General features: G+C 47.6%; 1 protein-coding gene and 1 long non-coding RNA gene across 5 annotated transcripts; both read right to left on the reverse strand.

Annotated features, from left to right (window-relative positions):
• Positions 1-14,028: 14,028 nt before the first annotated feature.
• Positions 14,029-27,728, reverse strand: SIK1 (salt inducible kinase 1). 4 transcript variants are annotated; one of them, XR_008579444.1, is made up of 15 exons: positions 27,523-27,697; positions 27,022-27,255; positions 26,033-26,149; positions 23,419-23,482; positions 23,069-23,230; positions 22,677-22,801; positions 22,439-22,562; positions 21,214-21,437; positions 20,824-20,973; positions 20,063-20,185; positions 19,579-19,804; positions 18,609-18,884; positions 17,827-18,058; positions 15,400-17,050; positions 14,029-14,705 (listed from the first exon to the last, which is right to left on the reverse strand). XR_008579444.1 is itself a non-coding variant. In XM_054843491.1 (14 exons), the coding sequence occupies exons 2-14, from the start codon at positions 27,172-27,174 to the stop codon at positions 16,630-16,632; spliced, it is 2,397 nt and encodes a 798-aa protein (XP_054699466.1). In that variant the 5' UTR covers positions 27,175-27,255; positions 27,523-27,728; the 3' UTR covers positions 14,029-16,629. The 4 variants fall into 4 exon arrangements, 3 of the variants coding, with proteins under 3 accessions (XP_054699466.1, XP_054699475.1, XP_054699485.1); XM_054843491.1 differs by having other exon boundaries at positions 14,029-17,050; positions 27,523-27,728; XM_054843500.1 differs by having other exon boundaries at positions 14,029-17,050; positions 27,396-27,697.
• A 33,441-nt stretch (positions 27,729-61,169) lies between these two features.
• Positions 61,170-62,159, reverse strand: LOC129201692 (uncharacterized). Its single transcript, XR_008575466.1, has 3 exons — positions 62,014-62,159; positions 61,495-61,578; positions 61,170-61,391 (listed from the first exon to the last, which is right to left on the reverse strand). It is a non-coding gene; the product is annotated as an uncharacterized LOC129201692 (long non-coding RNA).
• Positions 62,160-71,159: the final 9,000 nt, after the last annotated feature.

Genomic DNA, 71,159 nt, shown 5'->3' on the forward strand with positions numbered 1-71,159 from the left:
AAAGGCTGATAGAAGAGTCCTTTAAGTAACTGTATTAACTCGAGCGAGAGACCTTTAGAGATCACTAGGAACATTTCATTTCTCTTCAGTGCCTCAGTCAGATCAAGCAACCCAAATATCTGAAGGCATGAGAAACAACACAGAGGATACCGCAGGGAAAAAGATGTAGCGTGAGCCCATGAGGCAAAGTCTGCCAGAAGCGTGGTACGAGCAGTACCGCAGGAGGATCAGGGGCAGCTGAAACAGAGTTAATGATGTGAGTTATCAGGTCCTGGAGATACAATGCTAGGGAGAGAGACCCTTCCCTGGAGGATGGGAAAGGGGGGAGCGCGGTGGAAGTCTGTAAGTCACCAGAGGGCTGCATTCATAGCTGCTGTTCCTCTCCTCTCAGAGCCCAGAGCCAATGCTGCCGGTAGGGGTAACGCTACCAGGATCCAGAGTCAAACAGAGAAGAAACCTCCTGCTACTCGTCCACGGTCCCTCTGCTGTGGATGTGGCCCTGGGGGACAGCAGTCTACCGCACATGGGTCTCCACAGTCGCTTGTGCCCCCTGCCTTGCAATGCCGGGCACCGACCACTGCCAGGAGATCAGCATGGAGGGGTCTTTGTGCTGCCCTTGTTGCCCTGAAAGGTCTCTGTAATTTTTATTGTTTTTTTCCCAGAAGTGACAATATGTTCTGGAGAAATGTGCATTATCTGAGGTGCTCAGTATAACAATTTTTGTCATTGCAGGTGCGGCGACAAATGAAATGGAAAAGAAGTTCATTCCTTCATTGGAGTACTATTACTGCTAAGCCTGACTAATCACCCTCTGACCGCAGCGGGCAGCCTGCCTGAAGAAGGAGCTCCGAGACAGGAACAGTAGAGCTTGGATCCTCTCCTCCTCGCTGCCCGAGAATGAGCAGCCCCCCGGGGAGCAGCGCTCTGCTTGCTCCAGGGGGAACGTGCTGGGTCTTGGCCGTCCACGCCTGCTGCCAGCTCGCAAAGAAACCGGCTTCTGCACGAGCCTGCATAATTCATCCCCATTAATGAATGCTTTCTGAAGGGCACAAAACATCTCCCAGAGAGAAGCCTCACACCAGATCTGTTGTTCTGGTTTGGGGTAATGGAAGTGGCTTGATTTTTTTGTCTTTTCTTGCATGGACGTGGTTTGTTGCTAGGACTTCCTTCCAGTACTGGCCCCCTCAGCCACAGCCAACCTGGCTTCGGTGCTGTGGTGTGCACAGGGAGGGCAGCAAAGCTGGTTCCCTCTCCCCCAGCAACCCACACCCCATTGCCTTCCCTGGGACCCCGGGGAGCTGGGGGACATGCCGTCGGCTGGCTCTGGGCTGCCCAGGAAGCCCCATCCCACCTTTCCTCTGTGTCCACCCATGAGCCGAGCCAGTGGGAAGGGACAGCGGGTGCACCCTCCATCGCAGCCATGTGCCGGCAGCCCCAGCACAAACCTGCCGAAAGCAAGAGGCTATTTTGTTGGGGAGTGAGAGGAGAAGGGGAGCATACCGGGTTGATGCCTGCAGCACCACTCACTATTTCACCATGGCTGTCGGGTTTGGCAGGAAGGTGCCAGCCTGTGGGTGAGGGGTGGCAGCACCCAGTGTCTTCTGTAGAGGGCACGAGGTGCCACCACCCTGGGGCATTTGTGGGTTTTGGGCAGAGCTGCTAAGCTGGGTCCCACCGTCACGCCTCCCCGTCGCCCAAAGTGCTGCCACACGAAGCTGACAGCAACAGATTAAGAAAGGTGAGGTGAAGGCTTGTGCAGGTGACCTTGAAAAATTGGAGAGCGAGCTATTTGCATGTGTACTTCAGTAAATATCTCCAAGGAGCCTAACGAAAGCTCTAATCTCGAACCACCTTCAAGCATGCAGTAATGACAAAGGGAAGCTCAAAACCGTGAACAGGGTAACGTGCTGAACTCATACATATTCACCACCGCTCACGTGGAGGTTGCATCAATCAGATCCGCTTCATTCTTCATAGCCTGATCCAAGACAGGTGACGTATAATCTTTTTCTTTTCATTCAAGTCTGTGCTGGAGACTGGTGGTTACAAGTTCTGTTTACCAGGCTGTGCCACTGAAATTGTTTACCAGATGACTTTGGTGTGGTGTGTTAGAAAGGATTGGGTTCTTTGTGGGCAAGTGCACATGTACATATAAAATGAAAGTTTTTCTTGTTGAAACCTTCTTGGGGAAATCTATGCTAGGATATATTTAGCAGAAAACCCCAAAGGATCATTTTTCAGACTTTGGGGGTTTTTTTGCTAAAGCTTTTTTTTTTTTTCCTAAGATGAAAGGAAAAGGGAAGAAAGACAAGGTGAGAGAATAAGATAAAAAAGAGACAACAAAACTTTGCTAGGATTTGTAGGGAGGAAAGCATGCAAACCCCTCACTGCAGAACCACATAAAAATGAGGCTGGAAGAGAAATAATTAGGTCACGCAGTCCCACGAAGCAGGACCAGCTGGATATGAACCTGCTGTATAGCAGGTCTGAAACAGTCCAAACCTGTGTGTTGAAAACTCCCCCTGCTCCCCCAAGCCCCCCTTCCCCACAGTAGCTTGATTTTTCCATTCACCTTTCTCAGGCCCTTCAGTTACAACATGGCAGAGACCTATGGAGCACAAGTGGAGAAACACAGAAAGCTTGCAGTGCATGCAGAGAAAAGAAACAAAAGAAAACACACAAAAAAAGCTGATGATGTATTAAGCCAATAACTAAAGCTTTTGACACAAGCTTCTTCCTCAATTATTGTATTTAGCACCACTGGTGTAATCAAGAATGTAGCACTGTGACTGTTCAGTCAGTCATGACAGACCCAGCACGGTATAACCTCATCCCCACTCCTCACCAAGCTCCCTGAAGCCTTTGCAATAGCATCCTTCAGTTTCTAACCCTGCAGCCTGGAAAATAAATCAAGGATGGATACTGAACTACATTTGTATGGTCTGTATGCTGAAATGACTAATGTTATTATGCTTACATTATAGCAAATACCTGCAAGCCACACAAATCCCCAAAGCTAAAACCAACCTAGCAACCTCAGCTCTGGCTGTGTTTCCATATTGCAATTCCTTGGGAAGCAGATTTAGCTTAAGAGGTGCCCTGCTGCCCTCCTGTATGCTGCTATATCTACAGATCTGCCCACACCAGCTGTGGCCATCTCTGTGTTTGACTAGCTCTGCTCTGAGCCAACTTTGCAAAGTGACCTGGTTTAAAAATGTAAAATAAATAAATAAATCTGTATTTTGGGGGTGGTTTTTGCAAGCTAAGTCAATTCAGAGCTCTCGTTTCAAATATGCTCACCAAAAAGCATTGGGCTGATGCCCCTGAGGGCTGTAGGAGCAGGAGTGGTGGTAAGCTGCTGGGGAAGAGAGGACATGGACCACATGGGATCAATGTACCAGCAAAGGGATCATAGTGTAAATTCCTATTCATCTGTCACTTAGTAGAGTTAAACCTCTACACATCAGGGATGTGACTCTCCTCTACCTGGAGGCCTTTTCCACCCCTTTGACAATGTACAATGACAATTGTACATTGGCATTCCTGTTCCCTTTAAATCTAATGCCTTGGATGCAAAGGGATCTAGTTCTGCACAAAGGAGAATCAGATGGTAGTTCTTCTACTAACATGAAGTACTTGGGCTGTGGAATAATGCCAAGTTCATGAGAAACTCAACATGACCCAGCTTGCAGCCCAGAAAGCCAATTGTGTCCTGGGCTGGATCAAAAGAAGCATGACCAGCAGGTCGAGGGAGGTGATCCTGCCCACTCTGCTCTTGTGAGACCCCACCTGGAGTACTGTGTCCAGCTCTGGGGGCCCCACTACAAGAAGGACATGGAACTGTTGGAGCAAGTCCAGAGGAGGGCCATGAAGATGACCAGAGGGCTGGAGCACCTCTCCTATGACGACAGGCTGAGAGAGTTGGGGTTGTTCAGCCTGGAGAAGAGAAGGCTCTGGGGAGACCTTATGGCAGCCTTCCAGTACCTGAAGGGGCCTACAGGAAAGCTGGTGAGAGACTGTTTACAAGGGTATGTAGTGACAGGACAAGGGGTAATGGGTTTAAGCTGAAGGAGGGTCGATTTAGATTAGATGTTAGAAAGAAATTCTTTACTGTGAGGGTGGTGAGGCACTGGAACAGGTTGCCCAGAGAAGCTGTGGATGCCCCATCCCTGGAAGTGTTCAAGGCCAGGTTGGATGGGGCTTTGGGCAACCTGGTCTAGTGGAGGGTGTCCCTGCCCATGGCAGGGGGGTTGGAACTAGATGGTCTTTGAGGTCCCTTCCAACCCAAACCATTCTGTGATTCTATGTTGTTTGGGAAACCACAGTATTATTACACTCCTTTTTAATATCCTGACTTCCTGGTGGCTTGTCTTCTAACCTGAACTTTTCTCTCTTTCCCATCACTTAATTATAACTAATGAAAGGAGGAGGGGGTAAATGTTAAAGAAAATTTCAATAGATCATCAAAATTCCTTACCAATGGTTGTTATTTTCCAGTTTCCACACATCTCTAACACATGCCAAACCTAAAGGGATTTGTTCAGAACGAAAATGAGGTGGAAAAAATGTACGCATGCAGCTAATGCCTCCATTCTGGCTCCCTCCAAAGTCTGTAGACACCTACCAGCCCATCCCAGTTGAAGCTGGATCGCACTCCGGAGAGAGGAGTGTGAGGTGATAAACACCAGGGAGAACAGGACTGGGCAGGGCCATCGAAAATGGGATAACAGGAATTAGCTGAATAAGTAAGAAATTAATGTCCGATTTCTACAGTCCTGTGCCTCATCACTGTTCTGCAGAAAGAGTAACTAAATTAAGCAGAAGAACCTTTAGGAGGAATATGACGGGAAATGGAATCCTGACAGCAAGGTCTGTTAGGCTCCGAAATAATCCCCTCAAGGGAAGCAGCGGACGCTTGAGTCATTTGAACAATAGACTGGACCAAGCGCTGGAAAATATACAGGAGGGAATAAATCTGCATTAGCAGAGGGACGTCTCAGATGACCTAATAGGTTGTTTCCATCCATAAATCTGTGATTCTGTGACAAGACCTTAGCCAGAAGAGGGCTGCGGTAACATCACAAACAGATACACCCATATTATGTACGTTGGAGCTTGGAGTGACCACAGTGACCTACGTGTTACGTGAATGACAACTCATATTTTTGGAACATTTTAGTACATTAGATGCTTTCCATCGCCCATAGATTCTGGATCTGACTTCTGTGTGCACCTCACCACCCAGTCCATGTGGTATTTACAGGGTAACAGAAGAGAGCTGGGACATCTGTGCTCCTAGCTGTTCTTCATAGTTAAAATACTCGGCTTAGACACAGCTTATTGGCTTCAGGGGCCTTCCAGCTTCTTTATTTTGTCTTCCAGTGCTTGACTTTTGAGGGGACTCATCTGGGAATTTTTGTGGGAAGAAAGTGCCCACAAGTCTATTGATCTTAATCCAGGAACAACAAAATGTATGTCTTTCTCCCTGTACCCCAAAGAAAAAAAAATCATAGTAGGGAAGTAAATAAAAAACCAACAAAGGTTAAATTATTTAAAAAACAGTGATCATCTTGATTTATAGTAAAGCATACAATCCACCTGCTAGATTTTAATACCCTTAGTACCAACATCATCCCTTCACGGACTTTAATTCTCAAAGAAGCCACCCTCTTCTCATATGAGTATAATATTAACATGAGGAAGCAGGGACATGTTCCCCAGCACATGGGAGTGTTAGCATTAGACAATCCCTTCCTTATCTCCTTAAAAATAAAGCACTCGCTCATACCCATGCGTGTATGTGCCTGCACTCCACTTCTGATGGCTCAGCTAAAAGTCAATCCTCTAAACAAAAATGAGGGTTCAAACCCACTGATAACTTCTCTGAGGTCCCATCCCCGCTCTCATTTGTCTCTCCAAGAAAAAGGGGTGGAGTGCCCCATTTCAAGTCTTTCTCTGCTCTGCATCACCAAAACTCAGCACCCTTCCACCCATCCGAAAGCACCAGGAACCACTGGGTACCGACTGCTGCCCATCGAAGGGCAGCCACCCTGCTGGCGGTTCCCCCTCCTGTCACTCACCCCTGCTGCGGGGGAGTCCACCAGGAAAAGTTTCCCTCGTTGTTAGCGAGTCCTGAAAAGACTTATTAGCCCCTCATTACCCGGCAGGACCAACAATAGATAATAAGGGACAAGCCATTTAGGCAAAGAAAGAGCTCCTGAGAGTGTCATTAGTAATTCTGGGAATATAATTTTGTGTGGTACCGAGAAATCGCACTGATTCAGGCTCTGAATGCAACACAGGGAGTTCAAAGCACACCACGTACGTGTGTGTTCACGCATACAGGCGTGGGTGCGCATGTGCATTCCCTCTCCTGATGCCTATCGGCCAGGGGAAAGGAGGTGAGCTAGTCCGTACTGCTCCAGTTTGACTGGGCACATCTACAGCCATAATCGCATCTGATCCCTGGTCTTGCCCTGCCAGACCAGCACTGATCAGCATACTGCAGTGGCAGCTCTCGTTTCCCCCTGCCGCAGCCACCTCCTGCCACCAGAACACAAACACCAGGTTGCCCAGGCATCTCAAAACTCAGCCCTTCCCGTTGGGCCTGAGGAAACAGCTAAGTTTTCTGCAAGTGTTTAAAAAGCAGAGGGGGACATTTAGCAAGGTCTGGAGGCCTTTGGGATTGCACCCCTCATCTGCCTGGCTCCAAAGATCCTACCCATCTGCAATTTTAAGAGCTCTAGTCCTTTCAAAAGGTGACCACTTCTAGACCAACCACCAGCTTGGTCCCAGGGGTGAGATGCAGGAAGAGAAGGATGAGGAGCTCTCCCTGGCTCCTGCTCCAGCAGGACGCTGATGCTGGTACATGAGGACAGCAGGAGGAACACGTCTCCTCTCTGCAAAGAGAGGGAAGGCTTCTCTTCAGCACTCCAGCCAAGTCCTGTTTTGATGACACCACGGGGTTTGAGCCAGCAGGGGAGCAACTAGGACTATCTCAACACACGAGGTCTTCTGCAGAGTGCAATTAGGAGCTGCTGTGAGATTTTATTCCTCCAACTAGGACTATCTCAACACACGAGGTCTTCTGCAGAGTGCAATTAGGAGCTGCTGTGAGATTTTATTCCTCCAACAAACATTACATACCTGAAAGTATGATCTCAGAGATCACAAACCCAGGTGAAAGCCAGCTCAGTTCACAGGCAAGGCTTGGCAGTGGTGTTAGAGGCACATCAACCCCTCTACAGTGAGCTCCAAAGCAGCCTGTGTCCTGGCCACATCTGCTGGGCACCAGGAAAAAGTTTAATACCAACGTACAGCAGCCAAAAAAAAACCCCAACAACCAACCCCAAAAAAATCCCCAGCCTTCCCGTGTGGCTGTGGCACGCAGAGCAGGCATTCACGGCACCTCAGATTCACCAGCCAGCAAAGCCAGTGGGAAGGGTGCTGCTGGGGTGCCTGGCTCTTGCTTGCTCTGCTGCACAGAGAATCGATGTTTAAGGGCACATCCTGCCCCGAGGAGCTGGTTAATCCTGCTCGCTCGAGGGATGAATGCAGCCAGTGACTTGATTGCATTTATAGTGTTAAGCCACTTATTGAATCCAATTAGTGACTGTTGGCTGCTTGTGGGGTCCTGCACACAGAGAAATGGATCCACCCTGAGACCAGGAGGGTGCCTACAGGCTTGCGAAACAGAATTTGTGCTGAAGAACAGCCAGGCATTGCTGCACCACACAGCCTCTGTGTCTGCTACCTGGCAGTGGGCTGGAGCTGGAAGAAAGTGGATTTCACAGCCTGTGACTAACCCCAAAATGTGCTGAGGAGGGCCTCTGCTCAGCAAAATTATTCACTTCCTTTTGAGGACAAACAGTAAGGTTATGGCAAAGACCTGGTAGTCCTAGTTAATTTCCTCTCGCTCCCAAGGTCCAGCAGTGCATACAACTTCGTAGCCTGGCTGCACCGACACCTCCATCACAGGACCCACGGCTCCTCCTCCCGCTGCCTGGGACCGTCCCATTGTCTCCCACCACTTGTGCCATTCATGACAGGTAGCTGGTGGTAGAAGAGACACCAGCATTAACTGCACCAAAGCTGTTCAGAGAGCTGCTCCCACCTACAAGAGGCACGAGAAAAAAAGAGACCGGGACTCCCGTTTTCCTCTGCAGCTCTGATGTTCGTCTTCCTGGGCGGAAAGGCAGCTTCTCCTCCCCTCCCTCTGGAGAGCACACCTCCCACCACGCGTCGGACTCCTGCTAGACAGGACCTCCTTCCAAGGAGCAGGGAGTGTGTAGAAGTGGGCTCAGTGGCCTGAAGTCACCGAGTCCCATCAGATCTCCTGTTCCTCTCCGCTTCTCACTGCTCCCGTGGGAACACAACGCACTGGGCCGCATTGTTTGGATGCCTACGACTCATTTGGTCTGCCGTTTGGTGATTTACAATAGAGATCTGAGTAATTAAGAATTAAAGCTACATTTCTGTGTCAAAGCCATTATGAAGACGTCGCTGTAGCCTTTTAAAACCGTCTCACCTCAACTAATCCACAGAGAAGCCTTTCCTCCCTCCAGGACAAGGATCCACCCTTTCAGTCCCATATTTAATTGAATTCAAAGTGTCCAGACCTCCTTCTGCAGAGAGTTATTAACTCCCCTATCCCAAAATTAAGACCAATACCCCAGTTTTTCCTCAGACATACCAATGAAGTGAAAGCAGCATGGGTCATATAAATAACTGCCTGATCTGTCCAGCTTTGCAGTTAATTTGGTGGCTCTGTGTCCTTGTTCCTGTTGTGCTTACTTTCCATGAACAGAAAGCAAAAATGTTCATGGAAAATGGATTTCAAAGGCATGTGCATAAGTGTTCCTGGAAATCTAATTTTACATTTTCAGTAAAAGCATCTGCTACCATACAAGGGTTGAGCAGGAAAAAACAATAAGCTGACCACTGCACAACTACCTTCACTCGGTCCAAAGAACAGAAAGTGTGAATATATCCCAGCAAATATAAGAGTAATATTGTTAAGCAAGCAGGACAAAACAGCTAAAATCAAATGATTTGCTACTTTTTTGTTGTTGGGTTGTTTGGGGTTTTTTTTTTCATGTGGCATGAACAGAGGGGTTTAAAGCTCAATTTTTGCAAGATGTTGCTTGCAGGAGATCTGTTTGGAAATCCAGCAGGTGGCTGGGGATAATGGCTGTGAGAGGCCCTAAATACCCATCTACCTACTGAGTGTGTAGAAGAGATCACCAAATTATAATGATGTTACCTTACCAGGAAATGCGAAAGAAATTATCAGCAAGGATAGGCAAAAAGCACTTTGCTAGAATTTCTGAAATCCCTTCTAGCTCTTGACTAAGATGTTTTTGTTGTCACAGAACAAACCAAGGACTGGTAAAAAAACAGTTGCCCAGGGTAGCGGAAGGGGACGTAAGACAGAGGACAACTAAAAAAGCACCTCAGCATGATACAGGAAAAGCTCCGTCAGAAATAATGAATCTAAATTCACTGCCTCAGTGGCTGAAGAAACAAAGGATGAGATTGTCTGGTTCTGGAGGTCAGAGCCTTAATGTGCTGTTAATAGCATATATATCATAACGCAGCGTCGCTGCATTAGCTTTGATTTAGCAACGCCAGTTTACATCAGCTGAGGAAGCGATCCATAAATTCAACTCCGCATCTCTGTAAATACAGTGAAGAGAGAAAGGCTTGGTCATCTCTGGAGGGCGTAACGAGGGGCCAGCTGGGCTGACCTGGGCACTCCCCGGTGCCCAACCCTCTGTCACTGCTTTGTCACCCACCTGTGAGGTGCAAAAGGGACAACGTGATCTGCGTGGCTCAGCTGCTGGCTATGCAGACCCATCTGTCCACTCATGGTAGGTCTGCTCGATTTCATGCCCCACTTCGGCCCCACTCCAGTGGCTGGCTGCACAGGGAACGAGCCTCGGAAACTCTCCAAAACTCCAGTGTCGGTAGAAGAGATGTTAGGACAAAACAATGAAAGTTATATTAGCGGATTGCTGGGACCAGACGGTTTCACTCAAGAGCTCTGAGGAAACTCAGGCTTGAAACTGCTGACCTGTTCAGTACAACACCACAGCAGCTGTTGAAATGGTGAGGCACCGTAGGAATGGAAGGTGTCAAATGCTACATTCATTTTTAAAAAGGGCTTTTAGAGGCCATCCAGAGACCTGTGGGCTGGAAAGCCAGGCAAGGCGAATTGACAGAAAATATAATGAAGAGCAGAATAGCTAGGTATGTGATAGAACAGAAAAGAGCAAAGTTTGTAGAGTGAGAGCTCAGGCATGGCAAATCCATTCATGTCAAGACCTGGGCAACTCGGCGTATTCGTAAAAGATCCAACTGCAACCAAGTGGAGAGTGATCTCAGAAAACTGAATGACAGATTAATGAAATGACATATGAAACTCACCAGCAGCAAAGACAAAGCAAGGAGCGTGAGGAACACCAGCCCCAGCCATGCAAAGACTAACTTAACATCAGTCAGGAAGGAAACCTGAGAGTCACCAAGTTTGCTGAAAACTACAGCTCACTGCTCAACAGTTGTCAATGAGGCAACAAAGAGCTTTAGGAATGACTACAGAATGAGGAGAGAATGAAAAAGTGACCATTTCTAGGGTATCCCTGCCTCAAATACAGAGTGCAGCTCTGCATACACCGAGGAGGATGTAGAAGAACCAGTGAAGATACAGCAGAGATGGCACCGAAACATTCAATGGTTTTCATAGGTGGGCAGGCTAACTACAGTAGTGTCCTTCTGCTTGGTCACCCCTACAGAGAAGGGATGTGAGAGAGGTCCCATCAACTCATGACCAGCACAGAGGTGTGAACAGGAAAGCATTACTTGTCGTGTCTCCTATCACAAGAGAAAGGGACCACAACCCAATCTGTTGGAGGTCTAATGCAAAGAAAAGGAAGTGGTTCTTTCACACAATGCAAAATTGAATTATGGCACTCGTTGTCACAGGATGCTGTGAAGGCCAGAATTGTAAAAGAATTCCAAAAGGGGTGAGCCAAATTCTTGGAGGCTCGACACATCTGCAGCTGTTAAGCACAATGACCCAGATGCCAGTCAAAAATTCACTTAACCGCAGTCTGCTCACTACCGGGCTGGTAATACCACAGAGGGATCATGCTATGCTCACCCTGTCCTTACACCCTTTCCCAAAGTGTCTGCTTCCGAAATGAGCTACTTGATTAGCTGGAGCTTTGGTCTGAGCCATTATCACTGCAATAAGGCATTACATATGATATAAAATGTACATTAAGAAACTACAATTTATTGCAGGTGATGATTAAGTCTGTTCACGTCACATGAATGTCTTGCCTTTGGCAGGCGCTAATATCTGATGCCTTGGGAGAAAGACATTTCTGTCCTAAAAATCTATCTATCACGCCCCTGGCAGTGTGTACCAAAGACCAGCTCTTTCCTGATCTCCCACAGATGCTCTGCTAAATCCATAAACCATGACAGTGGATTACCTTTATCATTGATTTAACTGTCACCACTAAAAGTAGTTAGCAGTCATGAAATAAGCCAGCAGCCGTATTCGAAGCAATGTCCTCCCGAGGCACATATTTCCTTTTATTAGTTCTTAAATTAATTCTCCTTCATTGCATGAAGCGTGCCTTATTCTCACTTTGCAGGATGAGCAAAACGGAAGTACTGATCACTTTCTATCTCACGCACCATAATTTTGTACGCCCAACTGCTCTCCCTTCTGCCGCTTCTCCTTTCCAGCTGACACAGGCCAAGATTACACGGCAATGCCTTTCACCATGAGGAAGTCCTTTTCTCACCGAGGTGTGACTGCTGCTCTGGACACAGTGAGGGAGAAGGTCATGGGTCTGGGGATGAGTTACGTATCGCCTGCCGGAGGGCGGGAGGAGAGGTTCAGGTGAGAATCCCTTGCTTCCATGGCTGGACCGCACTGGCACCAGAGTGCTCGGCTTGGTGTCTGCGCTCGGCTTGCTCCGTGCAAAAACAGCCTGTGTTTTTCATTGCTACCAGTCTAGCATCTCCTGCCAGCTCTAAGCATTTCCTTTTTTTAAAACAAACAAACAAACAAACAAACAAACAAACAAGCAAAAACAACCAAGGTTTGATCATTTACTTTTGGGGCTATGCTAAACTTGCCAGCATCTGTTCCATCTGAAAGGGTGGAAAAAACACCAGTCCCAGACTGGGAAAGAAAGGAAAAGGAACTAGGTACCAAGTTGTAATGTGAGAAACAAAGCCAAGAAAAACAGCATCTCGACAGATATTAAAGACAAAAATGAACGTGGTAAGCAGGAGCAGAGACAGATTTCAGGAAGACAGTGACTAAAGCACCAAGAGTGAAACAGCGTACACATGGAAACCGAGTCCAGAGTCCCAGGGTTTCTTTGTTCTTGTTTTTCCTGCCATTTCACAGAAATCATGATGCTGTCAAGATCCCTCTATACCCAAGGGTCAGTGATGTCAATGAAAGTTGGTGGAGCTGCACTGATTTATATCCATTAAGAAGCAACTTTCTCAGATTTCCCAGAAATACTGGGGTTTAAAAAAATGCTCTGAGAACCCAGTTGAAAACAGCAGCTGGGATTATTCTTAAACCAGGTCATACTAGAACTTAGATAAAAAGTAATTAAGAATACCTCCATTATTTTTTAATAATTGCATAATTCCTAACTTTGGATTGTCACATTGAAAACACAACCCTAGAAAAACATGTGCGTGATGCTTTTCTACCAGTTTGAGAGTCATGGCAAATGCATACAGAGCTCTACAAATTCCAGCTCAACAAACAACTCCTTTAGAAAGCAAAATAAGTAAATATTATCTCTGTTGCCCCCAAGTTTTTGTTTAACTTTTTGGATTTACCATCCCACCATTCTCCCCTTCCTTCAAAATGTGATAGGTGGATTTGAAAATAAAAACTTCAGAATAAGGATCTAAAATTTTTTTTAAAAACTCATCATTGTTAGTTGGGAAGAAAAAAAACTTTTTTTTTCCCCCCAAGCGTTTGCCAGGTTAAACTAGAAGTTGAAAATATCTAGGGGTTCCGTTTGCAGGCGAAACCCCTCGTCTCCCTCATTCTGACTGCCTGTGCGGAATACAAAGCCTTCTATCACCCAGGTGCTGTGAGCAGGCTGTGCAGGTGACAGCCCAGGGCTACGCACGTCTCAAAGGTGCAAAGGAAACACAGAGCAAGTGAAGTACGAAGAGAGCGAGGGGGAGAAGAGACCAAGGATCTGGTTCCACAGCCTAAGCAGCACGGTCAGGCTGGTCCCTCCTTCTCCTTCTCCCTCTCCCTCTGGCATGGCCCCACAGACCCCTGGCCGTTCCCTCCCCAGCCCACGCTGAGTAAATAGCGTCTGCGGCAGGTTCAGTGCCAGCGTGTGAGGGCACGGGCAGTGCGCTGGGTGCCCTCACAACTGCTCCTGCTAGGGACGAGGTGCATCCCCACCTGCCGCACGGGCAGTGCTGTGGTGGCAGCAGAACCCCCAGCGTGTTTCAAGCTTGCCGAGGTATCTCCGCAGCACGGGGCAGCCAGCACTGTACACACACTGCCGGTCCAGCTAAGCCTGTACCTTTCCAGTATTTTTTTAATTCTCAAATTATATTTTAAAGGAGAGGAGCCATCACCCCGACTCCCTCCCTCCCTCCCTCTTCCCCTTTGCTCTTTTTCCACCGCTGCCTTCATCTGGCAAGGGCCTCTTTCACATCAAGGTGACATGGATAGAGTGCTCATCTGGTAACGACTAAACTACGCTTGACCGTTTTCACTCCGTAGACCTCTCTTACTGTCAGATTTTATAACCCGATTACTACAGACTTGGGTTAGATTCAGACAGATTGCCTACCAGCGAAAGGCTCAATATCCCATTATCAGATTTGTGAGCCCACCATTTCTCTTCATTTAGTATGTAATAGAAAGTGTCAGTAATGTCCTATGGACTTAGGCTTTAAAATGAGTCTTTAACTATGCAAGTCATGTGTATATATCAGGAGAAAAGACTCCACAGAATCATCTGCAGGACAATTTTAAAACATTTTTTATTTAAATATTAAATAAAACACATTGACTAATCATTTTGGTGTACACCTCATTTTAACATAAGAAATAAAATGATTGTTCAGTCATGATAAAAAATAAACTATACATCTTAATTAAACCAATCATGTAGTGTCTTTAAATACCCTATTGCATTGCAGTCTGCAGAACAGCACTGTCAAGATATCTACAAAAAACCCCAAACTTTTAAAATGACCTCTTTCTGCTCCAGCAATAATTCCAAAGAGGTTCTACAGCAATTGGAAAAGAAAAAAAAATACTATGAAAGTAAAGTGCTTGTCATTGCTCAGGACAGGAAACAAAAGAATCTGTGGCCTTTTGATCCATGGCATTAAACAAAACAAATATTGAAGAGGAAATTCTGCGTTTTCAGTATATATGCTACACCCCTTACAAAACTGAAGGCAAAGTTGCTGCTTTGTGATGAGCTGGCTTCTTCTTGCCCTCCTCTCCAGCCATCTCCACGCAATCTGGTTTTTGGGTTGGTTTTTCTTTGTTTGTTTTAAAACCACTACAAATGAGCATGAAACTTTGGTGTTTTCTCTGCTGCAAGGCACCACTCATTAACGAAAATTCAACTCAAGCGATTTTCTCTCACTTTGAAGCTTCCAGACCACGTAGCAGCAGCGGCAAGCTGGAGATGCACCAATATGGACACAGATACAACACACAGATAAAGAGGTTGTTTATGGAGAGCCACAGACAGAGCCACATGACATCTTCAACCCTTCCTACTCCCACCAATTAACCTGGTCAATCTTTGGCTTTTTTTTAAAAAAAAAAAAAAAAAAACCACAACAAAACGAACTAAAAAACAGGTATCTATATTATTTGCAAATGCGTAATACTGCAGGTTGCATGAAGCCAAGGTAACTTGAAGGCACCCTGTGTCACACGAGGGAGATGGGTCCTTTAAGTATTTAGACAGAATGCAGCTATTTTCTGACATTCGGATGGCAGCTTCTAGCCAAGCTGGCTCACTGTTTGCTCACCTGCTTCCAAAGTTTGCATGCCCTACCCGAGTCATTCCTGTAGGAGCACAGTCTGTTCTCCCTTTTATGCCTAAGCGTAACTTCTACTGATACCAACAGAAGTCATGCTCTGCCCTGGGAGGGGAGTGGGGTTTATACCAGAAACACAATATAAGCATATTACAAAATATAAAAAATAACTAGTGTTATATAGTTTTCTGCTTCCTATTTATATACATATACAGCATTAAAAACCATACGAAAAAACACCTATCTAATCCAAAACCTCATTTTGCTAATATGCCAAAAACAAACCAGCCAAAAACAAACACCCAAAGATTGTGCTGTTTTACTCACTTTTAATACAGTTTTGTTCAGAAATAGCTGTACTCTGTTAGAGTAGAATTCTGTTCTAGACTATTCCTTTTGTCTTTGTCAGTATATAATTATAACCTCAATATTGCACATTTCCCCAAGAGTCAGTTCTGTTTGGACCCTGATAATGAAATGCATAAAAACATAATTAGCAGCGGATATAACAATGTGCAGCACTAAGAAATACCCCTCAGGCAACTTTGTAAGCAACCTCCAGGAAGGCTTTTGAAAAAGAAAACCCTTCCCATCACCCCACCGGTACTAATGTTTCCCTCCTCAGTGCCTCTGTGAGAGTATGAAAAAACTTAGCGTTTATAAAAAAGATTCCTAAAGGTTATTCAGACCGACAAAATAAATGCAGGTGTGCACGTGTGTACATGTATATACACACACACTGCCCCCAAACAAACATCCCTGCAAAAGACCAGACATTATGCAACTTGGATCCTGATGTCAAGGGATACATTTTGAAAAGGTTACTTGCTTCTGTACTAATTAGAAGGCAGAAGGGGGGGGGTGTTAAGCTTTTCCAGCTGATGTATCAAGCAAGAAGTTCACAGTTTAAAGTATGTGTATCTGGGAGGTGTGGAATGGGGATGTTGGTTCCTTTAAATAAAATGAGTGTTAACAGGAGGAAAAAAAAAATGGCAACGCTTCCATTTTTGTCTTCTATGAATGCATAATGCTGCATGCCACTGGTTTTCTGTTTATTTTCTTTAAAAGAGGTAATCATCTTCACAAACCCATAAATGAATATTGTGAAAAAGGGAGGCTCTGGTCCCTTCTTTGAAAAGCCTCTCCCTGCTGTGTCACCACTACTGACAGCTGCTAATCTTGCATAACAGCAGAGCTGTATTGGTCTGACTTGAGTACAGTACCGAAGACTTCTTCCCCAACCACATCCCTCCCTGTCCCCACAAATGCCCCACCCACCTTCCCCAGCATTATTTTTCCTTTAAAAAATTCAGTTTCTATTCATATTTGTTCAGTGCAAGAATAGTAGAAGCAAAAAGACATACATATTGCTTGTTTCAGTTCTATAAAGTTGCTAGCTTTCTGAGCCAGACAGCCTCTTCACATACTTCAAAATTTATTGCTTCTGAGAGTCACTCGTCCACACGACACCAGCCAGCCACGGACCTGCACATGCCATGGAACAGTGGTGAAAGTTCTTTGCAGCAAAAGCAGCGTGAGCTGTAGCAGCTGGGGCTCTTATTTGACCAGGACAAACTTCCCTAGCTGGTTGGAAGTCAGGTCCTCCATCTCACAATCCCCGTGCTGCAGAGTGACAGCGTCATAGCTTGGAGACTGTGCAGAGAAACTCTGTTGCTGAGAAAAGGTGGTGCCAACTGGAGAGACATTGCTGCTGATGTACAGGTGTGTGTCTAAAAGATGAGCTGCTGAGGACACTGGTGACACGCTGACACCAAAGAAATGAGGTCGGAGCAGTTGGCTGTTGCCAGCAAAGGCCAGCTCAAATGAGTTCTCTCTTTGTAGCTCTGACAATAGAAGAGAATTGGATGCTTTGCAGGTACCTACGCTATCAGAGGAGGCGACGCCATTTGTTGCAGATGTCTGAGAAGTCTGGGGACAAGCTGTCTGGAGTAGCTGGTGATGCTGGAGCTGGAGCATTCTGAACAAAATCCAAGAATGGAAGAGGTTAACTTGCATTCCTACTTTCTCACCCCCACCCCTGACCATAATTTCCCCTTTGTTTCCTTCTCTCTATCAAACCTCTCTTTGCCCAGCCAGTACAATTAAAGCAAGTCAATCATGCCAGGGCAACGTGTTTTCACTTGGCTTTTCCTCATGTCAGAGAGGGCGACTATCACCAAAACGTTATCCAGTCACCATTTGGCCTGCTAATAATAGAAGTTCTAGAGACAACGTGTGTAGATAAACCGGAAACTCAATTTTCCATCTTGCTTCTATGGGAATGAAGAGGTGCCACCACACATGACATTTGAGGCCACTGGAACTGTGCCTCCTTTGTGGGCTGTAACTTTTCCAAATTACAAGGTCTCACTTCCTTGCCATGGGAAAATTACAGGAGGAGGCAGAGAAGGAAAGAAATCATTCCCAAAACTAACAAAGAAAAACACAGCTTGTGACGGGGAGAAGTAATGTTTTTCCCCACAGTACCAAACTGCTTCTCAATTCAGCAACCTCCAAATACTTGGACGTCGAGATTTTTAAGTGGAACTGCACATCCTGTGTTACGTATGCCAATGCAGGAAGCCACAAAGGAAGCCAAGCAGTTTATCTGCTGCCACACAGCAAAGATGGAGGACAGGAATCCCCAGTGACTAAACTCCCCAACCTCTTTTGCTGTGTTTACTCCTCCTCGCTTGCCCCTAACCAAAGTAAACCCAATGAAAACAGCAGAACTCCTTCTGGACAGCTTCTCACCTCTGCTGCTGTAGCACCTCCTCCAAGAGGCTTCTTCCTTCTCTGCTGCTCCCACTGCTGCTGTACATGCAGGTGTTCGGTTGCGTGTGTTGGAAAGGGCTCACGGCACTCCTTGCTGCCCGAGATGAGGAGGACTGACACACCTGCCGAGCAAAGCCTTTGATTTTATTCAAGCCGAGAAACCCCTTGGCTCGAGCGTTCTTCCGCAGCTGCTGCCTAAAAGCCTTCAAGCCTGTGGGACATGAGGAAAAGAAACGCACTTTAATCCTCCTCAGCATTTGCCTAGGAGCCTACTTTACAGATCAGCCTTTCTGCGCAGCTGCCTTCATTTGCGCGAGAACTGCGCTAGAAGAGACCATGACTCTTCAGTTCACGTTCGCCCCTCTGCCTGATGGTCAGAGCGAAATTTATGCGACAGAGGAGGGTTTGGGACAGCTGCACCCTTGTGTAGATGGACACGTGCACAGCAAAGACAGAAATCATGATGCTGATAGAAATCATGATGCTGTGCACTCCATATTTTAGGATGAAGGCGGAGCCTGCCACCCCCCCTCACAGCAGCAGAACTGCCTTCACGGGCATGCTTAATCAGTATCTGAGAATCTCTCATCTAGGCACCTTCCTCAGGGCATCCGACTCTCCCGCAGAGACAGTGAATACAAGAGGCAGATTGACCAAGTGGCTGGCCTCAGTGTAACACCAACACGGGCAAGCAAGTATCCCTTTTCTAGTGGCAGTTGGAAGGGTGCAATCCCCCAGCAATAGAGCGAGGAAGACATTACCTTGAGTTAATGAGGTATCAGATGCTCGCCTTCCTTCTTGGAAGCTGACAGGCAGGAGAGAAGCACCTCCCATGCAGCCCTGAGCTTGTAACACTGGAGCGTCAGACTGGGAAGCTAGGAAGGGTGACGTCATCCTAGCTGTGGCTGGGCTCCCCGTCATTACTTGACCTGCCAAACAGCTGCTCAGGGCCACTGAGCTGTCATTTGAAGATGAAGTAAGGCAGCTGTCTGAACTAGTTCCCTCTGTGGGGCTTGCAGAAGAGGAAATGACTATACCTGTGGAGGGGAAGGAAGGAGACAAAGAACATTCCCCAGATGAGTACAGGAAGGAATAAACATGACATCAGAGCCTTCTGCCCACCTACACTGGCACTAATAAGCAGCTGCAAGCTGGAAAGGTGTCCAGCAACGCATGTTGTCACAGCACTTGACTCCAGCAAGGGGTCATCAACGAATAACCTAAGTCTGGGCTCCCATCCAGCCAGCAGGGCAATGCCAGCAACGCCAGCACCACGGGGCTTTGCTGGGTCAGACTTACAGTGTTTCTTTAGCACAGCAGCTCTGACATGGGCGTTTTGTGAATAGTTTTGCTTGTTTGTTTAGTTCACGGGGTCTTGATGTGTACCAAATACCATTAGTGATGACACTTTTTTTTTAAATTCAGGCACCCCTACCTCCCCCAGTACAACAGAGGAAGCAAGCAGAGAAGGGTTATGTCCTGCTTGTGAGAATTCTCCTCTCTGATCTAGATGAAATACAATAGTGGAAGATCTCTTCCTTAAGGGCCATGCTTATTTATGTGAAGACAGAACTATGGAGAGCAGAGTACAGACTTCTTTTCTGGGCCCTCCTATCCCAGCCAAGGTAAAATCAACACATGCTTCCCAGGCATTTGTTTGATTTGTCCACTATGGCACTCCTCTGTCCTTTTCCTCCAACTACAGATGCCATCTCTGCCAGACTTACTTACATGGAGGGGCACGCTGATAGAAATGAGTGGTCACTTCGGCCAGTGTGTGCCTCCTGCTGGTGTTGCTAGGGATGCGGATGGGGTGGTCGTATGCCTTAATTTCGTCTTCCAGCTCCTTCTCTTGCCTTACTTCTTCACTAATGGTGGTCTCCAGCAGGCTGTTGGGGGAGATGGAGCGGTTCCGGAAGAGCCCGTTGAAGTTGGGATCCACAGGAAAGAACACAGGCTGCAAAACATGTCATATCACAGACTGAAGGGTGTTTTGCTTATTTCTGCACTACCTTTTAATACTCTTCACAGCCCTGTGGCATGTCTTCAGCAGGCGTGTTGTTTGAGAGGCTACTACCACACCATGCCCAAATGCCAAACAAAAGATTGGAGGGAGAGAACAACAGAGTCACAACCCCTGTTGGTTTGGATTGGCAGAACAATGGGGGGAAAAAAAAAAAAAACAACAACACACAGTTTAGCTGAGAACACCAACCTGTAATGGATTGCTCATGTCACAGTCCATTTCTGCCTGCAAGGATGGCTGAATCAGGCTCTGAGGTTGCTGGTAAAGCAGAGATGATCGCAAGGTTTCACTAGTGAGACTGTCCTGAGGCATCTGGAGAGAGAGCGATGCACAGAAGCCATGACATACACCACAGTTCCACATGACTTTTCAGATACTGGAGGCTCAAGAAATTTCAGAGCCACCTTACATGCAAGCTTTCTTCACATACTTTCTATCAAAATTAACAAAACTAGTCTTTCAATGCCAACACAAAACTCCTTCTCTTAAGTTAGGCAGTTTAACTGGAAGTACAATTTGAAAAGGTACCCAGAGCACACTTTAAAGGGGGTGAGGGTGAGGAAAAGAGTAAGAATGTCAGAAAAACACACAAACTGACTCATGGAGTACTTCTGAGAATCCTACACGGTATGTAACAAAGAAATGTAACCGATCCATGCCTAAGAGGGCAAATTTTCATGAGAAGCCTAATCTTCTGGCTCATTATTGACCTGCACTGGGGACAGACTGTTCTTTGGACCATGACCCACAGTCACTTCTCAGAAAATAGGCAATTAGTATTCAGTCAGCCTCCTGCTGAAGAACAGTAGGCTGTGTCCTATCAGAGGGCACCAATATCAGAACTGGTTTTCAGAAGCCTGAGAGTTACCATCTGGTATTTTCCCATAGTAAGGGGCAGAAAAAAGAGAGTCAATGGACACAGCTTCCTAGTAAGTAATGCCCTTTCCTACCTCAACATTGCTGATCTCGGAGCTTCTCAGCCTTTGCTGACGGCCAGTTGCTGGACGACTCGATAGCTGGCTGCTTCGATACTCCTTGAGGCGCTCCAAGAGCAGGTAATAAATTGCAGCAAAATGGTTGTAGCTGCTGTTTTGCAGAGACTAGAAGACATTGAAAGGACCCTTGAGTTACAGGTAACTCAGGATATAAGCAGCCAAAACTCATCACTAAAACCTCATAATAATGTACGCAAAAAAGAAGTAAAAATCCAGAAGGGCAGCAAAGATTTTACTACGCTGTGACACTGAATCAAGGCTAGTCATTGAATGACATATATATGATTGCACCACTGGCATTCCAGTAGTCACTGAAGACGTATCTAAGGGGCAAGCACTTCTCACCTCAACAGTTCTCTGCCTGTCGATGCCAAGTGTTTGCATGATCCCAAGGACCTGCTCATTGTAGTCACCCAGGTTGGAGTTGTAGTTTTGCATGGAGAAGGACAAAGACTGCTGCTGTTGAAGAGATGGGTCAGCTTGCATCCACTTGTGCTGCTTTATTTGGGAAATGGTTATTCGCTTGGTTGGGTCCACAACCAACATCCGTCGGATTAGTGTTTCACAGTCTGGATGACAAAGACAAACTCATGAGCAAGGGGTAAAAATAACAGCCCAGCCCCAGGTCACTGCTAAGAAACCTTCCCAGCAACAGTGTATGATGTCTATGAAAATGGGAATTAAAGGTTTCTGAGCAGCTGATGCCTGATCTGACTACCAGATATTCAGAACTGCACAAGAGATGTCCACATATATTTCACAAAAGCAACACGTCACTACAGGAAATGAAGCTATACTGGATACCAGCAGGCTTCAGGTGGCCTTGCACCTTGTAGGAGAGCTAGTTTTGAGTGGATGCAGGTTTAATGATGCTACATCCACCTAAAATACGTCAGAATTTAGTAAAGAGCCCCATCACATACAGCTTCCTGGTCTATGTATACTGCTTATTTGTTTATAACCAGGGAATCAAAGCCATTCATGGCTATAACTGATAAGGTCAGACTTTCAAGAGATACTCTTCACTTGGAGAGAGGCACATTCACTTGTTTTTGAATCCAAATTGGAGAGAGGTGATAATACTCTTTAGTTTGTTTTTCTCACCAGCTTGTTAGAGTGCTCAAGAAACAGTGCTAAGCCCCACTATTTCTGCTCTCCTTGACAGCATAGCCACACTGAAATAAACCCCTTCTGCATAGTTAAAATATCTTAGGAGAACTACACCCATCTCAGTATTGCAGGCTAGTCTCATTAAAATCCTGTTTTCTCTCTTTTGTGAGTGATTATTTCTCCAGCTTGAGTGTCAAGTATTTTTGTAATCCACAGAGATACTCTAAGAAAGGAAAGGACAGCCTTTTAGAAGCACCATAAAGCAGATCCCAGAAAAGAAAACGTGTGCAACCCAGCCCCTCCACTATAAGTGCTGCCCTACAGAAATTACTGGCTACATAAAGACAAAGTGATTGCCAGCTGCAAAACCAGTCCCATCTGTCATTGCCCCAAGAAGGAACAGACAGCTATTCCTTTACCTGTAGCCCCTTTCTAACATTAAGAATCTGAAAAAAAGCACCTTCAGACATGAAGTAAGGGATGCGGAACCGCCCCTCCAGCACTCTTTGCCTCAGAGTTGGTAGATTGGGTCCATCAAAAGGCAGAGAACCACAGACAAGGACATACAGCACCACCCCAAGGCTCTGTCAATAGAACACAGCACAGCATGTGAGTAATTCCAGTAAAAGCAATGATTTTGAAAGCCCACATACCCTTACAAAGTGTGAAATGCAATTTCTAAGGAATATCAAACTCACCCATATATCAAGGTGAGGTCCTTCATATTCTTTGCCTTCAAAAACTTCTGGAGCTGCATAGGGTGGGCTTCCACACCAAGTGGAGAGGGGCTCTCCTGACTTGTAGAAGTTCCCAAAGCCAAAGTCTGAAATGAAGGTAAAAGTCTAGGGTAAGAGGTCACTCAACCAATATTTCAGAAGTAGCAGAAAATGGAGAGAAGGGAGCAGATGTATCGTTTTGTTCTCTGCCTATTCATTTAATCTATTCTCTTTTGTCCAGAATGTATGTTCAGGGAAACGTCAGCAACTTTTGTTTTATTTTCAGTTACCATAAATACATTTATAGAATCATCCTAGGGAGATTGAATTTGACTACATGCCTAATTATAGAGTAACAGTGTATTTCTTATTACCTGCTAACTTGATATTCATGTTAGCATCTAGCAGAAGGTTCTCTGTTTTGAGATCCCTGTGCACTATGTGGTGGCTGTGACAATACTCCACTGCTGAAAGAATCTGCCAGAATTTCTTCCGTGCTTCGCTTTCACTTAAGTGCCCATTGGAGGTCAGATGATCTGCAAGACAAAATAAAAGCAGCACAGGATTTAGCAACACCTGGAGGAAATTTTTCATAATCCCGCAGATGCTGCACTCACTATTAGACAGCTGACAATGCCAACCCTGGATTTTTAATCAGAATGATAACAGTAAAGCCATGGTTTCTAAATCTAAAGAACTGTTAGCTCCGGCAGCGAAGACTTACCAAACATTTCTCCATTCTTTGCAAACTCAGTAACAATGTAAAGCATATCCTTTGTTTCCATAACCTGTGAAGACACAAGAGGACATGCTTAAAAAAATTGCAGATCTCTGTAGTTCCATTCACTTTTCTAAGTGTATTCTCAAACATATCAGTTCAATTATTTATTTGCAGCAGCAGCTGGCAGTAAAGGCATCTAATTTTGCACCACAATGCTCTTTCCAAGCAAACTGGTAATGAAAAAGATAACAAATCAATGCTTATGTGCCTATAATATACAATGGCTTCCCATGCCATTGTTCTTCTTACCATTACCATGCCGCCTAATCTCCATAACTGAGATAACTGATGAGCATTTCAATTATTTCATACACTTCCCTGAATTTTGTTACAATATGCATATATAGTTTTACAATTCATTTGATATATTTTGAGCATGCAAAGACACTTAAAGTTTACAGAAAGTCATCTTTGTTTCAAGACTAGCAGGTACTCAGGCCAGGAGAGATATTTGCAACTTGGACAAATCAAGAAGCAGTATCAAATACCTCGCTCCCATTTGGTGTTGGCCAGGGGCATGGCAAGCCTCCTGTGCAATGACAATAGGTTGCTGTTTGTATAACAACAGTGCTTGATGCACGTCAAAAACGGTCAATATATCGCCCAGCGTTCACCTGTCAATCTAGTATCGACTTCCTTTGATACTTGTTAATTTTTTTCCTTTGGAGGGGAAAAACCCAACAAACTAAAAACCAAACAATGAACGAGAAATGCTGAGCATTTCCAAATTCATCTTCAGTTGGTATGGCGTATCTTTCAAATACTGCATTTCAGATTTTAAAATACAACATTTCCCTGGAATGAGACTCTCAAGGAGCAGATATTCTGTTTTGGAAGCAGAAGGCTCATAACAGGTAAACAATCAAAAAAGCGTCAATACTACTTCAAAGGTTGTTATTTCCAGGCTCCTAACATGTAACCTTTTTCGAAGACTCTTGTCCTCCCCTCACTACAAGTACACACAGACACGAAATGAAAATAAACAAACAGGGAGCAAAGGAAGAGAGGTTCCCAGTTTAAAAAACTGAAGGAAAGTGTTCTGGGAAAGTTGCCAGCTGGATGAAATTAAGACGCCCGTGCTGAAACTAAAACAATGATGAAATAATACAAGAACACACACCCGACATTGGTATGTCATCTAATTCCATCCCTGCTTCTCAGTCTCCACCAAACAGGTAAAGCATCAGTTACAACAACAAAGAAAAGAAAACTTCACTGAAAAGAAATTATGGTCCACTACCAACGTCACTTGCTCCATCAAGTGAAGTGGTTCAACTAGATGGAATTTAACCTGCTTTTCTAAAAGCTTCAAAATAGTATTTTCACCCACATCATTCCACTGAAATGAAATCAACCGAACTGTTAGAATGTTTCTGTATATCCTATACTGCCCTATGGGCAACAATGACGTCAGATGTTAACACAGAATAATTTTTGTTATGATGGTTAATACTATAAATATCAAGCACTTCAAGTGTGTCAAAGTCTTTAAAAATAATGCCTTGCCTAAGCACCTGCCTTACTGGCTCTCCAGCCTTACACGTTAATTAAACTTCCCCCCCTTTTTTTTTTTTTAAGCTAACAAACCCAACGTTAGATTGGAGCCGATATTAGTGCACACGGACTTTCAGACCTGCTGCTTCATCCATCTCTTCCTCTCTCCCCCCTCCCTGCCCTTCCAGACAGGTCCAGACAGACTGTGATACCTCATCTTCTTCTTAAACCCACATGGCACTATTTAAGATGATTAAGAGGAACTTACACCAAATGCTAATTAGATAGAATACTTAGAATTTGCAAAGCAGTCCTTACTTGCTAGACAGCTATGATCCTGTTTTCTGCACAACACTTTAATTTGCTCTTACTGTTAAAAATACCCATCAGTGCAGAAACCAAACAGATCTAAGCCAAAATTCACATTGTAAAACTCTACAAGGGGAAATGTATTTAAAATTCACTTTCAAAACTACACAAACTGGACACAATAACCAAACAGGTCATTTTTTGACTTATTCTAAGATACCAACATTTACTGGGTTTTTATTTCTACTTAGATTAGAATTCTAATTCTTAGATTAGATTTCTACTTAGGTTTTCTACTTAGACTGATCTAGTTTAATTGTTGTTGATTTTAAATCCCTTCCACTTATGGCAAATTCAAATTTTGCACTGTCTTCCCTGCTATCCCACATGAGTTTATGTCTTCTTCTTATCAAAAGCACGTAAGATGTTCCAGTCCTCTAAACTGGAAAAGCAGAGGAGTTAGGAAAGGTAACTTAATCATAGAAGTTCAGATAATCATTTCCTCAATGTGAAACAAACTTCAGCCTGGTTTTAATTGTAAATTTAACAGTGCATTTTGTCAAAAAGCTGTCTAATGTACCAGAATATTGTTCAAAGAATGATGAATGACTTAAAAAAACCCCACAGTTTAAGTGTTTTTCAAAAAGTATTTCAATATGCATTCTCTCTGCAAATATTTGATGTAAAATCATGTGCAAGGGAAGAGCACAAGCATATCTCATCTGCGTGCTGTGCTTCAAAGCTGACCTCTTACCTGATATAGCTTGATAATGTGGGGATGATTCAAAAGCTTCATTATCTGAACTTCTCTATAAATCTTCTCCAGATTGCTTGGGTCTAACCTTGTTTTGTCTATTATTTTTATTGCAACCTGCAGATTTAAAAAAATAATAAAATAAAACAACCCCAGGCTTTACAAAATCTGTACTCTTACTGTTAAGATCTCTTAAAAAAATTAAAAATAATAAAAAAAACCCCGACACCACACACACAAACACACAAACTCACAAAATCCAAGTAAAGTAGCTTTTAAAGTACGGACTTGACAAAGCTGATTCTGTTTTTCTGAACTGCACAGAATTCACGACACAGAACATTTTTATTTTTCTTTTCTACGTCAAAGGATTACACATAAGGTAGGGAACAGAACTGCAGAAATTAGCACCGGACAGGATTCGGTAAATCTTTTAATCCATCCCATGCCAGTGAGAAACAGATTCTGTAACAGACTATTTTCTGCTGTAGCGACCGATATGATTTTGACATGCACTAGAAATATAAATACGGTTGCATGCCCATTAATAAATTATTTCTGCAAATAACACCACAAGTTCTTTGTTCTTGAAGCGTACGCATTGAATGAAAGAATTAAACCCGTCTGAAGTCTTCAAAAGATCCTTAATTTGCTGGACTCTTTAGCAAAGTACGAGTAATTCAGTAAGGCTACCGTAACACTCAGAAATGTAATTTTTTTATATATTCCTGCTCGGTTTTCATTTTACGTGAACTCTGTTGAACACACCGGGAAAAACTTGAAGCTCCTACAAACAGCCACACCAACCACCGGTGCGCCGCCAACAAAGGCAGGCTTAAGCCCGCCGGACTTTGCAAAGCTCGCTGCCGCTCTCTCCACCTCCCGCCTCAGCGTGCCGATTTCCCGATCCCCGCAGAGGCAGCCCACCGCTGCCGGCCCGGCAAGTAACCGGCTCTTCACCCCCCGGCAGCCCCGGCCTCGGCACCCACCTGCGTTTTGGTCACTCTGTGCCTGGCCAGTTTGACCACCGCGAAGTTGCCTTTTCCCAAGGTCCTCTCGATATCGTAGAAGCCGACTCGCAGAGGCCGCTGCTGGGCTTGTCCGGCAGCGGGCACGGAGGTATACTCTGACATGATCACCATGATTTAGGCGGGTGGCGGGCAGCGCACGCCGCGCTTAGGAGGGGAGCATCCGCGCTGCCCCGGGGACGCGGGCGCTCGCACCTGCACGGAGACGGCACAGCACACCCCGTCAGCCCCGCACACCGCCGGGCCCCTCTCACAACTCGGCGGGCTCTTCCCCGTCCCCAGAGCGGAGCCGCGGCCGCCCCGTCCGAGCCCGCGGCAGCGCCGGCCCCACTCACCCCCGGCCGCTCGGCTCCCGCTGCATGCTCGCCGCGCCGAACTCGCGCGCGCCGCCGCCCCGCGCGCCCCCCAACCGCCGCGCGCGGCCGTTGCCCGAGCGTCGGAGCGACCGTTGAGCCGTCGTACCTGGCGGGCGGGCGGGCGGGCGGGCGGCGGGCGCTCTCCGCGGCTGCTGGCGCCGGGCTGTGCCGCCGCCGTGGTGGGGTGTGTGCCCGCGAGGGTGCGCGTGAGTGTATGTGTGTGTGTGTGTGAGCGCGCGTGTGTATGTGTGTGCGTGCGCCGGGGGGCAGGCGGGAGCACGCGGGATGTCCCGGCCCCCCTCCCCTTCCCCCGCCCCCGCCCCCCCCGCTCCGTTCCGCCGGCCCCCCTCCACGCACACCCCGCCCTCCCTCCCGCCTCTTCCCCCCGCCCACCGCCGAAAGCCGAGACGGGCCCATTGACGTCACTTTGACGCCAGAGAGACGCGCGCCCAGGCGCGAGGCTGAAGGAGAGCGAGACACCGGGCCGTTGCCAAGGAACGGGCGGCGCTGACGCGCGCGCTGATGGAGCCGTCGCCCGGGAGACGGAGGGGCGGTGACGTCAGGGCAGAGGGAGGGAGGGGGCAGCTGTGTCTCCTGCGCCCCCCCGCCCGGAGGGGCTCTCTGCTGTCACGTGACGCGTCCCTTCTCCCGGCGGGGTCGCCCCCTGCCGGCGCGCCCGGCGCCCGCGCGTCAACCGCTGGCGCGCGGGGCGCCGGCAGCCGTTAACCATTTCGTGGCCGCTCCGCCGCGGCCAGGGAGGGGGGGCCGCGCCGCGCGGGTCTCCCCTCAGCGCCCTGAGCGGCCGAGGCCACCGGCAGCAAGGAGCCCGACACGGGCAGAGTTTGCCCACAGCCGCGGTACCCTGCCGAGGACTCGGCGGAGACTTGGAGCCGCGGTAACCCTGCGCTAACCGGGATGCAGGGGCTACCGCACCGCCCGACCAGCCCTGGTGAACCGACCGGCCCTGCCGACTGGGGGGCCAGGCCCCCGCTGGCCCCATCCCAGCCACCGAGACAGTCCTCGCTCTGTGTCGGCGTCCTGGACCCGCCGGGGGTGTGGGGCCACCGACAGGGACTGTCCCGCTGGCAGCAGGGAAGGTGTAGCTGCAGCTCTGCGGGGGACGTTTTTTCCTAATCCCAAAGCACAAGCAGGGCTGTGGCCGCCCACCCTTTGCACTAATGCCCGCGGCGGGATACTGACCCGCCTGCCTCTGCGCAGGACCGGTTTCCATTCCGGTTGTTCAGGGTGTGATGGAGAGGAGCTGCCTGGGGCTGTTGCCGACCATTCTCCCTAGCACCCAAGACTGGGGCCAACCCGGCCTGGGGAAAGCAACCCTTTGGGTCCACCAGCTGGGCACAGACAGGAAGGGAAGTCATAATAAAGAGCCTATATACATATATATATATATGTGTGTGTGTAAATATGCAGCCCTGGGATACTTTGACGACTTACTCATACATTCTGAATACGGCTGTGGCTATTATGTCTGGTCAGCCTGGAAGCGAGGCTTGGGAAGTTACCCTTTTGCACACCAAGGCTGAAGAAGGCAGTTTGGGATTGAACCTCAGCATCCCAGAAGTGCCCAAGAGGTTCCTCTCAAGGTCAAATGTGAAGCGGCAGATGCACTGTGTGCAAACATGTAGCTCTTCAGTCTTCACACAGTAAGCGACCAAAATGTTTGTAAATTTGGTCTCAAATTCCAGTTTAGCCTCCAAAATAAGTCTTGAATGGTGCCTGCCACATCTCTTATTGAACTTTATCTTCTCTAATAGAGTCAGCCTAGGCTTTTTTCAGACAAGTAATTCTCCAGTCGGTGGTTGGGCTCCTGACTGGAAGACTGTCCGTCTTCCAGTCTGAACTCCTAGCCTGACCATCACAGCCAATGGCACGCTGGGCAGTGACCCTCCTCTTCCATCCAAAGGCACCATGCAAATTGGATTTGCCAGACTGCTTGAAATAAGGCGATGCCTTGGGTGGAAGAGGTATAGCTCTGCTTCACACTGAAGATTTCAAAGCAACTCAGTATGATTGTTTTCACCCGTAGTTGGTGGTCTCCTTAGGGTCCATGAATGACTTCTAAAGGGCTCGAGAGGGACCCTCTATGGGAGGAAAGCAAGCTGATTGTCAGTTTTTGTAAATTTAAAGTCGGGATGAGAAAAATGTGCTCTATATAAATCAAATTACATGATATATGAGCTGTGTGTCATCAACACACTTGAGAGAGATCTGTCGGGACGTTCTAGTGAAGCAAACCTGACTTCCCCAGCTTCTCTTAGCTAATGAACTAGACTGCTCATGTTACCTGCTGTAATGTGGGTGCTAGGCCTTTGGGAGGCCAGTTACGCTGCAGACTCTTTCTCCTAGAAACATAACCTGAAATTAACCCCCAAACTTTGTTTATCTTGACCGTTGCACAAAAGAGATGCTGTCCCTATGCTTATTTACTGTGAGCAGGCAGGCTGGCGGTTGGTCTGCAGGGCTTGAATGGTGGTAGGAGAGGGCAGCGGCTTGCAGAGCTGGTGGCCAGGAGCCGAAGGACAGGAGCTGCTTACATGGAGGCAGTGGTGTGACCCAGGTCATGGGACTGCTATTCCATTCTCTGTAAGGGGGGTAAGAGCACGCAGCCAGCCCGGGCTATTGTAACATTCAATTAGTGCTTACACAGTGCCTTGAATAACTCACATGAAAAGCTGACTTATTATTATTATTGTTATTATTAAGCTAACAGTATATTCTCCATGGAGCTCATGAAGAGGAGGTGACGCACAAACAGCACATACAGTAGCAACTGCATGTGAACAGTGCCCCAGGAGTTATAAAGAAAAAAATTACCTTAATAATGGTTCCTCTGCTGTGGTGGGATTTTCCTCCCTTTAATTATAGTTGCTGTTTTCATTTGAAATTGATTAAGTGTTTTAGGATGGCAAACAGAACTGGTCTTTTTAGAAAGAACACTCAAGACAGCCAGCCCCAGCTAGGAGCATGACATTTTTATTTCTTTTTAAAGGACTCAGGATTTCTTTCTTTCCAAATGGGAAAAATTGGACTGGATTTGGTGCTCTCCCTAACACCTCACAATTTTTCCATACTAAGGAGAGGGGGACACCTGTGCCGTGGGACTGCCTGGAGAGTGTAAGACCTCACCAGAGGGCTACGCTGAGGACAATCCACCATACTGATTTTAATTACCTGCATTAGATGGAAGAGGCAAGAACTGGCAAGCGTTGCTCTCCGTGGAAGGTACTTATACAGATCTGCAATCTCTAGTCCAGAGAGTGGGGTACATGTAGCTTCTGCAGTGGAGGAGGGAACATATAATTTTTAAGAGTTATAACACGATTGTATGATGTATTGAGAGTTAAATTAAAGACCTCCTGCATCTATCACGCTTAGGAACCTTTCAGTATTTCTCTTCCATTTTCGTACATATGGGTCACAACAGCTTCCAGCAGTGCTGCTCAGAAGTAGCCATTGCACAATTTTGGTAGTGTCATAATTACATCGTTTTTCTACCACTTTCACTATGAATTGATACTGTCAAGGCATTGTGAACCTCTTATGCAATCCCGTTTTATCATCACGGAGGTGCTTCTGTTGGGAAGGTTGATGCTTTTGCAATTCTGCTTTAACACTTTTGCTGCCCTCTGGTGTTTTGGATATCCTGAATGAGGAATCACCTCCGAGAAACATCCATGGTCAGGAGAGGTATAATTACGGAGCCAGCTTGTACATAACGAGGGTAGAAAAGAACAGAAAGTGGAGAGGTACTTTCCAAAGTGTCTCCATGAGGATGATCCTTTGATTTCTCTAAGAGGGAGAAACTGATCAGTTTTTCCATGGCAGCAGTCCTTGCTTTCTCCCTAAGGGTGCCATGGTTTATGAATGGGAACATGCGTGAAGACTGCTGCCTTCCAGAACTCATCTTGCAGATATTTCCAGCAATTCAGTCTTTAGTCATTTCACTTAACATTTTCTATCAGTTTCAAAACAAACTAACAACAATACTAACTTTCTTCACTCGGCAAAAAAACCCAAAACCGAGAAATGGAAGCATTCCTTTCTACCAATTTCACCCTCCACAGCAGAAGTCAGATTGGTTTGCTATGGTAGGTTTGCTGGGGCACTACTTGCAGAATAGCTGTAGTTTCTTTTTTTTCCCCAGAAGACACCAGTGTGGTTACTTTGAAAATCAGATTTGTTGGGCTATTTTCAGCGTCCCATGATTTACACAATTTAATTGAGTAAAACCTTGCTGAAGTCAATAGAGTTGTTCCTGGTCACACCAAGTCGAACTCAGGACTAGAAAAAAGTAAAATGGAAGGTGTCACGTTCCAAAAAGTATAGTGACATTTAAAGTAAAGAAAATGAGATAATCAACTAAAATACTTGTAGGCTTACTTTAACGACAAAAGCATTATCTTGAAAAAAATGGTGCATGAGTATTTCTAATATGACTTCAAAGTGTCTTTGAATTTGAAAAATCCAAGCTGCAATGTTGGCAAAAATACTTGAAAGTTAGGATATCCTTACTGAGGCACCACAATGGTATCCAGAAATATATTTCAGACCACTGGAATGTCTTTGGTCATAATATTGCATCAGAGTTACATAATTACAATCACAACAATGAGCTTTTGTCGTTAATGTTTATGACATTTCATAATTAATGAGGTGATGACATTTCACTGACATAATACATTGAGCTTGTCTTGCAGAATAAAGGTACGTCGGGCTTCTCTTCAGCATTCACTCTTATCTAGGGCTATAAAATAGCTTTTTAAAGGGTCACCACTGGGTATGTTAGGGTTCTTTACTTTCTTAAATATAATGTGCTACAAACTCTACCATTAACACCAAGGCTCTGACTGTTCTTGTTTGTATTAAGGGAAGTACAAACACAGAACAAACAAGGTGGTCTATGCCCTTGAGACCATCTTTCTTTTATTGTTATCATTTCCCTTCCGTGTTTGTCACTCTAATAGCGCTCCACCATGCTGGGGTGTGTGAACCTGACTGACAACTGATGAGAAACACATGGAAAGATTATGTAAAAAGAGAAGTGGGACGGGTTATTTTCATTGCCTGGGATAAATAAAATGTAGAAGCTAAACAACCAACATCAAATAATGGCTTTTGAATTGAATTAGTTGGGGTTTTTTTTTCCAATTGTTTAAGCTTAGTGACCAAAGGTGGTGATAGTAGTAAAATCAAATACACACCTGCAATCTAACCGTGCCCATTTGAATTTAACTGAAAGTCATTTTATAGTCTGTTGGCTGATTTTCAGAGAGAGTGAGCATCCACAGTTTCTGCTCATTTTAGTGGAAGCTGCGATTGCTCAACATCTCTTAATACATCCACCTGCAAAGTATCCTGTGAGGTAAAGCATGTGTTCTGCCAGAGGCTTTGACTACAGAGGACTCCTGGAGCGTTGGGGCTGACTACATGAGTGCCCAGCTAACTGTGAGCATCACGATTAGCCAGGTAGGCACCTTCCTGGGGCAGAGCCACACACAGCTCAGATGCCTACAGACCAGTGCTTGGAAATGGCACTTTCCCACCAAGAGCATATGGTCTTCATAGACAAAATGGACAACAGATAAGGAAAAGATGTCATTTCCCCCACTTACTATGTTCGCTTTACTGCTGGGAGGGCAAAAAGAATACAAGATGAACTTGCCCATGGTGACGTGACAAGTCAGTGTCAGAGCTGTGAAATATATTTCTGTGTCCTGAGGCCAGGCAAAGTGCTTTAACCGCAAGGCTATCCTTCACACTGCAATTAAATGATGAATGTTAATTTTACAGCCGGTATAAATAAAGCTACGTACATACCGGGTTCAGTACAGTTTATACAATAGGCAGCTTTTAGACGTGATTTTTCACATCAGGCTGCTCTTTCTGTAAGATTAATATTTGCAATTTAATGTTAGTCTCCCACTTCCAGCTGGAGTGTGGACAGAAGGGCTCAGAGTCAGAAAGGCAGGTCAGAGTCAGAAAGGCAGGTCAGAGTCAGCTCGCTTTCTGGTACTCCCAAGGCTTTGCGACTCTGCCAGCAGTTTCTGCTGAGAGTGTGTATTACTCCTCACTGCTCCCTGAAACATCCCACACGCTGTAGTAGCTCATGTATTGTTTTGTTGTTTGGGGTTTTTTAGGCCACACCTGACAGGGAAGTCTAGCAGTGTAAGATCAGTCAGAAGCTGCCAGCTCTAAAGCAAAAAATAAACAATAAGTAGACTTTGGATATGAGAGCAGAGGTGGGAAGAAGACATGTCCACGATCCATTTGGCAGGGGGCTTCTTTCCTGTGAAATTATCCTTCCCCTTCTCTGGCCCAGCATCCTCCCTGCTAACCCTCTGTGCCATCTGCACAGCTGTGGGTTGAAGCTGTCGATCCTCCCAGGGCCTCAGACAAAGCTAGAGGCTGAGAAGGAAGCAATGGGTCCAAGACTGAAGAGGCTACGGACGGGGTGAGCTGGAAACAACAAGCAGCAGGCAGCAGCAGGGAAGTACTGCTGGAAACCCTTTGCAATGGTGAGGGAAGGAAACCCACTGGCGCAGCTGCAGGCAGGCTGGTTGTGGGAAAAAGCCATGCTGGGGCAGGGAGGAGCTGCAGAGGCTGCCCTGCATGGGCCCTGAGCTGTCAAATGGGAGTTGGGACACTCGGTCACCCCACTGTTCATGTCTAGTTGCTTCACAGCCCCAGGGCACCCCCCAGCCTGAGGCAGGGCTATCGGTGGGAGCTCCACATTCAAGCTCTGAATAAGCCAAAACTCTAGACCAAACTCTTGTGCCCCTTTTCCCTTGCCTTGCCTGGGATCTTTTCTCTTTGGGATCCCTACAAAAAGGTTGGGGCAATTCTGCCAGCCTGATGGAAGTGGTGGGAAACGAGCCCACATTCAACAAGTTTGGGAACCCTCCTGTTGGCAGGCCAGAAGACTTGAGGCTGCGGGGCTTGCCACGAGGTGTTCCTACCTGGGCAAGACCTGACCGTTATTCTCCAGCCAGTGCAGGTCCCGTCACCAGGGACTGGATTTCTGCCCCCGTGCTGGGCCGAAGGGACAATCTGTGAAGGCAGGAAGGTAATTCAGCCTCGCTCCTTTTGGCCTGACCTTGACCAGCGTCCTATTGCTTTTTACAGGAGTGCCATAGGATGCGGAGGTGCCCCAGTGGTGCAGCTGTGGTCGCCCACGTGGACACGTGCCCAACAGGAAGTAGCCTGAGACAATGGAATTCATTGCACACGTATGTTCTTTGTTGATTGCCGTGCTGGAAACAGTGACCCAAATGTGGCAGTTTTGATGTCCCCTCACTCCAGCCTCCACTCCCCTCCCCTTACTTGTGAGTGATTCATGCAGAAAGCTACACATCCTTCCCCAGGGACAAAATGAATAAGGCTCCCCCCCACCTTTCCTCTGTATTCATGCATTAGCATCTGAGATCTGCCGTGCTCTTGCTGCAGTTTCAAATGGAAAGGCTATCGCTTTCCTGGTGTCCCAAGTAATTGCTTAATCTGCTTGTGCCTGTCTGTACCTCTGCCAGGCAAGGGGGTATGCACTAGCTCCTTTGAAGAGGGTATTAAGGGCATTTGTCTACTGCATACCGAAAAATCAGGAGCTTCTCCCCTCCCCCTTCCCCTTCTCTACTTTGCTCGCTCTGAAAAAAAAACAGAAACAAAATAAAAGTCATGTTTGCAGCACAGTGCCAGTGGTACAGTTACTCCACGGGGAAAACCTGATATATCCACCTATTGTCTGAGCCACTACTAAGAGACCTTAGTGAATGAGCAAGTTATGAAAACAGGTATCCTTCCTCAGAGATTAATGCGATATTTGCGTCTGATATTTCCTGCCATACAGCACGGATTATTTGTGCCGATGGACAAATGAGAAATACGACTTTCCAGAGGGGGCAGGAGTGTTGCAATGCACCTTTATTGTCCTCCTCTGGAGCAGCATATTAAATTCATTTTCCATCCATCCCTGTAAATACATTTCCTATAATTGCTACTATGTCATATGCACTGTAATCCGTCCCTTCCTACGTCAGCTGCATTGTTGTAACCCCCCCTCCGATGTCAGGAAAACTGTAATCCTCCTCTTACGTTACATGGGAGCTGCATCTCTGACATTTGCAATTACATTCACCCAAAGTCAGACAGAGCAGGGACAGAGAACAAAACACCAATTTCCAGATCATGAATGTGATGAGTTCTCCAGCGTTTTGAGTGTGCACGTGGGTGTTTGAAAGTAAGGTCAAAGGCATTTTACGCACTCGGGAGCTGGCTTTCTCTAGTCACAGACCAGACGAAGATTACTATTGGTGCCAAACATGAGAAGCTCAGCAGAATTTTTACATGGCATTGAATCACACATCGTACATTCTTACATACTAGTTCTGCACGTAGGCTGTGATGAAGGGGAAGACAATAAATAACATTTCAGAGAACAAAGGGTTAGCAAAAATCTTGCTTCGTAAGCCCCAACTGATGAAATGACTCCAATGAAGAAGGAGTGGGGGAGGTGGGTTGGCTGGGATTTTGTGAGTGGGACACCAAGGCAATCTATTTTCAAATATGTACACGCATGTTACGCTTCAGTCCCCGGGGCTGAGCAAGAGCCTATGAACAATAACACACACAAGGCAAATTTCTTACGTGCAATTCTTGGCACAAGCCAACCCTGAGTTTCCAGGGAAGCAGAGTACAGGGCATATGGCATCTAAATATATGCAGTCATGGATGACAAGAAATATGGAAGAACTTTTTGGATGGAGTTGTTTGTTAACATCCTGAAAATAACTTTCACAAGACAGATACTGACAAGACAACTCAAAACCAGATGGTTCTCCAGTGATTGTTTCAAAAGAGCTTTAACTTTGGGGTGGAGTAAGCAGTTTGTACTATTGGAAAAGATTGATTGTGACTCCTCAGATAGGAAACCGGATGTTCATATCTCAGTTAGAACTACCCCTCTCGTTACGCAGCTGATATAACCAGAGAGCACACAGCTTTGTCCTCATATTCAGCAGGATGTGTTATCTTCAGAAAGTCTTCATGTTGCATGCTCTAGATCAGCTTTGCGTTGGCTCAAACTGTGTTTTCTTTCTGTTGATAGCCACTACCTCTCAGATCAGTGATAGAGCTTTTATTTTCCTGCTCAATTTATGCTTTTCTGTTTGGCAGATGATTCCCCAATCTTGCAGTACATACCTGGAGAAAACCCTTACAATTAGTTCTGCAACTACTAATCTTGGTTAAGACAGACCAGTGTCTTGGTTAAAAGAGATGCCTTTTTAGAAGGTAATTTGGGATCAGGTATCCTTGGAATCTATTTTCCTTATTAGGATTTTATTTTTTTGATGCCATCAAGATTATGTGAGTATGTCAAGATCATATTCTATAGGTATTTATTTTAAATAATAACATTGCTAGATGCATAAGCGTAGAGGGTCAGATTAGGAGGAGTTACACAGCAATCCTCACTGCAAGCAAGGGTGAAAAAGTCAGGAACGGAATTCATCTGAAACTTCTGGTCACCTAGATGCCTGCGTAGGAGATGAGCTCTGTGACATGGATTCTTCCAGCCAGGATGATCCTACTTTAGTAAGTCACCCATGTCAGCAGGGCTTTTTGAGCTGAAATTCTGTCATTCGTAATGGAAGGAGGAAGAGTGTGAAGAAGGAAAAAAACCCCAAGTATTGATTTGCACTGGGTTCCAGTGCAAAACTCCTTCTCGCAGATCTCTATGTGGGCGTGCATGTGCACTACCTGTAGCTGCAGATGGCACATCCCATCAGGGGTAATGATCTGGGACTAAGAGAACTGGTGGCCATAGAGTGCATAGTCTGGAAGGCCTCTGGAGGCATCTTCCTGCTTCACTGCGTGTCAGTAAAAAACAACCTGATGGCCAAGCCTTTCTGTAGACTCATTTGTTAATGACAATAAGAGATACTAGATAAGAAAGTCCATACATTTTCTAGTTCACCCCTTTGACAGCATGAAATTATACTGGTTGTTTGTAATATCCAATGAAGTCTAAGCTGAGATTCAAGGCTTTAACCCACTAACAATATTGGTAAATATTTTCCTCAGTCAAAAAGTAAATTTTTCACTTTTGAAGCCAAAGTGATAAGCCATAAAGCAATATGTGCCTTCTCTGTTAGCGCTAGAAGGTACTTCTCCTGATGCTTTTTGGAATACAGAATAAGCTGCCTTACAGAACATGCATTGAAATGGATAAGCACAAGCTTGCAGTGTAGTATGGCCAAAGTACAGGACGGAGCAACACTCATCACCACAAGTAGGATGGGGCTGTGGTGAGGACACCTATTACTGCATCTTCACAAGACAGAAAGGTATTATGGAGGAACCTACAGCAGGCTCCTCTGTTTTCAGAATCTCCACATTTTTTTGCCGTTTTTCATAAACAGGAGGCTTGTTAAATAACACAACAGCCACATGAGTGTTTAGAGAGAATGTACTCATGCAACAACCTTTATGAAAAGGAAATATTAGTTTGGGAATCCGGGGTTAGAAAAAAATGTCAAGACCAAACCCACAGAATGAGCAATGAGTATTAAAGGCATGAACAGCAGTACAGTTCACCAGGCGATCCGGTGCTGCTCACTGGAGCCATTCAGTGAGGAATTCCCAGTGATAGTGAACTCCCCAGAGTATGTGTCTAGCTTCATAAACGGACAGAAAGACAGTCTCTCTTGATCACATTGTTAATGGCAAACTGCCTGTATGAGAAGAGAACAGAGTGGGGACATGTGGCTGATCACCACTTAAGAGCCTGGGACTTGGGCTCTCTGACTGCTCACTGCATTTTTGAGGAAAATCTGGGAATGCCTGAAGGTGAATTGAAGGAGGATATCACTGGAGCCTGGGTGGTGGAAACGTAGTGATAGGAGATAGCAATACTGGGCTGGTGCTACAGACTAGGGCATGTCACAGCCTCCTGAGCAGAAAGAAACTTGCAAAAATTTGCTGCCTGTCATCAGAGGGATGACTAGCGAGGAGTAGTGCTATTTGCAGTGATGGATGAAGGTGCGTCTTTTCCCAACGAATGCGTCGAGGATCCACAAGAACTCAGCAGTCTCTGTAGGACGGGCTACTCCAGCTGGAAGCACCACCTTGAATCACCAGCAGCTCTCTTCACCCAGGGCTTCGCTCTCAGGCTTACCACATGTGAATAATGTATATGTGCAGGCACACGCCTGTGTCTGGTGGAAGGATCCCTTCAAAATCATCTTGCTGCTGCACGTGGAGGCAACACACCCAACGCCCAGCGTTACCTACCCCTGGCAGACTGACATGGCCCAGGACGGAGGGTGAGCCACGAGGAGACAGGTGCAGATGCCCCATATATGGAGGATTTCCATATTTTATCAGTTCACATTTCCATTTGGAATGAACACTCAGAGGATGTGTCCTTGCCAACTGTGCTGGCGTATCATCATGTCCTGACACAGAGGGACCAGCAGTTCTGCACTGCCCCGGCAAATGTCACTGGAAAGGACAGGGAAACTTTGCAGAAATACCACTTGCGTAGGCTGCTGGCCTTTACAGTCTCATCGGTGAATCGTTTTACATAAAAGCCATTAGTGGACATAATGTAAAAACACAGCGAGTCATAAACCAGTCATCCTAATAAACCTAAAGCAAAAAAGGCTGGGTCCCAGCCTGGAGTAATGGTGGCAACTTTTTGTCACTGGAGTAGCATGAGAAAGCTGAATGCTTGTCCTGGATACACGGCAAGGAATACGCTGGAGCAGGGAGCAGCGAAGCCCTCCTGGGGAGGGAAGACACAGCTTTCTGAAGCTGTGGGTACCAGCCATCCCCCTGCCAGACCGCAAAGACCGAGGAGGGACAGGTTCAGGCACGCAAGGATGCTTTGCTGCTCTGCTTCCCGGGAATTGGTCTGCGCCCTCCAGCATCTGGCTTACCCAGCCCTGATCACAGCCTGTCCTGGCATCAGTGCCTGGTGCTCGCCATGCTGGTGATTACTTATCTTCCTCTGGCCTGTATCTCTTCCAGGCTGTCCTTGTTACCTGTCTGAGTAGGAAACTACACATGTGCATCGCTCCTACCCCAGAGGCAGAGGGGAACCGTATCTTCCCCAGAATCAGGATCACTCCAGGCGTCTTTGGCAGCCACAACTTTAGAGCAAATGCAATGAGATCATACCTGTGTTTCTGTAACCTACAGTCCCTGAGAAAGATGGGAGGAGATCCTATGTTTGTTTTTCGCAGAGGTTCCTTTGTTCTTGCCCCATCTGGGAGCTGAGCTGGCAGGAGAGCAAGAAGATCAAGCGCTCACGCAAGCAGCGAAGAGCAAGCCATCTGCACCGGGATGTCTTGTTTGGATAGGACCTTCACTGCCATAGCTGGTCCACTGGCCATGAGCTTTGCTGTAACCACTGTACTGCTGTGGTACCAGCGTAGGGGATGCTGCACCTGATCACCTCCTGCATCTGTCCCACCAGTGCTGGCCCACTGCAGGCAGCACGGCTTAAAGCATCCTTGCCTTAGAGAGAGGACATTTCCCCCTACTCCTAGTTTGTTCCAATGGTGCATTCCCACCTAAACCATGGATGTTTTCTTGGGATAGCAGACCCTCAAAAAAAGGAAGAAAGAAGGAAAAAAAAGCTTTAAAAAGCCTTAAAAGAGAGAAAATCGTCAGTGACCCCTGCTGGACACAGATACAGGTTATTCCTCTTGGGCTTCCCACTCAAGTGCCAGTGGTATATGAGGCTGGCTGAAGCCCTTGGAGGGGCAATAGCAGTAGTTAAACTATAATGAAAAAAAAAAAAGTGGAAGAAAGCAAATATTGCCACATTTCCCCCTCTTTCTGCGTACGTTTCAGTGCATTATGGAAGCTCGCATTTTTCCCTCTATCTCAATTGCAAAGTGCCCCTTGTTGCAAGCTTTTCCCCTTCAACACCTTTCTTTCTCTGCCTTCATTTCCCCGTCTGTAAAACATGTAATGGGTCTGACCCTCCTGGCAGTAACAGCATGTCTGTACGGCACAGGGAGAAGTGTGGACACGTGTAAAGCACAAATGCGCGCTGTTGGCACAGCCCCCCATCAGGGAGCTGAGCAGAAAGGCTCTGCGGCTGCTGAGGCTTGCTCTGCGCAGCAGTCCTGCAGGCACACTGTGACAAAATTGCCTTCTGCTGTTTGCCAGCAAGCATGGTCTGCCCAGCTGCAGGGACCCGCTCCGGAGGAGCCCTTTTCCGGCAGCCTTGACCCTTCCGTTGCTGCCTGCTGTCTCTGCGGTCTCCATTTAGCTGCTGCCAAGACCAAGCACGGGAAGCTCTATATACCTTGCCAGCTTCTTCTCCCGGGAAAAGTCCTGGTCCCTTGCCCTCCGCTGCTGGATCAGTGGAAGTCTTTCCATAGGCGTAGGGGGGTGCAGGCCTGCACCGGGAGGGACCCTGTGCTCTCCTTCCTGCCTTTTAAAGCCAGGTCTGGATGTCCAGGCAGGAGCAAGCCAGGCTGGCTGTGCATCCCATCCTCCATCCTTCCTGGCCCCAGGGACAGTGTAAGGGGAAGGGTTGCTCCCGGGGTTCCCAAATGGCTCAGCTTCATCTCCCAGCGGCTCCCCAGCCAATGCAGTTGGTTATCCTTGAAAGCCCTTGCAGCTGTCGAGTCTTTCATTCACTCTGGAGCCAGGATAATTGGTGTGCTCGAGGTCCAAAATAGTTTAAGACAACTGCATCCTGTCCACCTAAAAGTCACTCTGCAGGTCCTCGCAGACGTCCCCCAGCAGCTGGTTAGCGTTTACATGTGCTGTTTTAACAGCCGTATTTCGGAAAGGGAGAAGAGACTTCTGTAACGTGTACAGTTGTCTCAACTGCCTTGGAAAAAAACAGCACACTGTCTGTCCTGGCCTGACTGAAAATGCCCTCAGCCAATGCTAACTGTGCCAAAACCATAATTACCTCGTCTTCCTTGTTCTTCTGGGATAACCAAGAGCTGTTTTTTATAGGCGATAATAGCAGTGCTTCTTCTTTCTCTAACAATCTCATGTGAGCTGCTTTTGTCGTCTCCATTTCTTGAATCCATAAGCAAAAGAAATCGCCTACCTGCTCTGTAATTATGTGCTAACCACTGAGCACAGAGGTGGTATATTCTTCCTGCTTTGAGGCCGATGGGCTTTTGACTACAGCATCACCTGGTGTTCAGAGGTCATGGAAGAAGATGCATACCACCACCAGAATAGAGATTGTGGTGGTGTGGTCTTCAGTTTCCAAAGCTGCAGCACCTTTCTGCATAAGCAACTCCACGCAGTCTGTGGAGTGCATCCTCATTATTCAACCCGGGAAAAATATGAAGCGTCTGCAAAATTTGGCTCACTGTGTACAAAGGATTTGGACAAGTTCTGGTAGCGCTCTGGGTACCTCCACAGAGTGGATGTGGTGAGTCTGGCAGGGCTGACTGCCCACCCACTAGGTTAGATTTTCTGCTCAGTGACCAGCATTAACTTTTGACTTTAATTTATCTATGCACAAGAAGAAAAGAGGAAAAAAAAAAAAGAAAGCCTTTGCATCATGGGCACTTTTTTTCTCTCTAACCGCTATAATCCAACATTCACCTTCCTCCTCTCCCAGCTCCTGGGGAAAAAGCCTTTATATCAAACAGTCGTGTCAGCACAACAGTCGTGTTTGCCAGGTCAGTAAACAGCAGTGACATATGAAGCTGCAAACAGGCTGAATTTCTGTTTTAACGATGAGAGAATTTGAACAAATACGCGTGAAGTATGACCCCATTGCTTCCACTATCACCCCCAACATCAAAGGCCCTGCTGACTCAAGAGAGCAACACAGATGTCTGTGGGTAGAAAAATCCTTTTTGCCTCTACACCATGAAGGACTAAGTCATGAAGAAGACTTCCCTGACACACAGTCTTTGCAGCAGGAACAAGCCCCATGGTCCTAGGTTGTATGGAGGAGCCGAACGCAGTAAATGAGCCACAGGTAGTCACTTATGAGTAGCCTGCATTAATAAGTGAAGAAGGACATGTAGCCCCGCTTGTCCATGCTGCTTAACTGCTAGCTCACTCTGTGGGTCTGTTTTGGACTGCGCCAGCTAGCTCTCTCCAACACAAGTCTACTTGGAAGGGGCCTAATCCTGCACAGTGAGGGGCGCAAGTGCTGCACGGGGTCAGTCTTTGGCTTTTTTTTTACTAGTAGGATGTGAGTGACAGAGGGGCTTAGGTGCTTTCACCAGCTGAAATCAGTGAGCAACTCCTCAGTATTCAGGATCTGGCCCCTTGGATCTGATGCACAGCCCAGAGCATGCACACTGATTCAACGGGCCCTGGACAGACAATGCTGACTCCCCCCTCCCTGTGCACGTGGCATTTTTAATGTCTACATTGTGTTAAACAGTGAAAATGAATGCTTCCCTAATAATTGTTCTCAGGAAGTAACATTATATTCAGGGTGCCCTGCAGAAACACCATGAGTCAGAGGAGAGGTAATTCCAAGATAATCTTGCTGTTAGCTGGGGTCCAAGCTATGAAGAGTTTGCGCAGCTTTGAGAAAACAGATCCCGGTAGGACTGTAATTTTGAGTCTATCATCCTTTATTTTCCTTTTTTTCTATGAAGATGGGCCTGCTCTGAACCCCAGGCCAGGCTTATTGCATTGCCTGTGTTCACAGGGGTAGAAGTACCCTTTGGATACGTGGCTTGCATCATTAGTCACAGACTTTGATCCTTCTGCTCCCATTTCCTCTGTGGCACAAGCCCAATCTTTTTCTTTCTGACACCACTCTGCAGGGCTCAGTCCTTTCACCACTGCACCAAACAGCACTGCAGTGTTTTCAATAGCTCGTCAGGAATCCAGTGACCCGGCTGCAGATGGAAATGCCCAAAATATTCCAGTACATACGTGTTAATAACATCCAAACATTGTTGAGCAATAAAATGCAGTGGGGCTAGTACGATACTCTGGAGGACTGCAGAGCCCTGTCTGGGGGGTAGGCACGTGAAATGGCCAGCTCTCTATGCCGTGCAAGCTTCGCTAATGGCTTGGACATGTCAGACAGATGGACTGGGCACCAAGCCTCATGCATTTAATCTGTCTCTCGGATCGGAAACTTCTTGTGCCAGGGGTTGAGTTGCACAGGCAAGAAGTTAAGCACGCTGATGGCTCTTTGTAAATACCACATTAACCGCTGGCATTTTCAGTGACCAGGACTTCAAAAGCACAAGGCAAAGAATTGGAGTTCTCTGGGCATGGGGTGTGTGGGGGGGGTGTGTGTGTGTGTAATGCACAGGGACAGGATGAGAGGCCAGAGAAATGGGTTGCGAGAGGGAAATTCTGATTAGGTACTAGAAAAGTTACTTTTCCTGTGAGAGTGGTCATGCACTGGACCAGGCTGACCAGAGATGCTGTGTGATCTGCAGCCTTGGAGATACTTAGAGCTCAGCTGGACGAATCCCTGAGTCATTTGATCTATGCTGGCCGTGCTTTGAGCTGGGGCTGGGACCAGATGTCATCCGAGGTCCTGCCTGACCTGCACAAGTCAGTGGTTTTATGACTCTGTGGCCAGTGCTGGCCAAGTCACAGTGATTTAAGAAGACATCCCGGGGATGGAGACTGAGCTAAATTCTCCTCTGCTTTGTAACTGTTAAATGAGAAGATGCAAAAATCATCTTACTCTCCTCAGGGACTGTGGGGAGCCACTCCGCATCAGGGATTGTATCTGCTATTGCTTGTCTCTAAGCTACAAATTTATTAAGGCAGGATTTCTCTTCTGGCTGATAGCTTATTCACAAGAAACGCAATTCCAATCAGCTGTGGAGCATGCAGTTCCTGTTCAGCAGCTGACATTTCGGGAGGGATCACAAAGCCATTGGGACCCAGCAGCAGCATTTTGTGGTCAGGGCACAGAGCTGAGCTGTGGGAAACCCATCTGCCTCTTTCAGACCAAGCGTTGGAAGTGGGATGTCCCACCACACAAGGAAGTCTCTTAACTCCTAGGTCATCCTCTCTTTGGCTCCTGGCTATTTAAAGAGCCTGTGGAAAGTGGAACAACTCCAGCAGGAGTGACTGAGAGCAACCCACCCCCGGAGAGCACAGAGACACGGTCAGGAGGAGGCTGGAGACATGGGTTTCCCTCGAGGGGTGAAGCAGATGGCTCTGCGTCGCCCACATCCTGTGCGAGAGCCCTCAGCCCCGGGACACGGAGGCACCGGCACCCCCACACGCCCTGCGCTGTGTCCTGCCACTTCCACACAGCAGGAGGGGAACGTGCACCGGGAGGTGTTTGCCGAGGATCAGACCAGGGGCTCCATCCCCTGCAAAACTTACTGCTCGTTTTTCCTGCCAGAAGGACAAACCAAACAGTCCCCCCAGGCAGGAAGGGAGCAGGGGCACGGGGATGCCCGACACACCTTAGCCAGATAGCAAACAAGAGAGTGGGAGGTGAGCAGGATTTATGGCTGTGACCCTTGAAGCTTTCAGCACTCTTACTCTATATAGTGGGTAGTTTTCATTGAATGAATTGCAACACCATAACAACCTCCTGCACTCATTAACAGAGGGGGAGTGTGTGTCTACATGTGCATTTCAAAATAAAAATCAAGCATTAAACTGGTGAGAATTATTAAAAAAAAAAAGATGTAGAAGAAAAGCTATAATAGGAGAACTGAGCGCCAGCATTTTCACAGGAACTGTCTGCTCTTTCCCTTTTGGTCAGTATATTTGCCCAGCACATAAACAATATTGCTCACAGAACTCACAAGGAAATCTGACCGGCAGCGCAGGCTGCCTGGGTGGGGAGATATTTTTGTCCTAAGGCCCAAAAGAAGAACAAACAATATTGAGCAGAGAGCATAGGTGAAGGGCAAGGCAAAGGAATCCAGCTCCGGGGCAGCATGGGGAAGATGGGTATGTTGCTCAGCGGGTGAAAGCAAGGCCCCTCATGGTCAGAGGAAGCACCCTGGAGAGTTTGGAAGCGGGAGGCAGGAGCAGGAGCCGGAGATGGGGAGAGTGGAAGAAGAGATGAGCCCGTGGTGCTCCCACGAGGAGGGAAAGAGTAGGAGGAAAGTTGAGCCGAGTTGTGGGCAGAGGCTGCTCAGCCCAGAGTTTTAAATGTCAAGATGAAGAGCTTGACTAAGCGTGGAAGGGAAGGGAGCAGGAAGGCAATGGAGGGAAGGGGCAGCCCCGCGGGTAGGGAGGGCACCGGCACCGCTGGGCGTTGTGGGGGGACCTGCTGTGCCCAGCACAGGGTGAGCGCAGAGTGAGAGGGGAGGAGAGGCGGCAGCGCAGTGCTCCCATGGCGGTGGGGGTGTCCTGACATCCCCAAGAAGTGCTGGGTGCTGTGGCGGTGGGAACAAACAGCCCTTCCAGGGACCTCCACAGTAAACAGGAAGGAGGACATAAAGCTGCAGCCGGAGAGTCCACTTGGTTTTGAGGGAAATTTCCTCCATCTTAGAAAGACTGAGGCATGCTTGCAGCTGAACAGCTAGGCCTGAGGGAAATACAGCCTATGGATGGAGGGCAGAGCCCCACTGGCCCCTTGCAGGCAGGCCCACACCAGCGAGCATCACGGTAGAGCAGTGTGGAGGAGTGCAGGTGCAGCTCCCCTCCCTAACAACAGCTTCACCCCATATGTTGTGTTGGCACCTTCTCCATGCTCAGGTCCCCCCATCACAAGTCTCCCTGATCTCACTCTCCAGGGAGGAGGAGTCCCCTTGGCATTTTCAGATCAGCTTCACACATCCCAGCCACCAGAGCAGGCTCCCCTGTGATGAGCTCCTCCGGAGAGCTGCCACCCAGATGCAGTGGCTCAGCCTTGCATGAGGGTGGTGGCTGCTGGCAATACCACTCACATCTTGGACTAGCTTCCTCTGCATGCTCAACCCCTGTCCCATCACATACCATCCCATCCTGTCCCATCCCATCCCAACCCGTCCCATCCTATCTTACTTCATCCTATCCCATCCTCAGGCCAGGAGCAGCAGCCATGGGAAGACCTGGCTGTACAGAAGCAGCAGCAATGCAAAGGAGATGCAGGAAAACACAAATTGAAGACCTACCATGAAAGCTTCAACAGATGGGGCTGCGAATGTCTGGCCTTAGGGGGCACATCTCCATTGGGTCACATCTCTGACCCCATCTCCTAGTGCCTCTGTGTACGAGCTAGGTGAGGTGCTGTAAACGGTGCTACATGACCCAGGGAAGCCATGCTTTAATGGGTTTGAAGAAGAAATGTCACACATGGGCTTTCTTTGATGTCTCGTCCAGATTTGTTCTCTGACTCTCCCCAGCAATGTCTGCTGTCAGCACGTCTGTCCTGGGCAGCACTGGCAGGGGAGACAGGGCTGCGGGTGCCTCCCTTACTCTGCACTGTAACCTGACTTGGTGGAGGTAGAAGAAGTCCTCCTGCAGCCTTGTCTGTCATACCGCTGTCACCCCTGCTGTCAGCAAGCAATGATAGCAGAGGGGAAGTGTTGGTTTTCCAGCAAGGATTATTTTCCTAAGGATTCCTATCCCTTGTGAGTCACTGGAGGTTTTTCCACTGACGGCAAGGAATGAAGTCCTAGCACTGAGATATTAAAATAATGTGTGCAATGGTCAGGAATGTCGCTTTATCAGCTCTTAGGACACCATTTGGTTATAAGACAACTTTGATTAGAGCGGAGATACAGCTACTTACAATTTAAAGGCCACATCTTCAAGTGAAACACATGGGCACAGCACTCTGTCCAAAAAACCTGTACTACCCCAAACCAAAGTGCTAACCTGGTATATGTTTAGCCCACTGTGGACTTAATTAAATCCTTTTGTCCATGAGAAGCATTCGAAGTTGGGTTTCAGTGCTAGACGACCACAATCCCACCATGAGTTTTGTACACAGAGGCGCTTTGCCCTTTCCCAGAGCTCACCGTGGTGGGGTAACATCAGTCACGGAACGGTGCAGCAGATTTCGCAGTGCAGAGTCCTTTCCTCCCAGCTTCTCCAGATGTCAGCAGTCGAGCAATTCCATCCCACACTGTCGGAATAGCAGGTCAAGATATTCTCAAACAAACAGACATCAAGTAAAAGCAAAGTTCAGGGTTTTAAAAAACAACAGTTTGTGTGCAGCTGAAGAAATTCTCTGTGTGGTTACTGCATAACTTTAAAATAGCTAGTCTGGGGGAAAGGACTGCATTTACCTACAAATATCCATTTTCCTACAAAGAGAGTGTTTTTTCCAGGCTTTCTTGGAAAGACCGCTCCAGATGGGATCATCCCAACCATCACATAGGAAGGATTTTCAAACCAGACTAATGTGCAGCGAGACGGAGACTCTAAGTGCTGGTTTAGACCTTCTGGAGGTCAAGACCCTGTTTAACTTCCATTAATGTCACTCCAGTCACTTTTGATAGTACTGAATAGCAAAGGGGAAAAAAGAGAAAGATAAAAACAATCTTAAAAGCTTTTCAAAAATACCACATTCTTAGAGAAAGCAGCATTTGTTTTAAAGTGGCTTTAAAAGGAAAGAAAGCATGAAAGAGCAAACGTTTCTTCACTGATTCCCAAATTATGGACGGGGCATGGGGACAACTGAGATGGGTTTCAGTACTGGCTGGACACCGAGTTGCCCTTAGCACTGCTGATGTGGCTAAAAGAGATGGTCAGATACCAGTGGGGAGCACGGGGTGGGTCCCCCTGCACTTCGGGAGCAGCACAGAGGAAGCAGAATGAAAGTCAGGCTCTGTGTTGCACAGCAAAGCAAAGGGGTGGAGAGAAAGGCCATAAGAAATGGTTCCTGCCCAGAAGGAAGAGAAACAGTGGTCACAAGCTCAGAGAGACCACAGCTGCTTTCTGCAATGCGCAAATGTTACACCGCGTGTAAAATACTTGATCAGCCTTGTTCAACCAGCTCGGCTCTGGCAATAAATGCACCGTACTACCTTTTAATATGCTTCCCTCAAACAACCATCTAGCCACAAACACTGTGTTCAAAAAAGCTCTGCAGTTGCAGTTTGAGATTTATTTTAACTTTTCAGAAAAACAAAACCTCAAAATCAAAACAAAAAGAGCCAGAAGGGACTGTGGGAAACTTTTTCCTAGATAAACCTGAAGTTAAATTATTTTGCTCTTTCCACCCTGGTGGGGCTGTTGGGATGCCACCCGGAAAGGATGGAGGATGTGTGGTCTGATGACTAATAAGGCCAGAGGAGTCAGAGTCCAGACATTGTCAACGGTACAGAAGCACCTCAGGCAAATCACTAATTGCCTGTGACTTATTCCCATTTATCTGAGGGGCAGCAGCTCAGTCCTCGGAATGTGGCAAGTGTTTAATCAATTAGGGCTCAATTGCTGCTTTGAAAACCTAGCTTCCAAAACATGCAGGGTAATTGCAGAAAGTCCTTTATTCTTTCATCAGCAAAGACCACGCCGTGCTCACACACACGGATCAGACCCTACCCAAGCCTGGCCCGTCCCCCTGCCCATCTGGGTGACCTGCTGATGTGATGGTTCATGGCTAGAAGAGGTGGCTGTGCTGCCCATCACTAGCTGGAGCTTTCTTTGAACCCCGCCAGTCGGAGCTGTGAGAGGAGGACCGCAGGCAAGCTGAGGACAGGCAATCAGAGGACTGTGGCAGTTGTTGCACTGATGAGAGAGGACAGTCAGTTTGCAACCCCATCCCTGAAAGGAAGTGAGGGACATGGCTGTGTTTCTGGGAGGGAGGAAGGAAGGGACTTGCCTTGGAGATGGAGATGGAGATGGAGATGGAGATGGAGATGGAGCAGGCTGTGGTGACTACGATCAATGCAAATGTCAGTGGCCTTTAATTAAAGCCCCACTGTGCTTTGCAGACTGACAGGGCTGAAACACTCCACTGAATGGTGAGCCGGAGGCAGCAGCGAGCTCTGTGCTGCCCTGTGCCCCTGGCAGCACCCGTCCCCTCAGCTCCTCAACAGGCCAAGCAGGACCGCCCGCGGGGACCCCGGCTGCTGCCCCAGGCCACAGAGGCGTGAGCCTGTGCCCCCCATGCAGCGCCCGTGACAGGAGAGACGGTACAGCCAGCACGCAGCCGCGGGACTGGAATGGGGTCGTCCGTCAGCTGTGTGGAAGGAAGCCAAGTGACATTTTCTTAGGCATCTCAGACGAGAAGAAGGTTAACTATTATTACTAGATAAGGCATTTTCCATCTAAAGAGGACATTTTAAAATGCCCCATTCCCAAACAAGCGTTTCTGAGAAGCTTAAGCAAAAACAAAGTGTCAGAACTCATCGGTTTGAGCTCCTCCTGCCTCTGTTTTGACACACACACCCCCCTGGCCTCGCTTCCTCCTTTGCCTTCTTTCAAGGAAGAAAGAAAAAATGTTGAAATTGGACGGCTGCCAGCAGGACTGAAATTTCATTTTCCAGCAGCCTCGTCGGCCAGACCAAACCCTGCGGGGCCTGAGCACCGTGCGAGGGTGCGACCTGCGGGGAGCGTCCTGCGGCACCACGGGGCTGGGGGCTGCAGCCACCACCGGGCTCTGCTGGGGACCCAGGGGCTCCTGGAGCTGGCACCATGTGGGGTGGCATTTCCTCCCACCCATGAAGCAGTGGGAGTCATGGGGACTGGGAGTGCTGTGGGGGGACCCTCCTCTTCCTCTGGGGGTTGCTCGTCCTCAAGGGTGTTAGAAGTGAGCCGATGGCTCCAGAGGGGCTCGATCCTTTTTCCCCGCTAGCTTTGGGCTGTTTGCTGTTGAAATCAATGTCCTTGGCTAAGTCCCTTCTTCTGTGGGACTGTCGCTCACCTTCAAAGCTAGCACCCAAGTGCCCAATCTGCCTGGGGCAACCTCATTTTGGAAAGTGCCCAAGGAGGACGATCATGTCCTACGTGACATTTCGCCATGGCCCTCCATGTCCAGATGAGACAGATGGGTTCAGAGCCCGTGCTGGTGACTCAGAGCCTTGCTGCAAAATCACCGCGGCCAAAGCTCTGGCTGCGCTCTGCATTGAAGCGAGTTGCTGAACTTGTGACGGAGGTCTCCAGGCCCGATAGCGTCCACACTCCAACACGCACAGCTGGGGTCAGCGTAAATCAACTTTTCCAGGAAGCTGTTGAGCCAGAAGAAAATTGTGCCTCCCGAGAGCAGGAATAAAGCCTCACTCCTTGCAGGAGAGGCAAGGTGATGTGGCAGAGCTCAGGTGAAGCAAACGCCCTGCCGCTGCCAGCGATTTTATGGCAGCAACAACTCTCAGGCTGCCAGGCAGCGCCGAAACCGTGTGCGCCTTTGAAACGCCGTAAACGCCAGGGCTGCCTTCTCCACCTTTGCCGGGCGAGATGGACGAGCGCAACAACTTCCCGTATCGCAGCGCTGTCTTCGTGCCAATCCTTGCTCCTGCTGACGTCTGACGAAAGGCTTGTCAGATAACCTTGTCAGGGGTCAGCCTACGGCCAGGGGAGAAAACATCAGCAGGGCGAGTGCTTGTTCGCTCCATCGCCGCAGCTCTCAGTGCATGAGTGCAGGAGCGGGGAGAAGCCGGTTGAGAAATACGAGGTCTCACGGAGAACAGCAACGGCTCCCCGGGGAGCGCGCAGCAGGGAAATGCCATCGATTCATGTTTCCTAATGAATGGCATTGCCACACGACTGAAAAAAGGAGAAGTGAAACAGTTTAGAGGCTGTCTCATTACCTTCTCCCCGTCTGTCCTCTTCCCCCACTCCCTCCAGCTCATCCCAGGTCCTGTCTGTTGGGATTCACTTATTTCTCCCTCTTACCAGGCTGCGGCTGCCACTGTTACTAATGGCGGAAAAGGTATGTTTTAAGATGCCATTTACTCCCTGTTAGCTTTAGCAATGATTCCCCAAGGTACAGAGTAGCTTTCTCCAGTAACACCCTTTTTTCTAGCAGCCGAGCCAGGACCCCTTCACAGCCACGATGAGCTGTGGACCCATCAGAGGGCATCCCCTGCTGTGACCATTTTTTGCCATTCTCTATCCCTCAGCAGACACGTGCCTCGCTGGAGCCCGGCACCCGGGCCTGGGGGTGCCCGGGGAGATCTGGGGAGAGACACAGCTCCTACATGAGGGTGGAGGTAGCTGGATTGCCTGGAAAACAGCTGGTGGGGTTGAACTTCTTCAAAAGGCTGACTTCTTATGAGACCTCCAGGCTGGCTCCAACTATCTGCAGCCTCTGGGGCAACCCCCACGTGGATCTCTGACTGCTGTCCGTCAAGGGGGATGATGCAGCCTGGGCATAAGTAACATGACCCTGTGAGCAAAGGGGAAAAATAGTTCAGTGACAGGCAGCAGTTACTGGTATGATACCTTTTACAAAAATGTCCCACTGTGACTGCAGCTCTTCATTTCTCAATCCCTGCTCTCTCTTGCAGCTCTGAGCTAGAAAACCAGCCCACCCTTTCTGTTTCCTCCTGACGGATCACTGGCTGCCTCGGTGGGCAGAGGATTTGAGGGATTCTTCTGGAAGAATCCTTTCCGTTTTAGGGACATACCACAAGCACAAACATATACATGCCATGCATATGCATATAAGATAGTTGTGCATGCAGCTACCCTTTTCTTTCAGCTGTAAGCTCACTTCTCCCACAAAATGACTCCTCCTACAGCTCACCCCATATCCTTTATCCCAGCTCACAGTCTCCACGGGGCTTCGCTCACCCCTCAGCCTCAGGCTCAGATGCGTAGGAGCTCCCCCGCACCTCCTGTCCCCCTCAGGGTCTGCACAGACCACCGTGTGCGGCATCCCACAGCTTGCCTCCTTGCTCGTGTGCGCTGAGATGTTCACCAGGCTCCAGTGACACTGAACTGAAATACCTTTAAAAGTGTCTGAAGGGTATGACTCTACAGGTTGCAGAGGAAACACGGTCTGTGGTGAGGAGCCCTGGTCCTGACTTGTCACTTCTCCATGTAGGTAGCAGACAACAGAGAGTTGGAAAAGCAGTTATGAAAAGCCCCCCACAAACGCCAAGGCAGTGAACTACGCTGTTTTCCATCGGGAAAGCTGCTGCCAGCCCACTAACCCCGGAGAGGGGGCATTTACCAGCCGCAGCAGAAAGCGTGGCTGCCACCCTATGCTGAAGGTGTCCTCTCCCAGCCGATGCCAAAAGTCACGTCCTGCCCCCTCAGATAACCTGCCTGGGACGGGCCGAGCTCTGCTGTGATCCCACCAGGAGATACTGTGGGGAGGAGCCCGCTGCCCTCGCTGGGAAGAGGCTGTGTTCCCACAGTGACCAAGTCAGCACTATAAAGCCGCTCCTCAGGGAAGATTAATAATTTAGAAATAAACTGAAGCCTCTATTGTGTTCTGAGTAGGCTGTTGTATTTGCTTATCAGGACAATGTCTGAGTCCCTTCCAGTAATGCACTCGGATATCTGATGAATGTTTGGCATGTTTGTTCCCCTGTCCTCTCCCCAAAAAGAGAAGCACCAGCCTGCCCGATTGCTTGGACAGCAGGAGGCACTTGCTCAAGTGCTGGACACCATTTATCAGATAACAAGATAGTCCTACTATAGGCATTCAGAGCAGGGTCTAACAACCCAAGGTGGTCTTGAACAGGGACCACTCGTGGTCCACTGAAAGCTTAGAAACACAAGCCCTTGAAGAAGGGTTGTCAATTGGTTTGGTAGCTCTCCCTGCAATCTGGGGTATTTGCTGAACCCACATAGACCACTGGGACCAATTTAGGCTCTTCAGTTTTCCTCAGTGATTCCTGGAACTGTTCTGGGATAGCTTTTCCTGGACAAGCCTGTGTGCCAGCACCCCTGTCCCAGAGTACACATGTGACTCAATTCATCCATTTTGGTTGAGGTGCCCCGGAGTAGATACTGTGCTTTAAATTCACAGCTGTCACTAATACCAGATAAATTTTCTGTGTGGACAGTCCCCTGTAAAAAAAACAAGAACGTCCTGGAAATATGGTCATCTCCTATTGCAGGCAAAGGGGTTCAGGAGCAAGACCCAAGCTATGAACATAGTTACAGGGAGAAGTTAGGAGTGAGACACGCTTACCCTCCTGTCAGCTAAACCAAGGGGCTGCAACTCCTATGGAAAGTGCTTAATGAGAAAGGAAAGAGCGATTGAAATATAATTTAATCTGCATTCAGCATATTTCATGAAACAAGCACACTGAGAGATCCTTTCTGAAAAACCTTGAAATGGCATGACCCAAAGACGGCTGGTTTACAGGAACACACAGCGCATAGCATGGTCTCCCTGTTAGCTGGATGGAGGGAACAGCTTAGTCACTGTTAGGGGAACTGTTCACCGAGAGCTGAAAACTTCACCTCCTGTTGCAACAGAGGAGTTGTTGATTTTTTTTTTTTTTTTTTTTTGCCCACCACTTATGTCACCACTTGTGCGTGGCAGACAACTCTCCCCCACTTCCCAGCAAGCTTTCCGTGTCACTGAGTCATACCATTGATGTCCCTGCGGGGAGGTGCCTGAAAATTAATATCTCACAGGGAACATTGCAAATACCTTGGCTGAACAGCTGCTGCGGCACAAGGGAGTACATATTCATGGGGGCTGATATTTGGGTAACGCTGCTGTTTCTTACTGAAAGTGCAGCTCTTTATAAGGAGCAACAAAGGTCCTCCGGAGGCTTGACTCAGTGGTCATGAGGTAAATGCCTTTCATCAGAGGCCAGCCGAAAAGTTCCCCCGGATCAAAAGAGACCCACGCTGATCCCACTGGGTTTTTACTCAGGGGTTAAGGGTCTGGGGTCAGGTTTGCAGAGGGATTAAGGTGTTACTTCTGTTCATGAGCTAAGGGTGGGTCTGTCCTGTCAAAGTCTTCCTGGCAGCAGCCCCCTTGTATCCAAGGGCTTGAGAATTAAGACCTCTGAGGAAAGGGATTTAAACCCACATTTCCCATTCCATGTGACTCTGCATAGCACGTCGGGGGTGGAAGAGATGATTTCATTTTCTCCTGCTGAAGCTGTTCCGCTTGACATAGATAAATTAAGTATTGATGCAAGTATTGATTACTCTTGTGCTACGTATTGGAAAACTTATCCTCATCCTTTAGTGGATGTTTTTCCATCTCGCTATAACTGGATGCCCAGGCGGATACTCTTCCCCCTGAGGAGGCGAAGCTGGATCGTCACAATGTCCTATAGGTCAAGGCTAGGGCTGGTGGGCAAGGCGGTAGGAGAAGGCACCATTGCCTTGGTAAGCAGAGGGAGAGCGCTGCCCAGGACAAGCAGCGGCTGGCAGCGAGAGCAGTGCCACCAGCAGAGCCCACACCTGAAGGCTGCAGGTGCTGGCGTGTGTTTAGAGGCTGTGTTTGAAGAGTACAGTGAGTGCACGGGGGAGGAGATCCTCTGAGAGGGTTACTGTGCGTTGGAAATCACTGGCTGGGACGGGGGACACCCCAAGTAGGATGTTCCTATGGAAAACAGCTCCTCTGGCACTGTGGCTCTGAGTGTGACTTTTATTTTAAACAGCATTTATGAAGCCATTATATGAGGCCTTATCTGCAACGGGAGTATTTTACCAACCTGGGTTCAATAAAACTGGCAAGGCACATGGCTTACACTGTGCTTCAGGTCATAGTAGAGCCACGTGCATCTCCCTGAGCAAAGCTGAGCAAACTGTTGCAGCGAACTGGTGGTCACTATGCTTTTGCTCAGGGAGTTTGCACAGTGTCTTGGTGAGGATCATACCTCTTTAGACCCCAGCTTAACCCAGCAGGTCTGTAGTACAGATGTGGTCTGCATTAATCACATCCTCTACCTGCACGCAGACACCTTTGGAAAACACCTTAATTCTTTTACATTTTGGAAGCTCTTCATTTGCAGAATGCAAACAAAGTAAAGTCAAAGGGTCTTACAAGTACTAAAGCCCTGAAAAGAGAGCAGGGCAAAACAGTTCCTCCCACTACACAGTTTGATTTATGCACTTTTCAGATTTTGCTCTGAATCATAAGCTTAATACAGGTCTTACAACACAGAGTAGAAACTGAGTGCTTTCAGTTAAACGCATGTTAAGGCGATATGCAAATACAACAGTTTCATATCTATGAGACAAAATTAAAAGGAAATGCATTTTTGGTCAAAATACCTGATGGATCTTTTGATCAGAAGTAGATTTTTCCAATGAGATTGTAATTATGGTACACCTACATCAGAGACGAATCTGCCTGGACCACTCCTAAAGCGTAGCAGCTATCTGCCCTGTGGTTCTGACCTGGGGTCATTGATAATCTCTGGGGTTTTTGAGATAAATGATGGGGCTGTGCGCCAACACCGTTCACTGGCATAGGGTGCATTCACTTCAGAAATAGGAAGTAAACAATAGGTCAGATAAGAAATGTCACATGTTATTCACAAACAGTTAAAACAAAATTTAAACAGGCCAGTTTTTCGTAACATCATGTGAACTAAAGCTCTGCTGTCTGTCAATAAAGGCATCCTTGAGTATTTACTGGCACTGAGGGAGACAGCCAAAACATTTTGCAGTTTATCAGCCTCTCTGTAGGGTGAATATTTGCACATGGTGTAGCTTTTTTCTTTTCTTCTTTTTTTTTTCTTTCCCAAAATCAACTGAGAAGTGCATGATTTCTCACTGAAAACATCACCGGTTTCTGCAATTCTGCCAGAATCAATAGATTCCAGCAATGCTTTTGATGTGGAGATGTGTTAGTGAAGCAAACTCTGCACAGTCTGGTTTTAATGCCTTCGGCGTGTACGCTCTCATTGGAGAAGGGTGGAGAGAGGGAGATGAAACAAAAACACAAAACGCATTTTACACGACACCTTATCCCACCCAGAAGCAGAGAAGCACTTAAATCTCACAGTTCCTCTCTGAATGGTGCTTCTGTCAACAGTTTAAAGCAACATTGCCTGAAGTGGCATTTATCTTTGGGGCTATCTATCAGATTCCTTTCTAATTTTGTTACATGCGTGCTCCTCGCTGTTTATGCCGTACATGGTTAAAGGGAATCTTTGTTGCTTCTCCACAGGTTACGGCAAGGTCAGGACTGAGCACTGTACATCCTTTAGCTTCCTAAATATCAGACACTTAATCCCAAAGGCTCTGTCACGGAGGTGGAAATGCACCTACAAGGATGCCTTCTCTCCAGTCTGCCCTCAAGGTTACCTCTGCGCGCAAAACCCGGCAGCCGCATGGAAACCTTTCTCTGGAAGCCTGCCCTGAGGTCTGCAGGGTAAGGATGAGTTTATGTAGGATTTCAGGCAGAAATGAGCCAGTTTATTCCTACTTTAGGTTTATGTTTAAAGCTTGGTGAGAAGGGACTTATCCTTGCACTGACCTATCCCGGGGACTTCTGAGACAGGCAAAGCAAATCAGACCCTGGAGTGACCTGGGCAGTGGTCCCAGCTCTGGCCAGGGGCTGCACAAGGGGTCCTTGTCAACTCACAGCCCTGCTCCAGTTCCCCAAGATGTACAGAGTTGTCTCTTTGGCTCGACATTTTAAGAACGACCACACAGTACTTACACATAATTAATGTGCAGCCCATTAAAACTGGAAGGCAAATCTCCACTGCCTTTGGCTTGTCAGTGGACGAGTGTTGGCTTACCTAAGGTGGCGGAGGGAGGTGTTACGATTTAGGCATTCAATTGTTTCTTCGCTCTGACCCATCAGACAAAAATTAGGGCCTTGATGAACAACATCAACCATTTCTAGCACATTACAGCTGTTTTCGTGCCAAGGAGGCGATGCCTCCCTTCCCTCCACTGCCCCCAGGAGGAAGGTCCAAGTGCTACGCAGCATCACGGCAGTAGCCCTAAGGTGCCTTAGGAGACAAGTCCCATCTGCCGCTGCTGTTTGAGAGGGACAGCCTTAGTAAGCAGAGCCCCAGCCAGCCTGGGAAGGCACTTGGCAGAGATGGAGTAAGCCCAGCCTTTATGCCAGCACACATGGAGCTGAGTCTCTGTGGTCAGTTCATCCTCAGAAAACCCGCTGTCCTCTGCCACTGAGAGGCAGAAAACCAAAGAACTGAGCAGGGCATGTGGTAGCTTCCTTCTATAATGCCCTGATGGGGATTACTTGCACAGAGAAAAACAATTTAATGTTGAATGCCACCCCAGCTCTCTTAACCACAATACGCAGATACATGGAGAACCCCTTCTGTAAGGATACCTCTGCACATGCCCCACTGACCATGCAAAAGCTTAGGCTACAATGAATTGTCAGGGTGGGGGAACTGAGTCTAGATTTTGGGGCAAAAGTTACACTTATGATCCTTCAGTTGAGGAGACAGAGGAATAACCCACGTTGACAAAAGATCTGAAGAAAGAAATGAACAGAAAATGAAAACACCATGCGTGGTTGAAAGCCTGCGTGCTCCTCAGCTCTCAGAGCTTCTCCACCTCTTTGAGGAACCACAAGAGCTTGACTGATTCCTCCGACTGCAGGAGAGGAGGCAACCGGGGAACACTATTAATACCTCCAACTCCAATCGGTGAGCAGTCGTGGTTTGCATCTCATGAATTTCAGTAGGAATCTGACAGAAACAGAAGGCTCCTTTGCTGTTTATGGCACACGAACAGCAGTTCGAGAGGAGAAACATCTCTGCAGCAGATGAGTCTGCTGTAAAAGTCATCCCTAGATTTTCGGGAATTTCTGGCAGTTGATTCCCTTCTATACCACAGCTGTCTGAGCAAGGCTGAGTGCAAACACACATCCCTCTATCTATCTCAGACAGACGCCTGTAAATCTGATAGAGAAGGCAAAATTAACACCAGGCTAACTGAATTAACCTTAATGAAGTTACTTCTTCTGATTTATACCCGTGCACCCAGAAGAAGACTCGAGACCTGTATGCTAAATCAATTTCACCATGTCATGGTTTTGTAAAACTAGGTAAGATTAACAAATATGCACTAAACCAGGGACAAATGTCTGTGAACAACTTCATGGATAAATGGTTAAATTCTGAACTCTTTTCCAGTGGCGTAAGTCAAGAGAGACAGCATCACCATTAGTGGCACCTCTCCAGTGGAGGTCTGCTGGTCTGACACAGGTTTTGAACTCACACCAAGGCAAGCAGGAGCAAAAAATGGCCAGCACCGTTGGCCAAACAGCAAATGAGCTCGGACGTCCCTGTTCCATACCCACTCGCAGAGGATAACATTTCCAGCAATTCCATTTATTCACTCCTGTGCAGTAGGCTCCAAAATCTTGTAAAAGCCATTGACATCTGGCAATGGGCAGTTAACAGGCACCAACAAAATTGGACAACTGTTATTCTGCATTTAACAATTAGAAGAACTATTAATCCACATGTCACAGGGAGGAATAGCAGCCTTTCTCCTACGTGAACAGTCTCACAGGGGTTTTCTCAGGCCTTTGAAACATCTATCTGCATGTGCACTGATGTGCCTATGTGGGTGTGTGATCGTGCCTCTGTGCAGTGGGACATAATGAGACATGTCTTCATTGAAGACAGGGTCACTTAAAAAGTGGTTGGGTTTTTTTTTTTTTTAATCTTTCCCTGACCACAGCACACATTGAAGGGCTGTGAGAACTTCCTTTGCTACTCATGTGTCTGGTAAGGACACACTTCTGAAATAACAACCGCGAGAGAGAGTCGCCCCTGCTGACAACCTTGCCCCACCAGCGCTCCTTCCTCCTGTCCCACCGGGGCAGCCCGTGCTGCGGCACTTTTGGGTGACTGGCTTTTGCTACTCCATCCCCCAGGAAAGCCAAGGCAGCATTTTAGTGCAAAGCCCTGCGTGTGCCTATGGGTGCTCGTGTGCATGTGTGTAGCTGAAGGGGACTTCTTTCTGATGGGAACTCGGAGTAGGATGGGTGCAAAAGCTGCACAGCTGCGTGCTCAGGGCTTGTAGGAAGGAGAGCGGTGGGAATCAATAAACAGAACAGGAGGATGAATGCATATGTCCACGCTCCCTGGAAATCCCCAGGCTGCCAGTACAGCCTGCCTAGGGAAGAGTTAAAAGCAGAGCTCTGGAAAAGTTTGGCCAGATGACTTCCTGATGGAGTTTATACAAGTATAGTGTGCGCAGGGATGTATGTGCCTACGTGCCACTTCTCCCGAAGCAGCCTGAGCTGAGCAGAGGGAGGAAAAAAAAATAATGAAAACATCACAGATGGGTCCAGGCTGAAAACAAGCATCTGATGAATGTGCAGGGTCATCACACCCCTCTCATTACAAACCCGCCAGACAAATCTGTATGATGCCTCCTCTGCTACGTAGCCCACTTGCTGCAGAGCAAGAGCACAGAGGGCAGAGGTGGGGGGAGGCAGGGCGGTGGGGAGGCAGTACGGGGAATTCGCAGTACCTCCAACCAGCGGCCAGTTCAGCTCTCAGGACATCCCCAGCAGCGGGGAGATAATGCAGGCATTTGCAGTCACTGGGGTGCCGGGGTGATGCAGGGGTGGTGCTGGGGTGATGACAGGGAGATTCCAGGGAGATACTGGGGCGATGCCTGTAGGTGCAGTCAGAAGATGTGATGGTATGTACACATGAATTGGTGTCGTAAGACCTAGCCTGGATAAAAATATCAGTGAAACACTAACACAAGCTTGTTAGCATGGATTGTACAAACCTGTGCAGGACTTTGGTACTCAAACTGTCCTCTCTTCCCTGCTAGCTGTGCACGTGCTCTGTAGATGGCAAGCCTGCAGGGTTACCTTAATACACTAATATGCATGTCCTGCTGCAGAGTAGTGATAGCCAGCGCTGCCAACCACGAAAGAAATGGTCTTGCATAAGCACTGGAACTCTATTCTCACTACTGTGATAGCTTCCAGGGAAGGATTTGCAGAGATGACTAGCGATGGTTTTGATCTTGTAGCTGGCTACCCTGCACCCCTTTCAGCCTGGGCTGTACCTAGTACTCTGTAGCAGCAGGAATTAGCTGTTGCAGCCAAGCAGACATTAGCTTGTGCAGTGATTTACAACAGACTTATCTTCCAGTTCCTTACTCCAACTTTGTTTTAGAGTTAAGACTTCAGTATTTCACCTATATGGAAGTGGAGGTATCTCCTAAGACATCTCAGCATGTGTATGAATATGGGAGCATAGAGCTGGCACGGGACCAAGGCAACACGAGATTATCAGCCTTGACCGCTTTGAGACTGTGAGCCTTTACTGCCATGGGATGAGAGACAGCCCTCGCTGGCCTCCCAAAAGAGAGGAGTGGGGGCAAGGGGTTAGGGACAAATCGAGGACTATATGCAGTGGCCTGATCGATAGACTGGCCTGCTCTAGGTAGGTCAGTAAGAAGGCCAACTCCATATTACTCACATTTAGCAGTAGATCAACCTTACTCTCAATTATGTCATTTCTCTAGAGCGCATTTGCTGCCTCCTTCAGAGCAGGGTAAGAGGGCACCATCTATGAGAGGATTAAGCATCAGTCCCTTTAGGGATGCTTAGTCAGTGAACCCGTGCTTCTCATTACATACTTTCAACCTGCTGTCATTTGATAATCTTGTGGAAGGGTTTACAAGTTTGTGCTGTCTCAGAAATTTCTGCTTGTTCATTGCAGCTGTACTCAGAGGGGATGCTCTGTGCACAATAATTCTCTCGGTGAGACCATGGCTAATTGCATCAGGAGGTCAAAAGGAAGGTCTTCTAAAGTGCTACCATTGCAAATTCCACCTGCATTCCCAGAGTCAAGCCAGGTTGCTTACATATCCATCATTAGCACCATAACTAAAAGGCTGCAGATAGAATTTAGACGATGTGAAGCAAAAATTAAAAAAAAACCAACCCACAATTCTTTTTCCGATAGCTGTGCTGAGTTTGGAAAGTAAGACATGTAAATAGTAGAAATTGGTCATCTAAGTAAAAAGACCATTTTATTCATTGATTTGTAACATTGTTGTGTTACAGTCTAAAGTGCAGGCAGGGGAATCAGGAGGAAGAGATGTTACTGCTTTGCACCAGTGGCAAGAAGTCTGCTGAAGATGAGAAGCCAGGGAATTGATTTTTGCAGCGGCAGATTCAGAGCTGATTTTCCATCTCTTTGCATTTCTCCCTCTCTACAGACCAGCACAGCCTCAAGCCAGGACGATTAGGATGAACTGAGATAGACAGTGGAAAAGAAAAGATTTCATCTTAATGCAAGCATTTCACACCGAATTGTCTGCCACTTGAGCTGATGTGTTAAAGAACAGAGCTGTTTACCTGTGTGTGGTAAACTTAATTTACACTGGGTACACACCCTGCGTTGCACTGTAACCAGAAGTGTCCCTGCTCCTGGATCCCTGCCTGAAACACAGGAGGAGGGCACAGAGCAGGGTTCAGACTCCCTACCTGAACAACAGACATCTAATGCCAGCCACTACAGTAGTTTCCCTGTTTGGGTGGGAAGGACGGGCAGCATCAAACAATGGATGGATTCATACCAGACTTATTCCAAAAGCTAAGAATCAAATCCATCTTTCCTAAGAAACAGGCTCCTTTTTCAAAAAGAAGAGTAATTTAAGGTCAAATACTTTCATCCTAAGCAACATAAAATGAAGAATAGCAAAATTTGGTTGGCATCCTGTGTGGTTTACCAGCGGTCCCTCGGTTCGGGGGGGAGGAATGCAACGTCCCGCCTGCACAATGCAAAGGCCAGCAAGCCCTGTCGCAACACCGCGTGGCAGCAGAATGACATCAGGTCACATTACATGGGAGCATGCCATGCAGAAAAGGTCATACCGTGGGCTCCAACCCAGCCTGCCCCACTTGGAAAGCGGGTTTCTGTACCCGACGCTGGCCGCCTTGTTCTGGAAAATGCCTGCTCAGGCTCAGCTTCCCGCAGGGCTGCGTGCAGAGGCCACCCGAGCCCCCAAGAGCAGCTGATCCCTGGCCGGGAACCTCCGAGCGGGCACAGGCGGTAGGGAAAAATAAAGGAGTCAAAAAGGAGGGCTCATTTCTTAGAAAGAGAAGAGGAACGGGTCGCTCTGGGTCTGGCCAGCCGGTACAGGGTGTTTCACAAACACCTACATGAACTGAAGTGGCCAATGAGAGCTGCCCAGAAATGAGCTCAACCCTCTTAGGACAACTGCAGCTGACAGTCTCCCTTGCAGGACAACTTCTCCCTCTCTTCCTTCCTTTTGGGGCATTTCCTGAGCCCCTACAAGCTAAACGTAGACCCTCAGGGGCTGGCAGACAGCAGCAATGTCTGGCAATGCCCTTACGAGTATAACTAGTCACATCTGTGTCCTCCCCACCTGGTACAAATTGCCAGGTGTCACCACGTTATACAGCAGTGAGCTGTGCCCTTGCAGCTCTCTGTAAGGCGTCTCTGTGTCCCTTGCCCATCCCTTAACCCCTAGCAATGGTGGGGCTGGGGTCCCCAGAGTGTGGCTGTGGGATGCAGTTCACCATTGACAACCCAGAATGGTTTCACATGGTCTTGAGGTGAAAAACAACCTTCTTAGGCAGGAACTGTCTTTGATTTCACACGAGACATCCAGGCACCCTCCAGCACCTGCAGCAGCGACTGCCACTGGGAGCTGAGCTGGCATCCCCTAATGGTGCCACACTGTGCCTTGCTCTCCCACCACCCAACCATCAGCACCCAGGAGAGTGCATTTCCAACCTCAGAGGGACTCTGCCCTGCCTAATTTGTTAGTTTGGTACCACCAGAGTCTTACTAAGGGATTGCTTCCAAGCTAGGCTCTGGTTTATTTTATTAGAATGCCTACCAGTTTGGATGCTTGTAGACCTGATGGTCTCGCTGCTGCAGCAGGTTGGAAAGGGAAGCACATCCTAAATTTCCCTAGGTTTTGGGACATAATAGGGCTTGTGCGGCTAGCGATGAGGTCTGGTACATCCAAGGAGTGGTGCGACTCAGTGCTCAAGCTGTAACACTCAACACCTGACTTAGGGCAGGTAAAGGAAATGTAGCAACTAAACCACTTGCACTCCCCATCTTTAAAAATGCACCATGGCTTGCTTTCCCACACAAGGTGCAACACAGCCATTTGCGTCTGTCAGTCAGGGAGGCAGAGAGGCACTTGGTCTTCTCACAAGGGCACGTTTCTCACCCATTTTGTACCTGTGCAAAGGGTGATGCCCTGGCAGAGTGCCAGGCTCAGTGACCAAGCCATCAAGGATACACGTTGTCAAGTGCTGGGACCCTAAAACGAGATATCAGCTATCTAGCCTCTGCTTTCAGACCTTCCACATCCCCTTTCATCCTTCCTCATGAAGCCGCTATGGCCAGCATAGCACCTGCACCCCAGCATCCCAAATACACCTGCCTTCCCCATACTGGACATTTGGACTAGGATACTCGGCTCAAAGCTTAGGCTGCTCGAGCTGGGCTGCAGGTGAAGTCCTGCTTCTACTGAAGTCAATGGCAGTTTTAGCTTTGGTTTCAGTGAGGAGTTAATTCTGCCCTATACGGCGGTGATTTGCTGTTTGGCAGCGATCCTTCAGGACATAGGCAGAGCCCACGTCCACCCTGACAAGCAACTTTTTCATGCCTCAGTTTCCTCCTCTGTACCTAAAAGGAAGCCCAAGTTGAAAATGCACCTTCCCCTTCCTTATGAAGTTCTTTGATACAGAGATCTAAAATACCACATAAGAGCTAACATTGACCTTCATTTTCCTTTACTGTGCCCAGACCTATTTAGTGCCTATTTATGGCAACCTGGTCATTAGCACTATAAGAACAAATTCAGCACAAAGAAAGCTTTAAACCACTGAAGTGGGGTGTGCCGGGCTGTCAGAACAGCTATTGTACAATACTTTCCTCCTTGCCCTATCAAAAGACAAAAGCTGCATTTGGTGATTGAAGACACAGAAACCAGAATAGCAATGGGAGCTTCTCCTGCGAAAAAGGAATTCCGTTTTTCCTAAACCCCACATTTCTCCTTTTTCTCCACACTTATTGGTCCCCTCGGACCTCTCAACAAGGGGATTGGAGCAGCACTCTTCCCCCAGCTTCCAGCTCACCTCTTGCAGCCCCTCATGTCAGTCCTGGGCTACGCTATTCCAGCAGTGTCAGACGAGCTTGTGATGTGTACGTTTTCTGTCGCTCTGTTTTCAGACAAACAACGGAGCAGGCAGCTGATGTGAGATGTGGACAATCTCTTTGTCAGGCAGGGAGCTGCTGCCACTTGCTGGCATCCTGTCATGTATGAGTGAAAAGGTTTTTCCTTCTGCATTTCTTCCCATGGAGGGTTTCGAGGGTGAAAACACACTGAAAGAGGGTGATGCACCTTATGCTGAGACTCGAGGAGTTTTTAATTTATGTTTTCAAGTTCCCTCATACCTCTCTTACAACCTGTGGGCCTTATTATTGCACATTTCCTTTTATTTTCTCTCTGTCCCTCTTCCTGGAGCAGGGCTACTCAGTTCTAGCTCTAGAGACAAGGGAAGACCAGATGCCTTTGCCTTACTGAAACTCAGAGGTAAGGAGAAGACCTGTGTTAACCAGATCTTTCACAACTCTCCCTCTGGATTAAAATCAGGTTGGAATGGGATATTCCTGTTCAGATGTCAACAACAGTGAGATTGCCTCAGAGAGAAAAAAAAATGGAGAATCCTTTTGTGAAAACATAATGTCCTGGTGGGTTTAATTTTAATGAAAACAATTGTGATAGCAGCTTGGTATCCCTTGAAAACACATGCATAGGCACCCACTGTACATATATATCTATTTTGTCACTACATCATTTCTTGTCTTTCATTCAATTCCATTTCAAAACGCCCATCTGGCCTACGTTGCCAGCAACATAGCAAACTAACTCCAGTCTTGATCAGTCCTAGGGATGTACCCGCAACTCTGTGGAAACAACGCTGTGGAAGACATGGGTGTAGTAATATTTTCCAGGTTGGATATGATGGAAATGGAAATCCATACCTTCCTCAATGAGACACTAGGTTGGGCAAGTGGATACAGCAAGGAGGGAAATATAAAAAATGCAAAATAAGACTAGATCTTATCTATCTAGCACTTTACTTCAGGTGTCAAACCCTGTGGATGCTTGGAGGATGCTGTGCTGTCTGAACAGACCTCTTCTGGTCACCCATGTTTCCTGGGAGAAGAGGCTTACAGATATTTTATGGTTGACACAAATAAGCTGTAAGGAGGGGATTCATTCCTAACAAAAAGGGCACCACAGAATCACTGGGGAACACCTTTCTGTGCAGGAGGTGAAACTGTGCTGTGGATCATGTAAATGAAAGGCATACCCATCCTGAGAAAGCCCTGTTCGTTGACCGTCAGTTTAGCTGGAGATTAGATAAAGCTTAATTAATGCAGCCCAGTTATGCTTTCTAGATTAAATTCTCAACAGACAGATAAAAATTATTACAGAACGTCACAAGCTTACTCCAGCAGAAGTCAAGGGAAGAGAGAGCATTTTAACTGCTAACTCAAAGGGGCCTTTTTACAAAACAAATCTTATTAGCGAGTTGTTATCTGGTCGGCACTCACAGCCCCCTTTGCTTGGCAGACCAAGAGAACTGACAGATCTTAAAGAGTATCACCCTGGGAAAAGTCTCAGAAACAATCTCCCAAGCATGCCCTTTTATGACCCCAAGTATCTATTTTCTACATTCATTTGCAAATACTCTGCAACATGTTGGAGATGGCCTTATATCGTTGGTAAAATATCAATTCATTTACATGGATATTCACAGAATCACAATGACTTTGCAAATGTCTGATCAGAAACGTTCAGTGTCACGGTGACCTATAAGTAGATATTCACAAAAAAATCTTACCAAAACCTTGTTACCTTCCACGCAGACTCTGATCAAAGAAATTAACACATCATGAGCCCTTCTTGCCTTTCACCCAATTTACAAATGCAATGCCATCTTCTGGGTCAGAGCAAATAACTCCTGTTTCTGTTCCCATCTAACCTGGAGTCCAGTTCTTTCCAAAGCTTTTTTTAGGAGCCGAATTCCTACCTGCTTATACCTGAACAGCTACCCAAAACTTCTGTATGGTCAAGTGGCAGCCAAATGAAAAAGGAATGGGCTGAAACCAGGATGGTGACCAAGGGAGGGAATCATAATAAGCAGTAGGGATGACTGCCTTGACCTGCCCAAAACACCTCTGGAAACAGGACTAAATAACAAAAAAGTACCTGGAAGTTTGAAACATCTCAGGATTATGAACTAAAGTAGGCAACATGTGGGAGAGGAAGGGAGCTGGGCATAGCCAAAGGCAGAAGCAGTTTGTTGAGCCCTTCCTCAGAGAAAGCAAAGCCCACAGCCCGGGGCTGAGGATAGCGAGGAAAATGCAGCAGAAAGAAGATGAGCAAGAGGAGAGGCTGGGGCCAGCTGATGCACAGCGCCCAGAGCTATGGCCACAACGTCAGTGGGAGCAAGGCCAAAATGACATTAAATCTGCAGAAGCATCATCAAACTAGCATCCCTCTAGCCAAAATGCCACGAGTCCGAGGGTCAGCTACAGGCCAGCTACTGCAACCGAGTCAGGCGGTTCCCGGGGGCGACTTGTTCCAGCACATCCAGCAGACCTAACTTTGGCTACACCTCCTGTTATCACACCCAGCACTATGTCAAACCATCCAGTGGGTCCACAGCGCCTTTCGGCAGGACAAGAGGGCCACTGGAAGAGCATGGCTCGTGCGGCATGAGCCGGGGGAGGGGATGAGTTGGTACCTGGTGAACTACCCTTGCTCTAACTGCTGCATTTGTAACTGAGGAGCCGAGTGCATCCCTCCCAGCACAGCAAAGACATGTCTTCCAAGGAGAAGAAGCAGATGAGAAGAGGAAGGCGTTTGAAGCAGCCGGAGGAGGTTGTCCATGCTGTCTGTAGAACTGGCCAAAGGAGCAGAGAGGGTAAACGGGAGGAAATAATGGTCAGTTAAAATGTTTGTATTATACATGGAAGAGAAGAAAATGGAAAGGGGGATAAATTATAACATGCTAAGATTGCAACTAGCCATTTTGATTTCTCCTCTGTAACACACATACCTTTCTGTCTGTTTTCCTATGGAAACAAAGCACTCTCTCTGATCCTCTCCCCCTTGACTTTAATAACTTTTGAACTTATTGGCCAATTTTGGTTAAATTTACTGAGGTAATGATATCAAAGATGATTTGAGTCCCATAAGAGTTGCCCTGGCCAGGCAGAGAAGAGAATTTATCCTATTTGGCCTTGAGAGACCAGTGTAAAGTCACCATTTACCAAGCAACAGAGAATCCATGTCTGCACACGCCTCCTCAGGGGTGAGGAAGAAAGAGGCAGAAAGGTGTCCAAACACCAGGAACAGCTCTAGCCAAGCTCACATGGTCTTAGACATCAAGGCCAGTGAAGCACCAGACACACTGTCTCACTGGTAATGTGTTTGGGAGATGTGCTACTTGCAGTGGCACAAAACAAGTTCTTCTTTTGCTTGCCTGTGCATCACAGCTTTCAAATGATGCCCTCAGGTACGGTCGGTGCTCGTGCTAAGATTGGGGGACCACTGCCCTAACACTTAAGCACCCACCTGCGGGCTCCTGCCTGCCCTTTCTACCCGGGAGCAGAGCCCTTTCATGCTTCTGCAACACAAGCATGAAGCTCCCACCTACAGGTGAGTGGGAGGCCATTTGACACGGGTGCTCTCCTCCTGCTTTTTGGCTGTATATAGGCAGTGCTAAAAACCAACCTGCATAAACCACCAGAATAGGAACGGAAAGCGTAACAGAATGATCATATGCCTGGTAGCAGGCCAAATGCTGACAGCGGAGAAGCCTATATGGGCTTGTTAACCTACTGAAACAACATAACTCTTTCCCCACCGGCACATTCATACGTGACTTCTGCCACAACAGGTCAGTAAAGATTTATTTACCAGGTCTGCGGCACAAAGGGTAGGAAATGCTAGCTGGACCCTGCTGGGAGACTGGAGAAAAATGCAGTAAACAGCAGCACGCTGTTGCGCTGGTGGTGAGTGTAAGTGCTTTGGTGCTTTTCCTCTTGCTGAAACCTCCAATGGTGCCTATAAATCTTTTGCTGCCACTTGTGGTGGGTATTTATTAATGATGGCATCAGCACATCTTGTACCAGTCCATGGGTCCTCAGGATAGCCTAGCAAAGGAGCAGAAATAGTTTTGCAATGAAGGCAGGTTCAGGGAATGAATGTCTCAGCACTGATCTCTCCACTGCTCTGGCAGCAGCGCTAGGAAACTAAGGATCACAATACAGAGAACAAGGATGTTAATTCTGCCTAAATAACAGACTGCGTTTCCTCTACCCGGCTGTTCTGGGGAGCTAATTACACAGATTCCCAAATCAAAGAAATATAAAACAGTCTGCAAACGATTGCAATGTTGATGTGTTGGCAGTCCAAACCATGACATATGGTCCTTCAGTATGCCATCCCAGAGAACAGGCTCACGAGCAACGCTCGTTACGCAAAATAATGTCGTAAATAACAGAAACAGGCTGATTTTAGAAATGTACTTGAGGTGGCCTCCCTGCTTAGCCCAACAAGAAGACAGTCAGTGTTTCACAGAGCTGCTGCCAGTGTGGTGATAGGTTCCCAAATGTACTTCCCTTGAGGGGGAAGGAAGGTGAATCATATCCAGACAGGATCCCTGCTCAGTCAATACCCACACACAAACTTTGCTAAAACAGCGCTAAAGTTGCAAAGTCAAGTTTTCGGCACCAATGTTCACTGAGCATCGTGTGCATACGTACATGCGTGCTGCCAGCCCTGTTTCGGGAGCGCCCCGCAGCGGTGTGCCAGCCCTCACACAGCTCATCAGCAGGATTCGGACCTTGAAGTTCACCACCCGGACCCCTGATGTGAAGTTTGTGGAGTAAGGGATGCCTGCACGGACCATCTGTTGGCCAGGAGGGGAGAGGGGTGAGACACGAGCACCCCAAGGGTTTTCACATGCCTTCACCCACAGCAGCCACATGGAGATTCGGCAATCTGCGGTTGCAGCCAAGGAGGTGAGCATCACTCCTGGTGGCACTGGGCTTGTGTCATTCCCCAAAAGTGAGACCCTTCCTCTCTCCTCCTCCTTCATGCTGACCTTGCCTGAGCTCTTCCTCTTCCTCCACCCTGGCAGCACCTCACTTTGTACCTTTGCAACCTGACCCACTGCCACCACTCCACCTCAGCCCCTGGTTAGCCCTCCAGTTTATCCTCTGTTGCCCACAGGCACCCCAGCACTAGCCCAGCTGGCACGCCTGGCCTCGAGCAGAAACCCTCAGGGCCAGACCAGCGCTTCTCCCCAGCAAGCACAGAAGTGAATTTCCCTGTGCAAAGGTTAAGGACGGAGCTGATTTATTTTCTCCTTACCCTTGGGACTACAAAGTTCAGCTGCTGGGCAGCACAGAACAGCATCCCTGCATCAAGTGGCTCAGGGCATTGAGATCTAGATTTTGGCCCAGAAGACAGGTATTCCGGGCTCCCCTGCCCTGATCCTCAGCCCACCCTCCTCCTGCCCCATCAGGACTGCAGGGCAGTAGGGAAAAGGCAAGGGGGAGCGCAACCCACCACACTGCTCCTCCCTTAAGGTCACTGTTTTGCTGCTTGTAGCCCTGAGCAATGGATTATTTTTACATGCCCGACACCTGCTCTGGACACATGTCATTTGCTGTGGAGTTTATTATTCCAGGAAAGGCTAAAGGGGCACAGTGCCATTGCACTTGCCTGCCTTACTGCACACTGAAATCCTAAATTCTGGTGTGCTGAGGGCCTCAGGTTGCCTTCCTCTTGCCCTGCCTGTGTTTGGCCTTCAAATGGGCAAATATAACTCTGGTAACGACATAGAGGAAAGCCCAGAGAGGCCACGGGAGCCTTGTGCCTCTTGGGAAGGAGGCAGCAGATAAACAGGATTAGGGAATTTTGCATAGCTCAACCTGCCAGTTTCTGCAAAAAGGAAATGTAGGCAGTGCCTGCAGCCCTGATTCAGAGGAGAAGCCTTTGAAATGCCTGCCAGGCAAAATGTGTTAAGGTACAAGCTACTTTTCCTCCATCACAGGGTGCAGCGCAGGGAACAGCCCTCCTCTGTGGAGCCTGCCCTGCGCCAGGCACAATTTGTGGCTGATGAGAGCCCTGGGAACCAGGCAAAGGAGGCCTGATCCTGTGCCACAGGCTCCAGCTACTGCTGGGATTCAAACAGGGAGGTCAGCTGCAAGAGGTTCTGCTATGGACCAAACCAAAAAATTTCACTAAGAATTGGTTTCCTGGGAAAATCTTTATTTTTTTCACCGCTTTTATTTTGTTGAAAAGAACAGACCAGAAAACTAAAATATTTGAAATGGGGTAGGAAGGGGTTGGATTTGGGGTTTTCTTTGGAGAAAGTGTTTGAATTTTCAGGTGAAAATGGTTAGTTTTCAACTTTCCATCAGAAAGGCGGCTATTCCATGGGGAAATACCAGCATGCACCCACTAGCTCTGACATGGCAGCAACCATATTCTGCAGTAGTTAGGGCTTCGCCCTGTGGGAATGTGATATCAGAGAGTCACCCTAGCATCGCATAACTCTGCCCTCAGGAGTCTCGCACCCCTCGGAGGAGAGGACATGCCCATAACTTGCCTCTGGTCTGTGACAAGGGGAACCACTAGTGTCTCTCCCCAAAATCAGAGCCCCTGGCATCCTCTCCATGCTCCTGGTCATGGCACCAGAAGATGAACGCTGATTTTCTAGTGAGCTCTCTGCAAGCAAGCGCACCACGAAGCCCACAAGGGCTCTGCTCATTAAACCCAAGGCGACCATACTGGGAGAAAGGGCAGGAGCACTGTAAAAATAAGTCACTGATGTGTGATCAGCTCCATAGTGGTCTAGTCTGCACTGGACTGCTGTGTTGGTAGTACTTGGTGTTATCACTAGCAGCTGTGCCTTTTTGCCCCTCGGGGTTGGCTGGGGATGGTGGC

The sequence above is a fragment of the Grus americana genome, chromosome 1, assembly GCF_028858705.1.
Source record: "Grus americana isolate bGruAme1 chromosome 1, bGruAme1.mat, whole genome shotgun sequence".
NCBI lineage: Eukaryota > Metazoa > Chordata > Aves > Gruiformes > Gruidae > Grus > Grus americana.

Bases quoted from the DNA above. Each gene is read 5' to 3' on its own strand.
- SIK1 (XM_054843491.1), bottom strand. From the start codon at position 27,174: ATGGTGATCATGTCAGAGTATACCTCCGTGCCCGCTGCCGGACAAGCC. The intron at 22,563-22,676 runs GTGAGTTTGATA...TTCTATTGACAG, and splicing joins GACCTCACCTTGATATATGG to AGCCTTGGGGTGGTGCTGTA. The intron at 19,805-20,062 runs GTTGGTGTTCTC...CATGTTTTGCAG, and splicing joins ACATGAGCAATCCATTACAG to CCTGTGTTCTTTCCTGTGGA.